Below are 72,089 nucleotides of genomic sequence, written 5' to 3'. Positions count from 1 at the left end.
TTATCATTAAATTTGGTATAAAAGCAGATAAATACCATAAAAGGTTGAAATAAGCGTAATGCTTATCATCTTTGACATCTAAAAATAATTAGTTACGTACATGCGCAAAAATCATTAACTACCACAATAAGCACCATTAGCACTGTGTGATCAAGCTTTTGTTCTTTTATGTGTTAGCCAATGCAGCTATCAGTGTAATATCTTTAAATATTGTCTTAAGTTACATTATTTCATCTAGGTAACTAAAATATAGTGATTTGATAATACTTAAGCTAGTTTTGTGAAACTTATTGAGATGCTTTCCTACCTTAATCTAACAATATTAACTGTGGACTGCTGTTTGATCAAAGACAAAGCAACTGCCCAATAAAATATTTCAATTTACAGCAATATCTGAGCACCAATGATGAGGGTCATTTGCTGGGAGATAGTGGGTATCCGTTAAGGACTAACCTGATGACCCCTTAACCTCATCCCTCCCATGCTGCGGAACAGGCCTACAATGACCATCTATGTAGAGGGTGGGTAGTAGAAAGGGCATTTGGAGTGTTGAAATCACGAGATTGGTAACATATTATATAGGTTGGGAAATATAAGTCTTATTAGTGCGAGATCAACTTACCACACAGTATTTAAATGAAGTATTAGTGCCAATCTCTTTCTTGTGCCTCACAGTGTCTTAAATCAAACCTAACTTCTAAAGCTTGATAACATACAACTTTAATTATCAAATTTTAGAATTTATATGTAAATAACTTTTATAATAACTGAGGGTTGTTTGGATGTGTGAATATGATGTTTCATAAAAAAATGTCCGTTTAAATAAACTGATGATTTATTCATTTTATTTTAAATCTTAAAAATTCATTTTGCTTATCCTCAGACTCTATGTATAAAATTTGTTTACTATTGCATTTAAATGATATTGTGCATTAATAGTGAATACAGGCACAAATAAAGTGTTTTGTAGGCTATATATTATATATAATTTATATTGAAATTAAATTAATGTCAATGGTATCAGGACAATTTAGTCACTTAGACAGATGTCTATGTTAAAGAAATACTTTTGATATTTGTTTAGATATCTGCATGCTACTGGTGGATGTTGGCCTTTCAAGTCCAATAAGTGTTGTGAAATATCAACTGTGTACATGCCCCTGCATAACCTGTGTCTGGATTCAAACGTTCCACTGATAGAGGAATTGGTTGGAAACGTGATGGAACCGGAAGTTATGAACAACACACCAGTACATCGAGCAGCATGTGATCAGAGGCAGCAGCTGATCAAACTGTTTCATAAAATATGTTAAAAAAATTATAGTTATAAATGTTATAAAGTGATAGATGGCTTGAGTCTTCTCTGAATAGGCAGAGCTACACTACTCAGCCAAATGGCGTAAAGTTGTGTCATAGCTGATTTGGAAGGATTGGTATACCTGGTCATCTAGACACAATAGTTACAACAGCTGATGTTTGCCTGTTTTATAATTGTGTATGCATAATTTGTCTAATATTTACTTCAAGGTTATATGTTTGTGAAAGAAAAAAATGCCAATGTTCTGAGGACCAATAAAAAAAGTTATGTGTTAGGTATTACCAAGTGCTTGATTAAATATTTATTTTAAAGGGAACTTTTCCTAAATTTTGGCAGATATTTAAGTTTTTCATTAAACGCTTTTATATTGATACATGTAAACACTGGATCTAAAATGCTCCAGTAAAAAAAGAATACAATTAAAGAAAGATAAAAAGTAACTCCTACAGGGCTCAAACCACTGACCCCTGAAGTAAAAGCCTCACACTAAGACCACTTGTCCGTCCATGTTGATACAATGAGTGATGTGTTTTACACTTTATATAAGCAATCCTCATCGTGTCACAAAATATAACGACAACAACAGAACTCTACAAATTATTCAATCGTCGAGTGTTGCAGCAGATAGTTGCAACGCTTTAAAATTTTCAAGTTTTTAAATCGTCAAAAGATGCATATAATGGATATTTTAGAGCATGGTAAATGTTCAGTATTACTGTTTCCTCACAAATATCATAACTACAACAAAAGTTTGCGAATCTTAAACTTTTTTTTTAATTTAGTCAATTTACCAAAACTGGAAAAGGTCCCTTGAATATTGAACAGTTATCTGAGCTCCAGAAAAGATCATAAACCCAAGGTACTTTTCCCCATTAACAATTATTCAAGTGATATTTTACCCACTGACTTTCGATCTAAAAGGTGTTCTCTGTAATGAACATTCTCAAAGCCACATTAAAACAAGGGCTGTTAGTAAAACATGCATGCCCCCCATTTGGGCTGTCAGTTGTAGTGGCAGTCATTGTGTGAATACGTTTTTTGTCACTGTGAACTTGACCTTTGACCTAGTGACCTGAAAATCAATAGGAGTCATCTGCCAGACATGATCAATGTACCTATGAAGTTTCATAATCCTAGCTGTTAGCATTCTTGAGTTACCATCCGGAAACCATATTACTATTTTGAGTCACCGTGACCTTGACATTTGACCTAGTGACCTGAAAATCAATAGGGGTCATCTGCAAGTCATGATCAATGTACCTATGAAGTTTCATGATCCTAGGCGTAAGCATTCTTAATTCATCATCTGGAAATCATTTTACTGTTTCGACTCACTGTGACCTTGACCTTTGAACCTAGTGACCTGACAATCAATAGGGGTCATCTGCCAGTCATGATTAATCTACCTATGAAGTTTCATGATCCTAGGCCTAAGCTTTCTTGAGTTATCTATCGTCCGGAAACCATCTGGTGGACAGACCGACCAAGCAAAACAATATACCCCCTCTTCTTTGAAGGGTGGCATAAAAAGTGGGCTTGTAAATGTATCGGTACTTTATTATAATAAGTGTGCTGTCTATAAATATAGATATTATTGTCATAAAAAAAAGAAGTTTTCCAGTATATTAGATTGTTTCCGAATGTATTTACTTAACTTTACCCCTTTATGATTCTCTGTTCAATTATTTAGTCATATTCCGTTAAAAAATGTTGTTTACCTGTGCATTTTTTTGTATTTTTATTGAAATGTTTATGATACTAATGTTTATGGTATTTGATAACAGTTGCTATGACACTAGTTTTCAATGAATATAACACAAAGAACATTCACAAATATTTATTATTAATCAGGAAGTACAATATATTAACTGGGCATGGTATTATAATTCATATGACAATTTATATCTTACATGATAGTATGTGTAATAATAAGTTTCATAGACTCACTGAACACCATCACATGTAAAATCAATTAAAAGTTCCAGAAACAATTGAGCAATTTAGAATTTCATTTTTTTTTAAAGAGAAACCAGTTCCTCATGATTATTGCTTATGTCCCTCTGAATGGCATATCTTTCCATTGACGCCATCAACATCTCCTCCCGAGTTTTATTACGCTGTTGCTTCATTCTTCACATGTTGCTGCAAGCAGATAAATTTACTAGTTTATACATTTAACAGAACTAAATATTAAATACACAACATATGACACTATGGTCATAATAAGTTAGCAAGCCTACATGACCTGGTTTTGTTTCTGAAAGTTGGTTTTTGTATTGCAAAATTAACCTAGCTTTCTGAACTTAAACTCAACATTTGTGTGTGACACTAATGCTCTACATTCCAATTTCTTTTTTAAGTACATTGATGTCGAAAGAATTAAATAAAAAATACCTTGACACACAAGTTCATACCCTGGTAAATAGGTTACCGTTAATAAAGTAAAATGAAAAAATGCAGCAATACGTTATCCCCATTAAACAGAGTACAATGAAAAAACAAGAGCACCGCATAACAGGTGTGAACGCTCGGCTACGGGTTCATTTTTAACAAATAAAAGCTTGTCAGAATTATTTTAAGGTCACAGTGACCTTCACCTTTGACCTAGTGACCCAAATATGGGTGAGGCGTGTAGAACTCGTCAAGGTGGAGCTGCATATGAAGTTTCAAAGTTATAGGTGGAAGCACTTTGATTTTATGGCCAAAGTTCAATACATTGACAAAATGTTAAGGTTTGAGCATGACGCGGACGACACTACACGCTGGCTATGACAATACATTGGGTTTTCTCGGAAAACAGCCCAGCTTTAAATTGAAAACATAAATTGTTACATTTTCATTGTAGGAAATAATTAGCAGTCAGCTTTACTATAATCTATAGAGAAAAAAAAATACTATGTGTTGCTTCTGCCTTCAGTTTTATGTTTTAATGAAGCTGAGTGACACAACTTCTGTTTGAGTTTTGACAACCGTGTTCTCTGTCCATTCAAGTTTGGTCCTTCAGCCAGTAATAACATTTTGTTTTCTGGAAAAACAAAGAAATGAAAACTGCATTTGTGATCTTTACATGTAACACAGTTTTGCAGAGAAAGCAATATAAATCAATGTTGATAATTTACATCTTGTGAATCAACACTATAATAAATTATTGTGGACAATGATATTTATTTAATGCTTTCCGGTGGTTTATAGAGAAATATCGGTGGATTAAAACGGATAATTTCACTGTTTCAAACAATGAAAATTATCAGTGAGAATTATCGATAATTTTCATTGTTTACTGTGAAATGACGTCATTTATTTGACAAAATGACAACATAATCCCAACGGCATTCTTAAGTTAAACTCTTTAACAATGTATATAAACTGCGAAAAAAGCATAAAATAAAAAGAAAATTTGTTGGATTCGGTGGAATATTGATTTTAATTCACTCGTGATCATAGAAAATATATATTTTCACTCGTGGCTGCGCCACTTGTGAAAATATCATTGTCTATGATCACTCGTGAATTAAAAACGATAATCCACCGAATCCAACAAATATCTTTTATATAATGGACAGACAAATAGCATTCTCAATGATATGACATTTGAAATTACTAAGCATGTTGTTTCGTGTGAATCTAATACCTTATTGAAATAAAATATTTGATAATTGAACACAAAAATGCTGACATGACAAACTTTCAATCCATGATGTCTTGTTATTGTCAGCCTGAATTCCGATTGGTCTCTATTAAATTATTATATTTAACTGTTGAAGGGGCCTTTTCACAGATTTTGGCATTTTTTAACTTATTCATTAAATGCTTTATATCGATAAATGTAAACATTGGATCGTAAAAGCTCCAGTAAAAAATCAAGAATAAAATGAAAAAAAGGAAAAGAACATTGCCCGGAGCAGGTTTCGAACCAGTGACCCCTGGAGTTCTGCCAGAGTCCTGAAGTAAAAACGCTTTAGCCTACTGAGCTATTCCGCCGAGTACACATGCTGAGCGTATTTTATACCTTATATAAGCAATCTTCGTAGTTTCACAAAATTTAACGACAAAAACAGAACTCTCCAAATTATTCAATCGTTTCGCGTTGCAACGCTTTATAATTTTTAGGTTTTAAAATCGTCAAAAGATGCATATAATGGCTCTATTAGACCATGGTTAATGTTCAGTATTACTGTTTCCTCACAAATATCATAACTAAAACGAAAATTTGCGAATCTGAAACAACTTTTTTCAATTTTGTCAATTTACCAAAGCGTGAAAAGATCCCTTTAATTGATCTACACCACAGTCACATTTCTGCATAGAAAGAACAAAACAATAAATCTTACCAATACATTTTTATTCATGGATAAAGAAAATAAGCAAAAAATAATCTTCATTCTTGTCAATATCAAATGCCGCCTTAGAGTGTTTTGATGATTTTTGCGTTGGCAGACACTTGGCTGAAATAATTCGCGTTCAGATTTATCCTGAACGCGAATTATTTCAGCTGTCTTCATTCATGACCAACAAGTTCTCACATTTCAACCGTCTCCATCCAAAATAACTTCTTTTTGCGTTTAGTAATGGAAGGAGAGTGTCGGCCAAACAGCAATCGGTAGCCTTCCACACCGGTCTACACGTCGTTTTCCAGTGTTTGTTTTTGTTTCGATTCACAACTAGCATTGTTTTTGTTAGTCCAAATAATTAGACGTAAATCGACCTCATATTTATAGGAGTATGTTTTTTGTGCGATGTTTGCCTTAGCTGACACACTGGGGGCTGACGAGGTCAAAGCGTAGTCCGTTTCGCTACGACGTCGGGTATATGTTTTACTACGAAAACATTGTTAAAATACACATGACATCGATAACGGAGTAGTAGAAAATTGTGTTTAAAACATGTAAGAATATGATTTTCTTCTAACAAAACTCTGAATTTAAGCACAATGACATTTCATAGGTCTGTTTCATCAAATTATTATCCAAGATGTGTCTGGCTTATGCGGTTAAACATGAAATATACCGCTGATTTATCAAACCGAAGTAAAGTTTCACTTTAAAAAATGCAATTTAGGTTTACAACTGTGTTTAATAACACAATTTTACAATTTCCAAATTTATCTATGTATCGTTAAGCCACTGGTGTGTTTAGAAATGTGTAGGGTGACCCAGTTATCAGAAGTAAAGGCTATTATTATTACTTTTATTAGGCATGATCATGTCTCTGACAGTATACGTATATGCCTCGCTACGACAACGCTTAAGCGTGTATGCGTTTCTCACAGAAGACGTATTGGTTATCTCTCGAAGGCAAAATTAAGAAAAGTTTTTTTAATACACAGTGGCTGGATGTTTTCTTTGAGGACGAGGTAGTAACAACGGCACAACATGATCCGAAGCGCACAGTCGACATGGTAATGCACATTTTTATGATATAATTAAATTCACGACAAGGCCAAAGGAAACGATTCAAATCGAAAATCCATATATAAGATGACAGTTGAGAGTCGAGAACCTAATGTCGTCGGTCTCAATAAAAATAACTCATCTTCTCCTCGTGACAATCCCTTATACGTTTTTTTTATAGAGAGCGACGATAGGTTTTCAGCATACGGTACTCTTTATCAAATAACATTCGATTCTCGTTATCCCCAACTCGCTTATCTCGAAACGCTGCTTATGTCAAAGTAAATCCCATGTCCCAACTTCGATCATTATTTATCTCATACAGATTTTGATTTTTACATTGTAAATATCAAAGCGATTTTCTTGAAAATCGGTTATCGTCAACTTATTTGAGATGAACTTTATGTTCGTATACATGATTTCACCTGTAAAATCCACACCTGTAACAGCCGTAAGGTGTGGAAAGTAGGACCCCAATAACACAAATCCGCAATTGCATAACCAATATATTGTTGTAAAGGTGTGGCAGTGGGTTTCTGTCACAGGTTATTGTTTACTGCGTACATGACGGCTGGTAAATTTACCTCGTGTTACAATGCGGTTAAGGCCCAGTCTCACTATGACGCCGGCGGAGCCCTAGTGCGTGATCAGGCATCTACCGGGATGAACCGGGGCCCTACCGGGATGATCCGGTGCTCCACCGGGATGAACCGTGGACGACCGGGGCTCCACCGGGAAAGTATTGAAATGTTTAATACCTATGGGATGAACAGGGAGTTACCAAGAAGGACCGGCAACGACCGGCGTGGCACCGGGAACAACCGGGAATGTACCAGGAACAACCGGTACGGCACCTTGGCTCCACCGGGGCCCAAACACACCCCAGCAGAGCCACGGCAACGCCCCGGTGGAGCCCCGGTGAATGTCGGCAGAGTCTCTTTATAGCTACGTTACATTAGTAAACTGGTGCTCTGACGGTGCCGTCCCGCTTGTTTCCGGTGAAGTTCCGGTTGTTTCCAGTGCAAAGCCGGTCATTGCCGGTTCTTTCCGGTAACTCCTGGTTCATCACGGATGTATTAAACATTTGTATACTTCCCCGGTAGAGCCCCGGTTGTCCACGGTTAAACCGGGGCGTTGCAGCAGCTCTGCCGTGGTTTGATGCCGTTATAGCCCCGGTGAGTGCCGGCGGAGAGACGGTATACCGGGGCTCTGCCGGGACTCTGTCGGCTTTCACCGGGTTCAACTTTTTCGTTTGGATGTTAATGCGCATTTTGAAGCACGGCATCTTTTGCACTGGAAAATAGCAGTCTGCAGTAACTGCAAACTGCATGTGATATGTCCTGCAATAGATACAGAATCTTCGTTGAGCAACCTATACATTATATTTGTACTTCGTTGCGCAACCAATACATACTCTGTGCGAAACCTATACATAACGCGACTTGTAATTTCCTTCGAAACAAAGCATTTGAATGATTAAAAAATATGTTTGCAACCTGTTTTGTACTTTAAAATGTGAAATGTACACTGAATCAAAGTAACATGAAGTTTAATTTAATTTAAGTTACCGTAATTGGCTAATTTAACAGAATAACCACCTTATACATTGCTTCATATCGAAATATTTCGATTTTAGCTCAAAATAAACTTAAAGGTTGCAACTACGCGCATGTGTTATTAGTTTTTTATTGATAATAAGTACCTACCATTACTGGATGTTCCGTTCTCTAATCCATAAACACCAGAAAAGATGAAACTCGCCTGATTAAGTAGTTTATTTACACAATGTTTTCGTAGTAAAACATATACCCAACGTCGTAGCGAAACGGACTACGCTTTGACCTCGTCAGCCCCCAGTGTGACAGAACGCGCGAAAATTACGTCATGCAATTTTTCAGACTGTGTCACTATTTTTTTCGGTTACAAAATACGTATATTTAAGTAGTCGTATTTTATGTATGTTGCATTTACGATTTCGTTGATGAAACGGAGTTTATGTAAAATCGTAAACGACAACATTAATCTCGATACATAATTTACGATCGTATAAAAATACGTAATTATTGATGAAACGGCCCCCAGACTCATGTATTCATGTAAAACACAAAGCCGCAAAACGGGTTAAACAACTTTTACTGTACCACGCAAGTATTAGTTACTTTTAATCTCATATTGATCAATATTCTGACATCTTCGACATCTAAAATGTATTCTTAGATATAACAATGTAAGCAAAACATGTAGCACGATGCAAAATGATGAATGTTAAATTTAATCAACACAATCACTCACAATGTTTTTAGAAATAAATCCAAAGCAGATGTCAGCATCACGGCTAAGGACCCATACGACAAAAGCTAACATGATAATTGTCAAGTTATCTATAAACATATAAAAAATCAAGTTTGGGTTATTCCGCATTAAATACCGGCGGAGATTAGTTTTTTGGAGAAATAAATGAGGGGTCATATTCAATAATGATGTTAAGTAATTTTTACTTGTTCAAATCTACAGTGTTGTATACTTAAATATCATTTTTTTACTTTTGCAATTTATTACCTCATATCGTCATGGCACTAAAATTGTCATGTAAGACAAATACATGCTCTTACTCGTTTCAGTGTGATACACATTTTGTCCAATTTAATATTAAGAATTAAATATTAATTGATATGCTTCAGGTTTACATCCGGGGTTGTTCATATTTTTTATCACTAAAATACGCCATCTGAAACGCGCAAATCGATATCGAACAAAGGTGCCCTTTGTATGCAATACGTAACGGTTAGTTGTCCTGTTATAAAATCACTTGAGCTTAGAAATCTTGTTTAAACCGTAGGCATCTTAGCAACTTATAAAAATATTTCACATTAAAAGTTATTATTTGACGTTTTACAGTACATTAACAAATACATACACATCTATTTTACAAGACAATGAGTTATAGATTTATTACGGTTATATTTAATGTTCACAATTCAGAAAAGAGTAAAAAATCATATTTTAAAATAATTTCTTTCTTGTTCGAATACTGCTACCATGAAATTATCTCTGTTGCATTACGTATTCTATGCTTAAATCATATTTATGATTCAAAAACAAACAAAAAAACAGTGTCAATATGAATCCCTTTAAAATGTCAGTCACTTAAAATCAGGTATTATCAAAAGGGCATTGTTTTAGTTTTATATCTAGAGTTTGTTTAAAACATTAGATGTAATGACAGGTTTTAAAGAGGTAGTATTTTTGCTTCATTAACTGTGTAGTGTTCCCGAATAGACTGAACGCCTTTCTGAATTCCGCCGAGGTTGCTGATCGTTTCTTTCTTTCTTTTTTTCGTAGTCCTTACGTCAAACTCATGGTTTCTGAAACATTAGTGTTTTTAGCATGAAGAGAGACATAAAAAGACTGCAATTAAATTTTAATTGTGTTTTATGATGCTCCCAAAGGGAGGTATATTGATTTTACACCGTCTATCTGTCTGTATGTCAGTCTATCGTTCCGTCCATCAGTTATGCAAAATGTGGGTTAATTTTCGAATTGATGCATGCATTTCGATTGCCTGTTGGAAGCATCCTGGTGTCCATGATATGTGAATCGTGGTAGTTCTTGATTCCACCTTTCCATGAAAACGGCTGAGAAAAATTTCTATATGGCCTAAAATGCACATACAATGAACTATGTTCATCGTAAACAACGAAGCACTTGCGTATTAAGTCTTCAATAACTTTTTTCAGATTGATAATGCATCAACATGTACAAACCTTTCAAAAAACCCGACAAAAACATTCACAAATCGTCCGTTTTCAACATCAGTTACTATTTTTCTCACATACGCCACGACAGTTACTTGCGTACGATCGAGGCCCTGAAATAATTAAGCTGGCAATACTAATAAATTCCTAAACATGGAAGGCTAACATTTAAATTAATGTTTTCGTGATGTTTTAGATTATATACTCAGTTGTTAAAATGTGTCAATTGATATATATAGTAACATAATATCACCAGTATAAACAGCTTCACAGTCCATGAAAAGGGAAGTGCAGCAATCATACCTGAATTGTATCAATATTATCTTACCAAGCGACACAATTTTAAACTGAAAAGTGTGGGGTTTTGTTGAAAACGACATTTGCTTATGAAACTGTACTAAGAAAAACTGCGACACATTTGAAGACAAAATCCACTTTTGGGTGAAACAGATTTCCTTTAAGGTGCCGTATGCGCTGTATTGTCCTTCAATTTAAATCTAATACAAAACCAGCTTTCCGTACTTGTATTTTCATTCAATTGATTACGCAATTTATGACGCATCTCGTGTGACGTTATTTCTTTGACGGAACACAACAGTTTAAATTCGACTCTCTAAAATGGTGGTTCACAGTCTCTCGCTGAATCTATGATGCTTGAATCTGTATACCTGTTTTTTTCTTGGTGCTGATCCTTCCTCTCTGACGAAATTGATGAAGGTTGACATTGTCTTGATTGATGGCGTTTCTTTCGTGCCACATCAAGTCTGGTTGCAATCTTGCTCAGGTTCTTGTCGTGCCGCTATCGATATCTCCCTCCTGTAAGTGATGTTCTGCAAGACGATAGGATGTGCTCTTGGTTTGCTGGCCTGCAACATAACACTCCAAGACACTCCTTGGTTGGACACCTTCCCATTTCTACCAACTGCCCTGTTTTTAATTGCAACGACTGCCGCTTGTCTTGACTCAATTGTCGACCAAATTTCACCCTGTACCATATTCTTCTACTCTGCAGTCCAACAGGCTTTAATGACAGGTCCCAATCCAAACCTGCCAGATGTAGTTTTCCACACAATGTCGCACAATGTCGCTGAGCCTGGATTCTGCGTCGTTGACTGCCTTATCTGCTCTCCAGTCCCGACCTGTGTTGACTTCCATCCAGGCTCCACTGACTTTCTCATCTGCACTGTATTTTATCATCATGACTTGCCTGACTTTGGTGACCTTGAATTCCTCTGTAAGAGAGGAAAGCGGAAGCGGTAGCCTGCTGCCAGAGCTGTACAGGTCGATACTTGAGAAGCTTCTTGCAACACCAAGATATCTTCTGATGTAGCCGCTTAGTTTCTTTTCCATAGCTACTGGGACGTCGTAAACCAAAAGGGGCCACAGAAGTCTTGGTAGAACTCCATTTTGATAGATCCAAGCCTTTACAATTATGGCATTTGACGAAGGAACAATAATATTTCCCCATTGTTTTCTTTAACACCGGAAGTAGGTATACCTACCCGAACGAAAACCAACTCTGTCAAGAGGGAATAACTTAAATCGGGACATATTGTTTAAGAGTTTAACTTAAGATTTTCGGTGGGATAATGACGTCATTTCGTCAAAGAAATGTCGTCATTTCACAGTAAAAAGTGAAAGTTATCGATATTTTTCACTGTTTATTTTCACTGTTTGAAACATTGAAATTATCAGTTTTCATTCACTTATATTTCTCAATAAACCACCGGAAAGCGTAAAATAAATAGTAACAATCAAATATAGGATATTTTTACCTTGCATAAAGTTATTATAGCACAACAAATATAGATCCTTTAGTGGATAAACCACATTCGTAGATTTTAACATATTCGCGCATTTGAAATCATCATTTATTTTCAAATGAAAAATGCCACTTGAAACAGTGACAATTCAGACAATATTTACTGCATTCATAACATTCAGTATATTTAAATAAACATTTTTATTTCAAATAAAAATATAACCAGGGAAAAATAACATCATTAATTACTTGTGGTCTGGCGATAAAAGGCCCAAAAATGTTTTAATATTTTCTAAAGCATATTGTATATCTAAATACTAAAGTTTTGAGACGACATCAAGAATAATAATACATTTAGTATATTATATAAACATTATGTAAACTTATACAACAAAACACATGTGGTGTCGGCATGGTTATATTGTTTGTGGTGTGTAGCCCTAAAACAATCTTCTGGCACTGCGTCATGTTCGCGGATATGAATTAAGAGTTGGAAAAATGATAATGTCTATTAAATTGTTATATTTTGAGACAATACTAACATATTTAACCCATATTGTGTTGTGTTTTTTTTATTAAACATTGCAGACAAAGTGTCGATATTGCCTGTATTCGTCCATATCCGCACTTTTCGGTCAATCCGCGGATGTGAGTCATATTCGCATGTTAGACGGACCGCGTTTTAAACGGGATACTCGTGATACCTACCCGAATTGGAGACAACTTCTTAATTACGAAAAGACCTAATCAGCCATAGTGCAGCGACAACTTTCTACGCTTGACTTGTGTGTCTGTTCAATGCTCTGCAATGTTCATCTCAGTTCACCTGTATACTTCATCACAAAGATTAGGTTCTGTTTACATGTGCATATCAATAAGGTTTCTGTAATCGGCAAACTGGATTACTAGTATGTCCCCTCTTGCATGTTTATGGTGTACTTTTCCGTCCCTCGACCAGACAGCTTCTGAGTCGGATATGGTCCTCTTTATTGCCATGAGTACTTTTCTGGTTGATTTGTGTCAAATCCTCATTTAAGAAGATGCCGGTCCCTTTTAAATTGCCGTCTGTTTGACATGATGGTATTCATTTTTAGCCTAACCACGAATTAAACTATAACAGGACGTGTATGACCGTCTTTGGGTCTTGTGGGCGATATCAATGTCTGATACTTGGGAGTTGGTCGTTCAATATACCTACAATCTTATTGGTGTTTTTTTTCATGCGATTCATTTGTGTTTTTCTCCAAATTTTCAGAGATACCAGAGATGCGTATGTTGTTTATACGGCCGTATTGTTCCAGATCGTTTATCTGACCAGCTTTTCCATGCAGGTGCTCCTTCAAGTTTATGATGTTGTGGGCTTCATCTTCTTTAGTTGTCAATAATTGTTTTTCTAGCTGGCTTATTTTACTTTTCAGGGTGTCATTCTCTTTCTCCTTTTCGAAGATTTTGCTTTCAAGAACATTAATTGTGTGCTCTACAGATTTTAAAATATCGTCCTTCATAAGGGTAATTGTATCCACAATGATTTGTTTAAGGGCTGAGTTTTTTTCTGCACAAAGGGATGTAAGCTTTTCGTTTATTGCTGCTAATTCCTTTTTATGCCCCCGGTAGGAAGGCATATAGCAGTTGAACTTTCCGTCAGTCCGTTTGTCTGTCTGTCAGTCTGTCCGTCCGAAAACTGTAACTTTAACATTGACCATAACTTTCGCAATATTGAAGATAGCCACTTATTATTTGGCATGCATGTGTATCTCATAGAGCTGCACATTGTGAGTGGTGAAAGGTCAATGTCAAAGTCATCCTTCAAGGTCAGAGTTCAAATATATGGCTTCAAAGCGGCGTTTAAGGGGCATTGCGTTTCTGACAAACACATCTCTTGTTTATGTCTGTTTCAGCCATGGTCACCTCAATTTCTTCTATTATGATTTCATGTGTTTTACCTTTCATTTTCTTTTGTTTGATTATTTGTTTGTCTTTTTGTATTTGTATACTGTTGTCTAATTCGCTGCCACTTGAATCACTATGCTTTCTTTTGGAGGTATCTGACATCTCTATACATGTGTTTACATTATAATTTTGCTAAGTATAGCTGAAAAATTCTCGAGCGTGGATTGAGTGTCATAGCGTACTAGAGCATGAATATCTCGTGCACTTCGAGTTTTCACTGAGCAATGTTGTTTACAATAAGTACATTTTACAACGTTTTAGGGTTTTTTATCACGTAGTTTATACGAGTTAATCATATATATGAACGACTCTGATACGTTTGCTATATATAGAGTAGTGTAAATACACACACACAGAAGATAGTGCGGCTAAACCTTTGTCGGTATAAATATCCAAGGTTAACATTCGGGTTTGTGCATATCGCTAGCCAGGCCTTTACAAAATTTAACAGGTGTTATAATATATACCTTCAGAAATGGATCTACGGTTTGTTTGTGAAAAGAACGCAGTTGAGATCAGTTGGATTAAAGGACAAATCAATGGTAAGTAGATTTTTATATATCGCTTTCACAAACACTAACAAATACAACTGTAACAATAGCCGTGGTGTAGCGTAAGTCATTAGTGTGTATTTAACCTTGGCAAATTATTCATTGATGCTATGTTAATGAATGTAATGGATGCTTATTATATATGCATTCCTGATAGTTAATGAGGTGTACCAAGAAAGACATTGAATAAACAAAAAAATAATATGAGCGCAAAAAAGTTGTTTTCGCCGTAGCTCGTAAGGAGTAAAAAGAAATCAAATATTTTCCCCCAAGTTAAAAAGCAGAATCTATGGGTATGAACCTAATGTAACCTAATGCAAGTTATGCACATAGAAGTTATATGTCAGAAAGCAGATAACTGAGTTCCGCTGTCGTCCACCATTCAACTATTGTTTCAGAGGATGACAATTTGTTCTCTGTTAAGCATTATTGCCAAAATACGTCAAAATAACCCACTAGACACGTAGTTTTCATGGCTTAGCAACTATTTACGTGATGTATGACCTTTAGTGGATCTTTGATTATTTACCGGAGTGAGATACTCTACAACGTAACAAATGTTGTATTTAGGTCAATTGATCTTGAAGTGCACTTACAATTAAGTTTCTATGTGTGTTCTGAACATGAGGCAGGCTAATGAGTTCTTTCTCGACTTTATGTTGCCACTTTAGTAATCGGTTGAACAAAAGTATGATAAGCAACTGTCTTTAAAGCCATACGATTTGAACTGAAATACATGTTAATCAATACATATAGATGCAATTTGAAAGTGTGCAACATTGTCATTAAATCTAAATCCCAGTTAGCAAGTAATTTATTTATTTATTTTAATTTTAAAATCGAAAGTAGGATTTCTATACGTATTCGTCAATTTTGACAAACGCGATTATTTTTCAGCTTTAAAGCGCAAACAAAAAACGGATTTCTACCTTGTAACCACCAGATATATTCTAATTGGCATAGATAAAATTAAATCTATAGCCTAGTTAGCAAGAATTTATTACTTTTTTAAATGTTAAAACCGAAAGTAGGATTTCTAGACGCATTCGTCCATTTCGACAAACGCGATTATTTTTATGTTTTAAAGCGCAAAAAGACGGATTTCTACCTTGTAATCACGAGATATATTCCAATTGACATAGATAAAATTAAATTTATAGCCTATTTAGCAAGTAATTTATTATTTTTCAAATGGTACCGCTTTTAAAACCGAGAGTAGCATTTCTAGACGTATATGTCCATTTTGACAAATGCGGTTACATTTAAGTTTTAAAGCGCAAACAAGACGGAATTCTACCTTGTTAGCACCAGATATATTCTAATTGGCATAGATAAAATATGTTTCTTATATATACTTAAATTTACTATGTCAAATAAGTTGTGTGGCGTTAATGTCGACGTACGGAAATCGTATCTTTCCCTTTCTTTAACGAAATAACATGCATTATAAACATGAACAACTGATTGAAACAACTCTTATACTCATGAAACAATAAAACCACGGCTAAAACCCTGGTTTAAGCTTATATTAGAAATAAACACTAATCATTTACCTTAGACTCCAGAGCTTAAAGAACTGAAATACTAACGTTTGATGTTCTGTTCTTTCTTCGCATATTTGCTACATCAATAGTATTCTGCATCAAAAGTTAAAGTTTAAAAAAACAATTACCGATTTATTAAGAATTTTCAGACTTTCCAAGTGGTCAAACTTTTTTTTTTCCATTTTCATACCTCATTTATTACAATAAAAATCACGCTAAATAACGTAAACATTGATAACTACTGGCTTAGTAGGTATATATGTATAGGTTAATGCATTACATATTCATTTATGATTGTAAATGAGGTGTAAACAGTGAATTTAAGAAAATATAAAAACACAAGTGGTGCTATTTCCCCATAGAAAGCCAGTCAATATGCAAAATCAAATATCTGGTCAAAAGTGATAAAAACTAACGGAAGAAGCAACATCCAAACAAGTTAAGCATATCAAATTACTACGACGTACATGTATCCTTGATCGGAAAAAACAAAAATTCAGATCGACATTACAATATTTAGTTTTAAATCTGAAATGGCGCATTAGTTACTAGGGGACGTATTTAAAATTATCGTCAATTAAGACAAACTAATCGCTCTAACATCAGCATAATCATATAGATATCGTATCTCTCCCGTGGGTGCATATAAAGTGCCATGTTATTTGTGTGAATTATCTTTTTGTTAAAAATTAATGTGGCCTAACGCGAATAAGATACCAGTAATTGAATGTTTGAACAATAAACTTTCGATTTCGGATAACATATTTACACATTAAATTGCTGTTTGAAAACAACATCAAAACGATTAGAACTCGGTCAACTCAGTATTAACATATGGATTTATTTCAATGGTTGGTATTTGCATATTTGGCACGATCGTGAATTGTATATGTGCATCTTTGCTGCCGTGTTGTCATTAATTCTAAAAAGCAAATAAGGTACTTTACCACCAAGCGAAACAAAACTTATTTGGTACTTAATTATTTCTGTGTTAATAGATTTTAGGTTTTAGTGAAAATTTGAAGTTTTTCAGGTATTTAATGACTAAACGACAACGTATATTAAACACTAAGAAAGTTTGTTTCGTAAGTTACAACTAGGACAACAATTGATCGTTTAACACTTTAAGACTATGGATTTTTAGCTCGACTATTATATATGAAATATATATAGTGGAGCTATCCAACTCAACCCGGCGTCTGCGTGAGCGTGAGCGTCTGCGTGAGCGTTCGAATGTTAAAGTTTGCGTACCACCTCGAATATTTTCTGTGTCCCTTGACATATTGCTTTCATATTTTGCATACTTCTTTACCAACATGACCCCAATCTACAAACAAAAGCAGACAACTGTATCAATCATTTTGTAAGAATAATGGCACTTTGTTCACTCAGAATATGCATATGATTGATAAATTTATGTCAAAGTTTGCGTACCACCTCAAATATTTTCTATGTACCTTGTCATATTGCTTTTATATTTTGCATATTCCTTTCCTCTATAAACAAGAGCAGACAACTGAATCAAGCATTTTGAAAGAATTATGTTCCCTTTTTATACTTAGAGTTTTGTGTTTAGGTTCACTTTATCCCATAAGTATCAACTCTATTGCTTTTATACTTGCAACACTTACTAACTATCATAAGGGTACTGCGCATGAACAGTTATGTTACTCTGACTGTCATTTGGACAGAATTATGGCCCCTTTTATACATAGATACTTGAACATTTGGTTAAGTTTTAGTTGTTTGGTCCATTTTACTCCTAAAGTATCATATTTATTGCTTTAAGACTTGGAAAACTCGCTAACTATCGTGAGGGGAATGTACAGGGCAAGTTGCATAGCTCTGGTTAGCATTTTAACGGAATTATGGCCATTTTTTGTCTTAATAACTTTGTATATTTTGTTAAATTTTGTGTTTAGATCCACAATACTTCTAAAGTATCAAGGCTATTGCTTTCAAACTTCAAATACTTTCTTACTATCATGAAGGTAATGTACCTGGCAAGTTGAATTTGACCTTGACCTTTGAATGACACTGACTCTCAAGGTCAAATTAAAAAATTTTGCTTAAATTGCCATAAATTTTTTATTTGTTATCAGATTTGATTCATACTTTGACAAAACAACTATAACCTGACATTCCTATTTTTTAAAGATCATCTAATTAATGACCGCACACCCGCATTATACCCCCCTCTCCATCCCCCAAGCCCCCCCCCCCCCCCAAACCCCACCATTCACCGTCCAACAATCCCGTCAAAGCTATTGCTAATAAACTTGAAATAAAACTTGATATGTCTTTACAAATGTTCAATAGATTGTGAAAATATATACCTGAACTAACACTCGTCTATAAAGTACAACTTCTTTAAAACATAAGCGATCAATATGTTATATGTAATGCTCAATTTTGTTTATTACATGGGTTTTATTACACTAGTTATATAACTGTGAAATGCCGTCATTTTTGGCGAAATGACGTCATTATTCCAGCGCATTTCTTCATTTAAGCTCTTTTACAATATGAATAAACGGTGAAAAGAGCATAACATAAAAAGAAACTTTGTTGGTCATGTTATTAATAGAATCTTAGATTCACGGTCATTTTGTATTGAATTTATTAAACTCGTCATCTAAATAAAGATAAAAACGAGGCTTTGTTGCCGATGACTTGTTTAATCAATTCAACACAAAACGACCACTCATGCAAGATCCTAAATATTATGGTCCTCTTTCACTTTGAATATGACTATATTACCTTTACCTTATTGAATACGAACAATTTCCCCCATGATGGCTTACGTTATACTGTCAAGCACTCGAATAGTCGAGCTCTCTGACTTCTGAAAGCTCCTCGATTATTCGACGTTTATACAAATGCTGCAGGCAGAGAAGACCTTTGGCGAGAAAATAAACTAAAAGCAAATAATTGAGAAGTGTTTTTGATCATGAGGATAATTGATATCATATAATTCACCTGTTTGCAATGTCATGTATACAATGTTTATCAAGTGTGTGTACTTGCTGTTTAAACTCAACTTGTTTTGTTATTAACATCGGTGTAGGTACCATTCCGCCGTATGTACATGGGGATCTTTACAGAAATGGAGGGGGAATGTATGAGGTAGGGAACTACACCTACAATCATCTGTTTGACGGACTGGCTATGATTCAGCACTTCAGAATCGGTAGGTAGTTTGAGCCTCGATCTGAGAAAACTTGTCTTCATGCATGTTTGTAAAATGGCGTCCTGTATAAGCATGTGTAGATTGCCAAGGCTTATCAGGGACGACATTTTTCGCCTGAACCGGATATTCGTTTCGAAGAGACTTCATTTAAACAAAATTTGCATAAAAGCGGAAAGTGTCGTCCCTGGTTTGCCTGTTCGGACTGGCCAGGTTTATAAAGGATGACACTTTACTCACATGCATGTAGTCTAGTTTTCCGATAACGAGGCTTATTCATCAGACTGGCTATAATTCAACTCTTCGGATTCGATTGGTAGGAAAACGTTGGTATTAATTACTTCAGGAGTGGTGTTATTAAATTGTTCCACCATATTTTTTAATGGCCACTATTTAAATTCTGATTTTTTATGGTAGGAAGAAAATGTAAATAAAAAAGATAATTTAGCTATAAAATATGTTAAATTAAAAAAAAAAACTAAAACAAAATAATATGTGTGTTATCCTACAATGAGACATGTTTTTTTATAAACATTGAATTACTTTATAACTTATACGAATTGTTTTTAACAAAAGCGGCTGTTTAAACAAACAACGTAGACTTCTCGTTAAATATGGTTAACCACATTGTGCGTTTCTTGATACGGATCACTTATAACTTTTTCAAGCATTCAATTTGTTTTATAAAATATAACACATTTAGCGGGTCAAGTTTTTAGATTAAATACATTAACTGCACGTATGTAGATCCATACGTAAATAAACTACCTGCCTATACATTTATCAAGCTCCAGATGAAGTAAAATATCAGCGAAAATATCTTCAAAGCGACACTCATCAAAAGGTAACAACTGCCAAGGCGCCAGTGGTTGGAGAATTCGGTACTGCAGCTATTCCAGACCCTTGCAAAAACATATTCAAGAGGTATGCACTTGGGAAACGGCGATTGATTCATGTGCGTGTATTGTCCGCGGAGGCTAATCAGGGACGACACATCCCGCTTGTATGGACTTTTTCGTTAAAAGGAAGTCTCTTCTTAGCGAAAACCCAGTTAAGGCGAAAAGTATCGTCTCAGATTGGCCTGTGTGGACTGCACAGTGTAAGCTGGGACGACACATTTCGTACATGTAAACCCTGTTTTCCCAAAACGCGGCGCATAGTATTCAAGAGGTATACATACGCAGTAACTTCACTTTTACTAATGTTTGATCACAATATTTCTTTAAAATACTCCTAAGCTTCTGGTATCCCTTGTTATCAACGTGTTATGACTGTTTGATATGCCATTTTTAGCTAGGCTGTTTTCGGAGAAAACTCCGAGGTATTGTCATAGCCTCTTCGTCGTCCGCCGTCCGCCGTCCGGGCGTCGTGCTAAAACCTTTACATTGGTTCTTAAATTGAAGTGCTTCAACCTACAACTTTGAAACGTCAAATGTACATGCACCTTGATAAGTTCTACACGCCACACCCATTTTTGGGTCACTAGGTCAAAGGTCAAGGTCACTGTGACCTCTAATATAAAACTTTTACTTTGTCCTAACATCATAGTGCTTCCACCTACAACCTTCAAACGTCATATGTACATGCACCTAGATGAGTTCTACATGACACGCCCATTTTTGTGTCACTAGTTCAAAGGTCAAGCTCAATGTGACATCTAATATAAAACTTTATCTTTGCCTGTAACATCACAGTGCTTCCACCTACAACTTTGAAACTTCATATATACATGCACCTTGATGAGTTCTACACGCCACTCCCATTTTTGGGTCGATAGATCAAAGGTCAAGGTCACTGTGACCTCTAATATAAAAAATTTACTTTGCCTCTAACATCACAGCGCTTCCACCTACAACTTTGAAACTTCATATGTACATGCGCCTTGATGAGTTCTACACACCACTCCCATTTTTGGGACACTAGGTCAAAGGTCAAGGTCACTGTGACTTCTAATATAAAACTTTAACTTTACCTCTAACATAATAGTGCTTCCATCTACAACTTTAAAACGTCATATGTACATGTACCTTGATGAGTTTTACACGCCACACCCATTTTTGGGTCACTAGGTCAGAGTTCAAGGTCACTGTGACCTCTAATATCAAACTTAACTTTGCCTCTAACATCACAGTGCTTCCACCTACAACTTTGAAACTTCATTTGTAGATGCACCTTAATTAGTTCTACACGCCACACCCATTTAAGGTCACTAGGTCAAAGGTCAAGGTCACTGTGACCGATAAACAAAATAATCTTACAAGCTTTCGGAGCCGAGCGTGGGCCCCGTTATTCGGTGCTCTTGTTGTGGAATGTTATATAATGACCGCACACGATTGTATTGCGCAGAGGCGTTCGCTTTATAATGGCTTTTTACCCGCTGTATTTGTGAAATTAAATTTGTTTTTGTTTTTTTGTTGTTTAAATTAACTTGTGGTTATTTCTGCATTATTTGTTTGTCACATACTCTGTCAACGAGTATTATGTTATGATATGATAAGCTTAAGATTGTTTAATAAATATATGTCCGCTGAAATGGCCTTTCTCGACAAGAATGTGGATTTACAATTTTGTGTAATAATTTTTTTTTCTTAATTAGTTTTTATCTAGACGTCGTCTTGTAAGCGCACTTTAAAAAATCAAAGCGATGAACGCGCTTAAGGCCTGGCGCTAGATTTAGTGTGCTTGGGAAGAAGTATTGTCCGAATTTCTCCCTTTGTCCGAATTTATACGGATTGACCCTAGCGATTGAGTGCAGAAGCTCAGAGACTGTATGAAAAGACAATATTTATGTATATACTACAGTGTTCATAGACGGTGGAGGACTTCACGATACTGGTGTTGGGAGCGATATGCTTTATGTTTAACTCCACAGATCTGGTAGAGGTTCATCTACATAGGCGGTGAAGATATACAACCACAACAACATGGCCGCAAAAACTGTTTTGTTGGCGTTAAATAAATCACTTTCAATAACCTAATATAGATTTTTATTACATAGTTAACAGATCAGGAAAACACTAATACTTCCTTTGTTATGTGTATACAAAACAAAATCCACTTACCCTGATGAAGAACGAGGTACAGATTGTGTACTTTATCTCACGTAGAACTTTTCGCGCTCGATTTGCGCGCTCGATATGCCCAGTGAAATATCATATCCGGTTACATCGTCTATTTCCGACAATGATCGTGAATATATATTTTTTTTTTCATTTTATTTTTTGTGAAATCTCTTGTTAACCCAAAATAAAATAACAATATTTTAAAATATGTTTATAAATACCAAATAAAAGGTCTTGAAAAAATGTTTCAGAAAAAATTTATTCTAACTATGTCCGTAAACACTCGTATTATTTCGGCTTTGACAGTCAAGTTAGGAACTTATTCTTGCATGAATATGTTAACAATAAAAACTGTCGTAGCAAATGCTTAGCAAATTTTTCTTCAATAATATATTTTTTTTTCACTTTGTATGACACTCTCATGTTATATAGTGATGTTCTGTATTTATAAGGCGGGTAATTGAGATTTGCGATGAACTACTTTTATTGCGCATGAATTAATTGGTAAATCGGAGTTTTGGGAATTTGGATTTTGGCAGTCAGCCAATTCGGATAGGCTCAGAAATTTTGTATAATTACTATGGCCTTGGGGCTACGCCCAGGCCAAAAACCGAGTAAACGTTCAATAAAATATCGAGATAAACACCTGCCCGTGTGGTGTTAAGATATTGAATGCCAGTTAAGATACGTTGTGTTATACACGCACAGTTCGAACAGTTGCGAGAGTATTTCTGGTGGATATGCGCATGGGATGCGTCAGTACCTAAAGCTCCAGTTTGTGAACAACACCATAATGAAATATGATAATTGTGTATAGGTAAATCTCTCCAATGACTTTTCTTCTACATATTATTTACTCTTAAAGTCTGTTTTCCGTCCTGTTTGACATATATTGAGTCTTCATGTGTCTTGTGTTGTCTACGTTTTTCTGTATAAATGTTCTTTTCGCATCAAATGACAGCTCTCTCTTTTTTCTAGTCTACATAATTTCCTTTCAATGCATTTGTATAATGTGACATTTTTCTACAATACATAGATACATCTCACGTTAACAGTTCTTACATAAAATTCATCTACAAACGTAATTATGTCTGGGAAAAATGGCTTAATGCATGTGCTTCAAGTGTCGTCGCATATTAGACTGTACAGTCCGCATATGCTAATCAGGGACGGCACTTTTTCGCCTAGGCTCGAATTTAATATAGAATTACTTTCCGTTAAACACAAAATTCCATTACTGCGCAGACTTTTCTGGGACGATGCTATACGCACATGAATAAGACACGTTTTCGCAGAGCGCGACTCAAATCTACTTTTGCATCTATAGGTTCCTCACGTATTTTTCGGCTAGAGATATGACAGACAACACGTCTGTGAACATAATACCTTTCAACAACAAGCTGTTCGCCGTAACCGAAACCAAATATTGGAACCAGATTGATCCTGAAACACTGGACCGAATTGAAAAGGTACGCAAGACGCACAGATGAATCACTACGTTCAATTGAGCCTTGTTTTGGAAAAAAATGGGCTTAATAATGCATTTGTGTTTAAGTGTCCAATATACATGTTCAGTCTGCAAAGGCTAAGCAGTGTTTTCTTGTTCCGTATAATCATGCTTTTCGCTGAGAAGAGACTTCCTTTTAACGAAAAAAATAATAAAAGCGGATCGTGTCGTCCGTGATGATGCAAAGGCGACTACACAAGCTAATCTAGGACGACCCTGTACGCACATGCATTAAATCCCGTTTTAACAGAGCGACACGCATATTTATTGTTGCAGCTTGACCTTAAAGAGCTGACAACTGTTGACCTGGCAACCGCTCATGCGCACATCGACACAGATGGCACTGTGTATAACGTCGGTCACGTGTTTACGAAAGGGTTACCAACTGTAGTGACACGCATGCCCAGAAAAGCAGGTTGGTTGCTTTCATATGTTTGTGCTCCATTCAAAGTATATACTTTTTCTCGCTAAAGGCGGATGGATATAGAATTGGCTTTGTATATAGATAAAAATTAGGGGAAGGACCATGGACATGAACCATAACCCTACACTTTATTAAATAAGCGTTATTGCCCTTTGTTGTTTTTGTATGATGTTACTTTTAAGGGCTATAGATAAGATACCATACGAGACTTCAACATAAAACTGCATGGGTGTATTGATATCAATGAGAAGAAGTACCATGCATACGAACAATAACCCTTCACTTTCTAAAGAAGAGTTATTGCTCTTTGTTGTTTTTGTGTTGTGTGACTTATATAGCAGGGCTATAAATCAGATACGCTACAGGATTTCAATATGAAACTGCATGGGTTTATAGATAGCAATCAGGAGAACTGCGATGCATAATCAAAGACTGAAGGCACTGAAATTGTTCGCTATTGCATAATCTAAGACGCAACTCAGTTTTCAAAATTATGTTATAGCTTTTTATATCGCAAGTTTGAAATGAACATAAACCATTCCAATTTATAAAGAGTGTGTCTTAAAGCACGGGTCGAGATGTGTGTGCACTGTTTATCCTCATATTTATGTTATAGAGATAACTTAGACAAAATAACAACAATATGTCTCTTCTTTTTCACAATTGGTTGCTGCACTGGCAACCATCTTTAGAATTTTGGTTGCCTTGCTTAAGAATAACAAGCCTATAATCATGTACATGTTGTGTTATGTGTATCTAATACTTTATCTATTTTCTTTTAATTATTGAGCAACAATTTTACCCACATGACAGACTTTTAATGTCATAAATACTGACCTGCTATCTCATTGCTTCTCCTTTCCGAGGGGAATTAACTCATTCGGAATTGTAACTGGGAATCCGCCACCTCAATACCATAATACAGGCCAGGTTAAACATAGTGCAATGCAACCTATGCAAAAATCGGTAACCAACCCTCAATATTCTTTCCGGATCGACCAAGTGTATACGCGTCTTTTACGGCTCTGAATTCAAAATTGTTTTTCGATTTATTTCACTTGGTTGATTGGGGTTTTGAATAGATAAATTGTGTTATTTATCTTTTTATGCCCCCGGTAGGGTGGCATAAAGCAGTTGGACTGTCCGTCAGTCAGTCCGTCCGTCCGTCCGTCCGAAAACTTTAATGGTCAAAACTTTTTCCATATTGAAGATAGCAACTTGATACTTGGCATGCATGTGCATCTCAGAGAGCTGCACATTTTGAGTGGTGAAAGGTGAAGGTCAAGGTCATTCTTCAAGGTCAAATGTCAAATATATGGCGTCTGTCCGTCCGTCCGAAAACTTTAACATTTGCCATAACTTTTTCAATGTTGAAGATAGCAACTTGATATTTGGCATGCATGTGCATCTAACGGAGCTGCACATTTTGAGTGGTGAAAGGTGAAGGTCAATGTCATCTTTCAAGGTCAAATGTCAAATATATGGCGTCTGTCCGTCCGTCCGAAAACTTGGCCATAACGTTTTCTCAGTTGAATTATCCTAAGGGATATTAAATTATAATAACTTTCTGATTATACTCCTTTAATTGACGTTTCGGCATAATGCCTTTATCAAATGTTTATTCCAATGTTTTGATAAAGGCATTATGCCGAAACGTCAATTACAGGAGTATAATCAGAGAGTTATCACAACTTTTTAATATTAAAGATTGCAACTTGATATTTGGCATGCATGTGTATCTAATGAAGCTGAACATTTTGAGTGGTGAAAGGTGAAGGTCAAGGTCATTCTTCAATGTCAAATGTCAAATATATGGCGTCTGTCCGTCCGAAAACTTTTACATTGGCCATAACTTGTTCAATATTGAATATAGCAACTTGATATTTGGCATGCATGTGCATCTCTTGAAGTGGTAAAAGGTGAAGGTCAAGGTCATCCTTCAAGGTCAAGGTCAAAGGTCAAATTTTGCAATATTGAAGATATTTGGCATACATGCGTATCTAATGGAGCTGCACATTTTGAAAGGTTAAATGTCAAGGTCAAGGTCATCCTTCAAGGTCAAAGGTCAAATATATGTTTTTAAAGCGGTGCAGTAAGGGCATTGTGTTTCACGAACACAGCTCTTGTTATTTCTTAATCGGATTAATTTATGTGGATTTAATGGATTTTTGTTTCATTTGTAAAGGTAAGTCAAGCTTGCTTTTATCGAACAATGGTTTATTTCTACCATGCTGGCTTGTTTTCAGGCGCGAACGACCACGTGCAAAACGTGCTCTTCTAATACATTGCAAGAAAGTGCAAAGCGTGTCTTTCTAGATAGTTTATCATTTGCCATTGTGTGCAATAATGATTTTAACGTTCCGTATGACAATCTAATGGATGGTCAATTTATTTGCCATCTGTCTTGAATTAAACTTTTGTTTAATGTATGATCTACGGCAGTACTATTATCATTTTAATTATGGTTAAATAATGATTTTATGTGCCGTATGATAACCTGGTCTGTGACCAGTTTATGGTTGAATATGTTTTGTTCTTGTTTTTCATGTAATCGACTGCATGATGGTCGCAGAAACAAGAGTGGATAAATACCCGGTGACTAAGCAGACCATGGATGGCAAGTTGCAGCATCAGTCACCGGGTATCGGGCATGATGGCGACCGTACTATGCTAAGTCTCTTAGACAGTCGGTTAACATCAGACCATGGCGACACCCGTCAGCCGGTCTTTGCACGATGGCATTTGTCAAGGACATCGAACAATGCCGGACCGTTTGGCAACCGCCATACGGTCATTATCCGGTGACAACACTGGTCATGATATGACCGGTACGTCACCGGGGACGTTGATCACGGACCTTTGGCTCTGCATTGATCGACGTCTTACCGGCCGGTCCGGTCGGGTCACCGGCCACCGGTCCGGTCCGGTCACCGGCTGCCGGTCCGGTCATTGATCACCGGTCCGGTCCGGTCCGTTCACCGGTCCTGTCATCCGTCCAGTCCGGTCACCGATTCGGTCCGGTCACCGGTCAACAGTCATCAGTTAGGCCTGCCACCGATAACACCAGTCACCAGAACTCGGTCTTCATCATCGGATTATTCTTCTTCCTCCTATTCGTCGTCGAATTCATCGTCTTCATCAAGGAGTAGACATCGGACACGCTCTTCTTCGTCGAGCAGTTTTCATCGTCGCGGCGCTCGTAAGCGATCACGTCGTCACTCACGGAGACGGTATTCTAAAAGATCTCGGTCTCATCGCAGCCGATCCACATCTCGACAGCGCAGGAAACGAGAACGTCGTCAACCTTCACGTACACAGCATCGGACTTCATTGAGCACAACAGGATAGACATCGGACACGACTCTCCTTCATTGAGCACAACAGGATAGTTTTCGAACCTAGTTGTATACCCTGGCTATGATTGTATTGAATACAATATTTTATGGTTTCAACAACCTACATGACATTTTGTGTTTTTCAATACTGATGTTCTACTGGCGACCGTTGGTTACCAAATCATCTCCGCTGATTTGGTCTATGGTTGATTTTCCTGACCAGCTGTCCATTCTGGTTGTGAACTATTAATACTAGAAGATTATGAAATATCTATATCTTTTATTTCTACTTCTATCTCAACCGGTTACATGCAGACTACTGGTCTTGCAGATAGATCGGCTGAAGCGGGCTCGGAGTCTAGCATTGAGGTCGAACATTACTATTTAATTTCTATTAATTTATGTTCGAGACCCAAAGGATGAATTGTTTAACCGCCTTTACCTGTCGGCTACAGACTTTGCAGTCAGTGTCACGGAACAGTTAGGGCACATACGTGACGCTAGCAGGATTAGCAAGACGACTTTTCGTGTCGACTTCTGCTTTTCTATTGCTCCTACAACAGTGCATATTTTCAAGCTACTGGAATCAACAAGAGTTCTGATACATAGGATTGCCTCAGATTGACCGCATGGCAGCTAAAGTCTTGTAGATGGCTTGGAAGTTATTTAACTCAGATCTTTGATGCTAAGGATCTGGAGGGACCTCATCTTAAAGTTCTTCTTCTATTACACTTTTGGCCATAACAGGCCGTCTTCCTATAACTGGTCGTATTCCTTTCGGAATTCGTCCCGGTTAGGGGTCTTGAAGTAAATGGATTAATGAAGTCAGATTTGAAGACGTCCAAGCATTCCACCGGCAAGGGTGGACCCCCTGAAGGTTACTCCTAGGGGTTTCACCTTTTTCTGCCACCACACCTCCGATTCCGGAGGTACCACTGTAATATTTCCGTACTTCTTACATCGATGACTACACGACCTTTGTTCTCCAAGATTTTAAAGGCGCCTTTAATTGGTTCAAGAAAGAGGCTATATACTGTAGATAGGTCATAAACGTATAAGTGTTAAACACTTTCCTATTCTACCAATTTTCAAGTGTGTTGGGAGTAGGAAAATTCGGCTTGCCGTGATTTCTTTCCCCACTCATCCTTGACTAATGGTTCCGGCCACCGGTCGGTATTTACCGGTCCGGTCACCGATCTTTCTGCTGAGACGTCTTTCCTTATGTCCGTTTCAGCTTTATTTTTTAGGTTATTGTTTTAATCTCGGGATTATTCAATGACACAGATTTCCATCTTTTTGTCATTATTTACCACTATCCAGTGGTGTCTAGACTAGATGATTATCTTGGCAAGAATATAGTTCATAACCACAACCTTCCTTACATCTTATACAGATGTGAGCAGGGAAGGTTAGGGACGATCACATAGAACAACGTATCTTGATTTTCTCAATTATGTGGTATCCTAATGAATATCACCTGCATATCTACATCTTGAAAAGTGAAAATTCATTTACATAACATTTTCACGACTCCTTTGTGATGGTTTCAACTAACACACATCGGTCGTGGTTTACTTACAGACACGGAGGTGATCATATTATTACTCCTTGTATCTGGAAATCAGGAACTTATTAGTTCTTTGCAAGAATCTTGGTTATTTTTCAAAGACAAATTTTTGACAGTTTTGAATAGTGTAGCTCCAACCAAAGAAGTTCGTTTAAAGCAGAGAACAGAGCCATGGATGGATTCCGATATTTTAGAACTAATTAAAATTAGGGACTATTTTATGTACAAATTTAAAAAAACTAATAATAAGGAATTTTTCAAAAGTTTTGTTCATATAGAAATAAGGTCCAAAGGTCTGTGAAGAAAGCAAAGGCAGAATATATTTGTGATCAATTAGAAGAAAACAAACACAATCCTAAAAGTCTGTGGTCTCATTTAAAATCGTTAGGTCATAGCAATAATAGTAAATCCTCACCCAATGTTGTTTTAAATGTAGAGGGCAACCTATGTTTTGAAGCTAAAACAATAGCCAATCATTTTAACTATTTTTTCACAACTGTTGCTTCGGTACTAGTTGATAAGCTTCCTACTGCTCCAAATCTATTTAATACAGCATCTAACATTTTTAAATCGTTTTACAAAGACAGAAATCCTGCTCACAATTCTTTTAAACTTCATACAGTTTCTGAAGATTTTGTATACAAAGAGTTAAGCAAATTGAATTGTTCTAAGAGTACTGGGTTAGACGAAATCCCGGCCAGATTTTTTAAAGATTCTGCTCCTTATATCAAAACTCATGTTACATTTTTGATAAATAGCTCTATTGTTAACAATGTAGTTCCCACTGATTTAAAAAGTGCTAAGGTAAAACAACTGTTTAAGAAAGACAATAAGTCCGAGGTTTCTAATTATAGACCGGTTAGTATTTTGTCCATTGTTTCAAAAATATTAGAGAGAGCTGTATACAACCAGTTGGAATCCTTTTTAGTGAAGAACGGTCTGTTGTATGAGTATCAGAGTGGATTCAGGGGGAATCACTCCACTGACTCCTGTTTTATTCACCTGTCTGATCATATACGTGGACAAACCTCTAATGGCTTGTTTACTGGTATGATTATGTTAGATCTACAGAAGGCATTCGACACTGTAGATCATGACATTCTGTGTCGGAAGCTTCGTGCGATGGGAGTGGAGTCTGTGGAGTGGTTTCGCTCGTACCTAGCTGATAGGACGCAGTCAGTACATGTTAATGCCGCTAAATCGGATTTCAAATCGGTTGTGTGTGGAGTTCCCCAAGGGAGTATACTGGGTCCTCTTTTGTTCTTGACCTACGTTAATGATATGAAAACAAGTATATCATCCAACTGTAAATAAATACTCTATGCTGATGACAGTGCAATTTTGTATTCACATAAAGATCCAAGTACCATCAGTCAAGTTTTGGGCAAAGAGCTCGAGTCCTGTAGTAAGTGGTTAATTGACAATAAGCTATCCCTCCATCTAGGCAAAACAGAATGTATTCTTTTTGGTTCTAAACGTAAACTCACCAAGGTGGACAATTTTCATATACAATGTAATGATCATGTTATAAAATTTCAGACGCATGTAAAATATCTTGGTTCTATTCTAGATGCTGATTTGTCCGGTACTTCTATTGTAAATAATATCGTCAAGAAGGTTAACTCTAGACTTAAATTTTTATATAGACAAAGTGATTTTTTAAATAAAAGTCTTAGAAAAAGCTTATGTAATTCTTTAATACAATGTCATTTAGATTATGTATCCTCTTCGTGGTATTGTGGACTCACGAAACAGCTTAAGCACAAGTTACAAATAGTCCAAAATAAAATGGTTCGTTTTTTTAACAATTCCCATTGTAGGACATCACTTGTTGTATCGCATTTTGAAGATCTTGGTTTATTGAACGTTGAGCAAAGATGCAAGCAACTTCGGCTTAACCACATCCATAAGATTTTCTACAATAAATGTCCAAGCTATATGAAAGACAATTTTGTCAAATGTACAGATGTCCATCAGTATGGGAATAGATCCCGATTTAATTTTTATGTACCTCAAGTTGATGGCTTTACTAGTTCTTCATTTTACTACAATGGTATTACGGATTGGAATGCATTACCCGATAATATAAAGTCCATCGAATCGAAATTTACTTTTAAGAAACTTGTTAAGACACATCTATTAAATGATATGAAGGTAGACGAGAATTCCATGTATTTTTACTTTTAGATTTGTTTTATTTTATGTAATTCATTATTTTTTATGTTATTTATTTGTGTCAGTGTATTATCATGTCAACTTTTGAAAGATTCACCTCATTTGTAGAAGAAATAATGGGTAGGATCATGTCGATTCTATATTAAGAACTAAAAAAAACAATATATTTATAGTCACTTATAAGATCTGTTCGACTAAATCCAGGGGCCCCGTTGGAAATAAGCTTTTTCATGTTTACATGTCTAAGCTTTACGGGTTATCCTGTGTATACATCATGTCGTAATCTTATTTGGATCTGTGATAAATGGTACCATTCATGTAATGCATGTTTCTGAATATGATAATAATGCAATCAATACGTTATTTATTGCCTTGATTGCTTTGAATTGTAAATTGCTTGACAGGTATGCACAAATAAAACAAGCAAACAAACAAACAAACATCAAATTTTCTCTATCGTCTTACTCATACCAGGTCGTCTCAACGCCCTGCAGGACGTTTTGTCGTGCAGTTCTTTCTGTCGAATTATTTTTCCGTTGGTTTCAAATAAATGGCGTACAAATATTGATGCAAAGTATATCGAAGAACGTTGTTTATCATCTAACGCTAGTAATGAGGGTTATGCGATCGTAGATAGCAGTATATACCGGTATGCTGAACAACGTCAATAATGCAGTTCACAGAAATCGATCCAGCAGGGTGTGCGATTTTTATACATTCGTCCACTTGACATAAACTGGAAATATCTTGCCTTCTTGGTGCGTTTTTGGAATAACCGAGTTTTTGCAATAATTTCATGGAATCTACTTAATGAACCATGGGATTATGGTTCTACGACCTTTTTAAGTCTCCTGTACAATTATTTTCAGGAAACTTCTTCACAGGTCAAATATCATATCTCAGAGAGACATATTTTTACTGATCCAAACATGTGCCACTACATGTCTGGCCATTATTCAGTTATCTCTACAGAAAAACGTTTTTCTGTTAGAGTTTCAATCCTTGTTACTTGTGCAAGGATAATGCCATAAGAACTGTATAAAGGTTCTATGGAAATTCTTTTTTGACTGGGTATTCGAGAACATAGTTATTACCTTAATCACACTACTAGATACATAGAGGTTTTTCTCATCTCATCTTTTTCTTTTCTTGATGATAAGAAATTTGTTATTTTCTTTATCAAAGGATATAGATTATGCTTTCGTATACCTTGTTTTGTGTAAGTCATCACAACTCTGTGCTGTCTTACCTATTTTGGAACTGATCCAAGCTATGGAACGTCAACACTATGTTTTTCGTTCATTTACCTTCTTAAGCGGTTTTGGCTTGTGTTACATGTATTGGGATGCTTAATGAGCTTCCTATGAACCTTTTTCATCAGGCTTATTAACAGTTCCAATATAATTTTAAGACGGTTTTCCATCTTATTATGGCTTTTACCATACGGAGAAGTGAAATCCATGTTTTTTTCTGTTGAATACGACCAATTCCAGTTGGATCTAATGTCGTCTTCACTTTGTTGTGTCAGCAAGGGTTCCTTGCTCAATATCAAGTCCTCTATATGGCTTCTAAAAACCTTCAAGTTTCCAAGTTTTTCTTAAACTGGTAGTCATGAAGATGAGGATAAACTTCTATGGCCAATCAGGGCTTTGAAGTTCTATCTCAGCAGTGTTAGCCCATTCGAGGTTCTCAAAAGACACTCTTCATTTCTCAAAAAACGGGGAGAGATATGTCTGCGGCTTCTTTTTCTCGGGGTTTGACCTCGACTTAGGAAAGTTACTCTTATCTCTATCTTAGGATTCATTCCTTTTTAGGATCTAACCGCATGAATTAAGAGCTCTGACTGTTTTGTGGGCATATATTAATCACATCCCACTTTTTGACCTGCTCTATGCTGTTTTCTGGAGGAATACGACCACCTTTGTCATCTTTTTATGCCGCCTTTCGAAGAAAAGGGGGAATATAGTGATCGGACTGTCCGTCTGTCCGTCTGTCTTTCCGTCTGTCTGTCCGTCTGTCTGTCCGTCTGTCTGTCTGTCCGTCTTTCCGTCACACTTTGCGTTCAGGTTTCGAATAATGCTCATAACTACTATGTCCCTTGAGATATAACCTTCATATTTGGTATGCATGTGTATATGGACAAGGCCTTTCCATATGCACACAAAAATTTACCCCTGTGACCTTGACCTTGAACTTGGGTCTGCGTTTAGGTTTCGAAATCTGCGTTTAGGTTTCGAAAAATGCTCATAACTTATATGTCCCTTGAGATATAACCTTCATATTTGGAATGCATGTGTATATGGACAAGGCCTTTCCATTCGCACAAAAATTTAGACCCTTGTGACCTTGACCTTGAAGTTAGGGTCCGCGTTTAGGTTTCGAAATCTGCGTTTAGGTTTCGAAAAATGCTCATAACTTCTAAATCCCTTGAGATATAACCTTCATATTTGGTATGCATGTGTATATGGACAAGTCCTTTCCATACGCACAAAAAGTTTGACCCCTGTGACCTTTACCTTGAAGTTAGGGTCCGCGTTTAGGTTTCTAAATCTGCGTTTAGGTTTCGAAAAAAGCTCACAACTTCTATTAAGCGTTTATAGGGGGGCATAAGTCATCCTATGGTGACAGCTCGTGTTATCTTCGTTTTCTGAAGTTCCAACAATACATTTTGTATATGTTCGGTCGTGTTGTGGTTTCACTAACGGTAGTGTCTTCTTTACGACATAGACATATTACTTTGTCCGAGAAGTCATAATTAATACCGTGTTAACGAAGATTATTTGATAACTCTTGTTTAGGGTTTTGCTACCATTAGCTGATAACCCTGTTTATGGGTTCCACTGTGATGGGAAAATATATACGAACCTTCACACCGCAGCTGCAAAATCAGAAATGAGATAGCAGGTCAGTATTTATGACATTAAAACAATTTTTTAAAATAAAATTCATTTGAATTATTAAATACTTACCTGCTATCGGTAAGTCCCAACTCCCACCCCGCTATTCGATTAATATTTTTGTAAATATATTGAAAGAATATTGAGGGTTGGTTACCGAATTTTGCCTAGGTTGCACTGCACTATGTTTAACCTGACCTGTATTACGGTATTGAGGTGGCGGATTCCCAGTTAAAATTCCGGATGAGTTAATTCCCCTTGGAAATGAGAAGCAATGAGATAGCAGGTAAGTATTTAATAATTAAAATTACTTTTATTTAAAAAATGTGTTTAAATGCAGCATTAAGCCACGTTTTCCCTGAAAGCAGCCAACAAGTACAGATTTCAATGATTAACTGACCAATGTCGTCGCACAAGCCGTTATAAGCAATAGACTGGCCAATATCGTCGCACAAGCTCTTGAACCTATTGTTTGCATACAGGCTGTCTGCTGCAGTGTACCAGTGAAGTATAAACAGGCAGTGGTTATCGTCCCTAGCGCAGTTAACAGCAGACTAACTTGCAGTTATTGTTCCTAGCGTAGCTAAAACAAACTGACTTGCAAAACTGCGTCTCTACATTAGTTGTGAGCTAACGCTCACCACGAAAAACGATTACTCTAATCGAACAGCTAAGGTTCATACCACGCGTTTTAAGCCAGTTTTCTAAGCTACGAAAAACCTGATTACTGCCGCAACTGCCGCATCCGCGCCGAGAATTAGTTGTATAATTTATCTTTGAGAATTGAGTTCTTTAACAACATTCATTAACAAATGGTAACATAATGTGAATATCGTGTTAAATGGAATATTTTTAACGGAGTGTTTATAGAGAAGAATCTACAAACAATGTTTGAATTACACGTGTCACGGAAGAGAATGTTTATGAATTATTGAAATAGTCCACTATTTGCTGTGTCTCAGTCACGTGGTATTACTGCGCAGCACTGGAGATTCATAGCCTGAGGCTATTAATACATACGGGAAAATTATATTACTGATTTTCAACAAGTATAGTGGGATATCGAGAGTCCAATACACTAACACGCGTCTGTTGCGTAACCTCGTTGATAGTGCTTGCTAGTACAGCGAGGTTAAATGTGATATGTGTGGGAAACGTTCTTTTGGTCTCAACAGGTAGCGGCGATCTCTCCTGTATTCTTATCCTGTAACAAATTGAACATGAGTTCACCAATAACTACATGTATAATAACGACAACGACAAAAATGCTTTGTAATCGCTAACACCGAATATAAAAACAACTAATTAATACAAGAAATATATACTTTTTCAATATATCGTGCTAAAATGCTGACTTTGAAATAAAGTTTGAAATTTACGTTTCTAAACAATTAAATTAATAACAATCTTTTAACTATTGTGTATTTTGTCACTTGTTCGTCGCATTTTCCACCGCATGAAATGTGTGCTATTATAGTCGAACTACACATTAGTGTTAGTAGATTAAAATTATACTACGGGAGTTTACATCATATGCGTCCTCACATGGCGTATTATGATTTTATTTCTTCACCATCGAAATATATCGTATGTTTATACTTGATTAACACGCTGTTTTCTTTCCATACATTCAACTTTCACTTTTATAGCCGTGTCATGCGGAAATGGGTATTATGGCGTTTCGGCAAGTGTAGCTCAAGCCCATCCTGTGCATTTGCGCAGTATGGTCAGGGGCGATGCTGTCCGCTTTAAAACCACTCGAGGTTTTATGGTCTCATTATGTATCTCCTGTTCAGACTGAGAGATGCGCAGACTGGGTGGGCTATAGATATGATGGGCGCATATGGCATAAGACCCATGATCGCATGACGCGGGTATAAAAAAAATCATTTCGAATTGTAAATGGCTCGTTTTAGCACAATGCATTTAGATATCAAAATGGATTCAAAATATAGCAAACTGGCAAATAAGGGTAGCCTATTCAGGCGTTTAGGAACGATTTCCAGAGTTGCTGACCGAGTATTGGTTAGATAATTAAACGAGTTTCCTCTTATCGTGACACTATATTATTTTGGTGGCGTTTACTTTCTCATTTTGAAAGCAAAGCTGTGTGTTTCGATATTTAATTAGATCGTCACCTTACGATTTAGTGACCGAGTACAGACCATGACATTATGTTAGATGGATTTTTGCGCGTAATTGTAACTGGGTCACAATTTGTGTCTATGCGTCGCTTGAACATGCAGTGAGTAGTCCGGATTTCCTTACACTGAACAGTGTTACATCCTCGACGGTCTGCACAGACACAGTGATGAAGTTAAAGTTCAGGGGATTTCTCTCGAATAAGCCTATGAAATATTCGAATGTATTCAATCGTGTCTGCTGGCGTTATGCATAGACCATTTAAGATGGATGAAAAGTTGGGTAAAACAGCTATGCCGAAAAAGCGCATTAGGGTTCTATACCAATGTTAAGGTCAGAGACTGGTTGACATCGTGTAAATTGCTAGGGTAAAAAGTAATGCATCAACAACAAAACAGGGTCTGTTTTTATGACTACTTAATTCTTGAGTAAAAATATTGCTCGGAGATTTATTTTTTTATTTATTTTCATCAATGATCTGATTGTAAAATTTATTGAATATTACTGGTTCTCATTATACCACTTTCATAACATTGGCTATGCTTTCAGAACGTCAAAAAGGGACATGTTGTTGTTATTTTGTCTAAGTTATCTCTATAACATAAATAGGATAATAAACAGTGCACATACATCTCGACATGTTCGTTAAGAAACACTCTTTATAAATATGAATGGGTTGTGTTCATTTCAAACTTGAGATTTAAAATGCGTCTAAGATTATGCAATAGCGAACAACTTCATTGCCTTCAGCGCTTTGAATAGGATTATACCAAATACAAAGGGATTTGCACCCATCCACACACGAACTTTCTTTGGCGGGGGATATCAATTCAACGAATTTGCTGCCTGTCTCCTACTGTTTTTATCGCTATTGACATTATTTATTTATATTCATTCATTTATGTTTATAGTGTTTATAATTCAAGCCGTGATGTGTAGTTTTCAAAATGCTAAATCACTTATAAATTGACCATACACATAAACTATATAATTTCATACAGATCTACAAGCTGTTGGATCGAAGCTCGATGCGACACAAAACGTCGTTGCGCTCGTACCTTCCTCATATTGGACCCACGTTCATTACTTCCACAGCTTCGGCATGACGGAAAACTACATCATCATCATTCAACAACCACTCCTAATGGACATAAAAACGGCTGCGCTAGGATATTCGGCGGCAGATGCCTTGAAATTTCACCCAGATATGAAGGTAAGGGCAGGAAGGCTCTATCGGACGTTGTTTGCTCAGGCGTAACAAAAAATGTAACCTTTGAGCGTATAACGGACCGTTTAAATTATTTGCTTAAAGGCATCAAATCATACTCCGGGGTTCTTTTTATTATATGGTCCGTACCGCGGATCCTTTTTAGTATACATAAGGGTATTTTTTTTCTTGTCCTCTGACCAACCCATACAGAAGCTTTGAAGTTATAAAGGTGATGACAGGCTTTGTATTTGTTCATTAAAATATTCGAAACAGCACAGACAGAGTCTTTGACGTGGTATTTAGAGATAAAGGTGATCACCGGCTACTTGCATGTATATTTTTAATTCGCATAACCATTCATTCATTCATTCATTAAATTATTGCGGTAACAAAGACGGGATATTAAACGTATTTGCTTATCTCTTTTAGACGCGATTTTGCATGATACACAAACAGACTGGAGAGCAACTAAACAAGCATATGGTCTACGAGGCTGATGGGTTCCTTACGTTCCATACTGCAAACGCGTATGAGGAAAACGGTACTTATGACAGCCTTCACATTGATGCCGTCATTTACTATTGGTGCCATCATGTACTTGACGTCATAAAGATAGCCATGTTTAGATTTAAACGCTTTAAAATAAGAGACAATGTCACATACATCAAGTGTAAAATATTAATAATACATTTTTACAAGGAAAATAAGGTAAGAATTATGTAAGTATTGCTAACATTGTAAAACTATGCGCATTTCCTTATGTGAACACTATGTATTAACCTCATCCATGTGACATTCTCACGAAATATGTTCCCGAAATATGTTTATTTCCTGTTTATTTAGATTAACTGTTCTTTAAAATGATGTGTGTTTTGTGTGTACTTCAATGCATGCTGTTATTTTATTTGCATTTTTATAACGACGATGAGCTTCACATGCTTAAGTCAAAAATATTCTGTTCTGTTCTGTCATAGCTAAGTAGCCTCAGATGAAAATTCACCGAGTTAAGTTATATAGTTCATAACGATGAGGATAAGTAGGTGTGTTTGTCCTTTTTTTCTATCTGACAATGACTGAATACCAATTCAATGCGGTTTTGACAACTTTTCTTTAAAAGCATTGAATGTTACAAAGGGTGTAGCTGTGTCTTGGGTTTCGTTTTTTTAATGTTTTGGTGCGGGTTATCAAAGCTCTAATGGTGTATAAAATTATATATGCGTTAGTTTGCTTTGTTTCCTGAGAATTAAAACCTTGTGCAGTTACCTCTGTTGATAAAATGAAATAATTATTCAATTTAAAGCTTGACAATATTTTCAACCATTCGGTATGTTTTTTTATTAAAAATTATAAAGAATCTATATATGCTTCTATTGGCTGATACTATTGTCCAATCTTATTTACCTTTTTTCAGAGCTTAAGTGATGAATTGTGCTGTGAAAACAATACTTTAATTATTATTGTGTGTAATGACATGTGCATGTAAAAATTAAAAAAAATCATTAATGTCATTATCACAATATTGTAACGTATCCATCTCTTTTAAGAACGAATTAAAGTTGTCATTGAAAGCACTCATAAGGCACCGTCACTCGTGAAAATATCGATGAAAAAAAGGTGAAACAAAACATTGTCTTCCACCGAACTCATCTTCTAACTACGTATTTTCTTTGCATACTTCTCATCTAGAACCTTTGAGTTCCTGGTAGTTAAGAAATACATAAGTATATCCAATCTACCCTGGAAACGCACTCGAGAGCGTTTCAATAATCAACAGCTTTCGATTTAATCGAGCTAAAATGAATACGTATAATTTGAATTCAAATTTTATCTATATTAACGCCAACCATGTGATTGTTTTAACGCTGTTTTACCCTGTAGGTAACATTGTGATGGATTTGGTGTGGCACAAAGACGCCGGGATTATCGATGCGTTTTATCTAAAGGTGCCTTTGCCTGGTATTTTAGTATTATATGAGAGACTAAAACAATCTTTTTATGCCACCGGATCGAAAGCTTGGGGGCATATTGTTTTTTGCCTGTCTGTCTGTCATTCATTCATTTTGTGTGTCCCAAAACATTAACCTTGGTTAAAGTTTGATAACTTTTGCATTATTGAAGATAGCAACTTCATATTTGGCATGCATGTGTATCTCACGGAGCTGCACATTTTGAGTGGTGAAAAGTCAAGGTCAAGGTCATCCTTCAAGGCCAAAGATCAGATATCATTGTATTTTTAATTTCTAAAACTTTAAATCTTTGTTAAATATTGAAGATAGCAACTTGATATTTGGCATGCATGTGTATCTCATGGAGCTGCACGTTTTGAGTGGTGAAAGGTCAAGGTCATCCTTCAAGGTCAAATGTCAAATTTATGGCTTCAAAGCGGCGCAATAGGGGGCATTGTGTTTCTGACAAACACATTTCTTGATTAAATTTTGAAGCTGATTTAAAGAAATATAACAGCATGCAAATATTTCCGTTGTGTTTTTTATATGACTTTGGTCTGGCGCAGATTACCTCTTGTTGTAAACTTGGAATACTTGATTTCGAATCGGTTCAAAACAATACTTATAAGGTATTTGTACAGTACACATGTTATGTCTATTCCGTTTTATTAAACAATCTGAGCCGATATATATATATATGATACAATTGTATTTTAATGCAAATCTCTATGATGATTATTGCATTAGGGTTAAGGTGGCTACTGATTCATTTTATTCTTAACTTTAAATAAGTAGTTCTAACTTTTGTTTTAATTCACAATTTCCGGAAACATAATTATACGTGCTTTGTAAATAGTAATAATTATATGATCACGAGGAAACATACAAAACTCAAATGTTGGTATTGTTCAGTTACTGGTATTTTTGTTACAGAATCTTAGTTCGGAGAAAGTGGAAGAAACGTTTAAGAAGATCGATAACTCCGTACTTAAAAGATTAGTTTTTCCGATCAATTTGAGCGGACAGGTATAACGGATACGTAGAGTGTACATTATGGTTATCTACCTACCCTTTGAACAATAATTTTGAGTTCAGGTTTGTAACGATAATAAATACCACCATACTGTAAACTTTGAAATATCGGTAATGAGTATAATATCACATTGTGCGCATGCGTTATTTCATTGTAGAGCACCTAAATCACTTCTCAGCGCTCTGTGTTGTTTTTTTTTCACAGCCAAAAAACGACGAATCCTCTTCTTCTGTACCGTTTCACGTATCTCTCAAAGACGGTAAAGTGTACTGTAAAGCGGAGACCATCTGTGATGTTGGTAAAGAAGTATTTTGTTTTTATCTTACACGTATATTATTACTTTTCCTGATGTTTATTGCTAATGTGTTTTTGCTTACATTGTCGTACGGTTTTTGTTTCGTAGGGTATCGATTTTAATTCACGAGTTTTAAGATATATTATAGAGCGAGTGAATACATTTATTTTTTAAGCTAAAGATTTAATAGGAAATCAATATTGAACCTAAACCAACAAATTGTTGTTTTTGCTTTCACACTGTTGTCTTAAGTTTGGAGCCAGATAATTTCGAGAAAAAACGTTATTTTTCACTGTAAGAAACAGTAAATTACCAAATTTAAATAACTGATAGTACTCTATGAAACTGTAAAGTCTATGTTGCCGCGCCAGCAGGCAGTACATTTGAAGACACATTTCGAGGACCACGACAAGGCCGATACCGTCAGAAGACTGTCAGTAATCAACATATGTTTTACAAGACCGAATAGTGGGTTTTTTTAAACATGGATCTACAGAGTTGCATTTATAGAGCAGAGAACACTAAGCTAGTGTTAAATGCAGAGAAATATATTTAGCGAAGCTTAAATAAAATAAATAACGAACCGAGTGTTTCAGGCGTTCGTGCTTAGGAAATACACTTATCTGTTTTCGGCATTTACCTCGTAAGCAATTTATCCCATCCATTCCGCATTTTCTGTTGTTTATCCCATTCTTTTTGCATTTTTCTGTTGTTTATCCCATCCTTTGAGCATTTTTATGTTGTTTATCCCATCCATTCCGCATTTTTCTGTTGTTTAACCGATCCATTTAGCATTGCTCTGTTATTTCTCAATCCATTCCGCATTTTTCTGTTGTTTATCCCATCCATTCCGCATATTTCTGTTGTTTATACAATCCATTCCGCATTTTCTGTTGTTTATCCCATCCTTTTTGCATGTTTCTGTTATTTATCCCATCCATTCCGAAATTTGTTGTTGTTTATCCCATCCTTTCCGCATGTTTGCATTGTTCTGTTGTTTATCCCATCCTTTCCGCATTTGTTGTATTGTTTATACCAGCCATTCCTCATTTTCCTGTTGTTTATCCTATCGATTCCACATTGGTATGTTTTCTAAGGTAATAAACAAAATAAAAGGACTTAATAAGAAAACACTTAACATTTAATGACGAAATAATTATAAATAAAATATCATCACTATACTCTGAGTGGTTGGTGTATTGAACAAAATCGATCATATGCGTTGTTAAAGCGGGCGTGAAAGCAATGAAATCAAGGCGAAAGTGGAAATTAGTATAATTTGTTATGTTAAGAATCGCACATTTAGATACACATACTAGCAAGTGCATTAAGTTATTTACAAATAGTGATACAATAGTATTTAAACGCAGAAAAAGACTAAATAAAACACATGTTGCCCACACTAGAAAATATAAGAATGGGCGACTCAACGTATGTGTCTTACGTCTTGTCGGCTGGATTTTTGTTTTGAAGAAACTTCCTTTAAAACTCAAACCTTCATACAAGCGGAACGTTTCGTCCTTGATTAGCCTCTACGATCTTCAAAGACTAATCCGGGACGACATTTTACGCTCATGCATTAAGCCATGTTTACCAACAGCGCGGCTCATTTTTATATTCCTTTGTGTTCCTTTTGTGTCTCAAGTGTATGTTTTATGTACACAATTCTCTAAGCAGCGATATTGTTTTCATTTCGCGGAGCGCACCGGCTAATGTTGGACAACACTAACGCATCTGTTTAAGCCCTATTTTCCCACAGGGCAGCTTACATGTTCTGTCTTATCCAGCCACAATTTCTTAAAAGAGCTCAAAGTTGTTTAACCAAACTTTGCTGTAGCTTAGTTTTTCATTTGAAATACAGTTTGTTTGCATTCGTTGGAATATATAGACTTTTTGTAAATAATGATATATGATTTGTTACCGTTCACACATCGTTACAGGATTGGAATTCCCACAGTGGAACTACGCCGGATATAACGGCCGGAAGTACCGATATGTGTACGGGGTAGGAATCCACAAAGGCGACAGGATGAACACCAGTGTGAGTACAAGGTCACTTGTTCTACAATCAATTGCAAACAACAGGACCATGTCTTATTTCATATTAGCGTCGTTATGTGAAAATAAGGTTTAATGCATGTGCGTAAAGAATCGTCCCGGCTTGACCTGTTCAGTCCGCACAGACTAATCAAGGACGACCATTTCCACATAAAGTGGATTTTCTTCAAGAATAAGTCTTTCTATAGACTAGAAAATACAACAAATGCAGAAAGTTTGTCCATGCACAGGCTTATCTGGGACGACACCTAACGCGTATGTATTTAACCCCGTTTTTACAAAGCGAGGTTTGATTACCTTATGAAAAACTTATGATAAGATTGAATGACCACCAGAATAAGTACATGGGCCCGTATTTACCAAAAAATTCTTAAACTTAAGAATACAGGAGAGACTTACAACCAATAAAAATACTTTCAGCGTTTGAATATATAACGGCTACCGCTAGTAATTGTATAGATATGTAAATGTTCTGCATGAAGAATGATAGGATAGAGGTTGTTAATGCAAAGATTGACTCAAAACTAAAGAATTTCTTGAATATACAAATATAAAGACTATTTTTTATTCTAAGAATTAGGTCTAATAATTATTTGGTTAATACGGGTAACTTATGCTACAATCAGTTGCAAACAGGGCCCCGTCTTATCAAGATCTTGTTGCAAATTTATCTTGCGATTAACTGTTTATCTCTCATCAAAGACGCTTTTATTGTAAATATTAACTTAAAATATAGGGCATGTGAACAATTGAAAGAATAGAATTTCTTAAATAAAAAAATTTGATTGGTACTATTCAGTTGCATTTCTTTTAAATTGTCATTGTGAATGATAGAACTTAAGTTTGTCTTACGATGATTGCTAGGCCGGGGCCCAAGCCATTTTACATTACCAAATCATTTGAAAAATTAAAAGATCAACATTACTTTAGACCATTATACAAAAAATGGACCATACATTAAGACCACTCCAGTTTCTCCGCAAAACAATTGAATAGCATAAGCACTGAACACCCACATTTACTCCATTATATATTGTGCACCAAAGACTTGAAGTGTTCATATACGATTTTGGTGTCAGTATTACCGGTATTTTGTTTAATCTTAAATCAAACCTTCAAATGTAAACGAGATTAGTTAGAAAACGTTAATTATTTTAACGATTGATCAAATCATGTTAACTTCATTGAAATTCATTTAACCCAGTTAACGAAAGTCATAACGACCCAGTTTTGGAATTTATTAACGACTCAGTTTTTGTAATTTATTACAACCGAGTTAATATAATTCATTACGATCCAGTTTTTTGGAAATTCATAACGACTCGGTGTTTGTAATTCATTACGACCTAGTTATTGAAATTCATAACGACTCAGTTTTTGTAATTCATAACGACACAATTATTGAAATTTATAACGACCCAGGTTTAAAATTAATAACGACCCAGTTTGTGTTTAAGCTATTTGTAGCTCTTTCAATTTTGATGTCACCATTAATTTTCTCATATGCAAGAGTATAGTTTAATACAAGTATCTGTTGTATTGTCGATCAATTTTTGTTCACTTCATGGACATCATAAACACCAAAATTGTGAATTTAAAAACGACTCAGTTTTTAAAATTCATAACTATCCAGTTTATGAAATTCATAACAACCGTTTTTGACTGTCTCAACAACCCGTTTTTGAAATTCATCAGGCCAATTTTCGAAATTCATAACTAACCAGTTTTTGAAATTAATAACGGCCAAACTTTTGAAATGCATAACGACCGAGTTTTTGAAATTCACAACAAGCCGTTTTTGAAATTCTTAAAACAACCTTTTTTGGAATTAATAACGGCCCTTTTTAGCTCACCTGAGCACAACGTGCTCATGGTGAGCTTTTGTGATCGCCTTTTGTCCGTCGTCAGTCGCCCGTCGTGCGGCGTCAACATTTTGGCTTGTGAACACTCTAGAGGCCACATTTATTGTCGTCCGATCTTCATGAAACTTGGTCAGAACATTTGTCCAATTCATACCCCGACTGAGTTCGAAACTAGGTCGTGCTGGGTCAAAAACTATGTCACTAGGTCAAAACAAGAAAATCCTTGTGAACACTGTAGAAAGCACATTTGATGCCCAATCTTCATGTCACTTTGGCAAATGTTTGTCTAAATGATATGTTGGTTAAGTTCAAAAATGGTTCCGGTCCGTTGAAAAACATGGCCGCCTGGGCGCGGGGCAGTATTCCTTATATGGCTATAGAGAAACCTTGTGAACACTCTAGAGGTCGCAATGTTTGCCCAATTATCATGAAACTTGGTCAAAACATTGGTTTCATTGATATCTCGGATCAGTTCGAAAATGGTCCAGATCGGTGAAAAAAACATGGCCGTCAGGGGGCGGGGCAGTTTTCTCTATATGTATATAGAACATTCTAGAAGTCACATTTGTGGTCCAATCTTCATGAAATTTGATCAGAACATGTGTTTTCTGGATATGACGGTTGAGTTTGAAAATGGTTCGGATCGGTAAAAAAGCATAGCCGTCAGGGGCAGGGTGTCATTTTCCTTTTATTTGTATAGTAAAAAAGCTTGTGAACACTCTAGAAGTAACATTTTTTGCCTAATCATCATACAAAAAAAATCTAAAAAGCGATTTTATAGATATCTCGGACGAGTTCGAAACTGGTTATGATGGGTGGAAAAACATGGCCCCCATGGGGTGGGGCAGTTTTCTATATATGTATATAGTGAAAACATATTAACAGTCTGTTAAAGAAAGATCACCTGTACATGCATACTTTCTAATAGTTAACTCCCTTGTTAAAACCTTGTTAACACTCTATAGGTCACAATTATTGTCAAATTTTCGTGAAATTTGGTCAGAAGATTGGTCTCAATGATATCTTGGATGAGTTTGAGAATGGTTACGTTTGCTTGAAAAACATGGCTGTCAAGGGGCCGGGCATGTTTCCTTATATGGCTATATATGGCTATAGTTAAATCTTGTTAACACTCAAGAGGCCACACTATTGCCCTATCTTCATGAAACTTGGTCAGAAGATTCATCCCAATAATATCTTGGAAGAGTCCAAAAATGATGCTGGTTGGTTGAAAAACATGGCCGCCAGGGGGCGGGGCATTTTTCCTTATATGGCTATAGTAAAACCTTGTTAACACTCTAGAGGCCACATTTATTTTCCGATCTTCATAAAACTTGGTCAGAAAATTTATCCCGATGATATCTTGGATGATTTCGAAAATAGTTTCGGTTGCTTAAAAAACATGGCCACCAGAGGGCGGGGCATTTTTCCTAATATGGCTTTATATGGCTTTATTAAAACCTTGTTAACACTCTAGAGGTCACATTTATTGTCCAATCTTCATGAAATTTGGTCAGAAGATTGGTCTCAATGATATCTTGGATGAGTTTGACAATGGTAACGTTTGCTTGAAAAGCATGGCTGCCAAAGGGCGGGGCATTTGCCTTATATGGCTATATATGGCTATAGTAAAATCTTTTTTACACTCTAGAAGCCACATTTATTGTCCGATCTTCATGAAACTTGGTCAGAAGATTCATCCCAATAATATCTTGGACGAGTTTAAAAATGATTTCAGTTGGTTAAAAAACATGGCCGACAGGGGACGGGGCATTTTTCCTTATATGGCTATAGTAAAACCTTATTAACACTCTAGAGGCCACATTTTGTTTCCTATCTTCATGAAACTTGGTCAGAAGATTTGTCCCAATGTTATCTTGGATGAGTTCGAAAATGGTTTCGGTTGCTTTAAAAACATGGCCACCAGGGGGCGGGGCATTTTTAACCAGGTTTTCCGAAGGAAAAAACTGGTTATTAGATTGGCGAATGCGGGCGGGCTGGCTGGCGGGCTGGCTGGCTGGCTGGCTGGCGGGCTGGCGGGCTGGCGGAATGAGCTTGTCCGGGCCATAACTATGTCGTTCATTGTCAGATTTTAAAATCATTTGGCACATTTGTTCACCATCATTGGACGGTGTGTCGCGCGAAATAATTACGTCGATATCTCCAAGGTCAAGGTCACACTTTGAGTTCAAAGGTCAAAAATGGCCATAAATGAGCTTGTCCGAGCCATAACTATGTCGTTCATCGTCAGATTTTAAAATCATTTGGCACATTTGTTCACCATCATTGGACGGTGTGTCGCGCGAAATAATTACGTCGATATCTCCAAGGTCAAGGTCACACTTTGAGTTCAAAGGTCAAAAATGGCCATAAATGAGCTTGTCCTGGCCATAACTATGTCATTCATTGTGAGATTTAAAAATCATTTGGCACATTTGTTCACCATCATGGGACGGTGTGTCCCACGAAAGAATCACGTCAATATCTCCAATGTCAAGGTCGCCACGACTAAAAATAGATTTAAAAAAAAAAAAAACTTACAAAGGGGGTTAATTTTTTTTGGTCATTTCAAAAGTTCAGTTTGAGTTTTCTCCCTTTATCAGATTTTTTTTTCACAATGAAAACCTGGTTTTGTGACAATTTTGTCCCTTTTTTATAATATGGCTATATATTGCTTTAGTAAAACCTTATTAACACTCTAGAGGCCACATTTATTGACCGATTATCATGAAACCTGGTCAGACGATTTGTCCCAATCATATCGTGGATGAGTTCGAAAATGGTTCCGGTCGGTGGAAAAACATGGCTGCCAAGGGGGTGTGGCATTTTTCCTTATACGGCTATAGTAAAACCCTGTTAAAACTCTAGAAGCCATATTTACTGTACGATCATCATGAAACTTTGTCAGAAGATTTGTCCCAATGTTATCTTGGACCAGTTCGAAAATGGTTCCATTTGCTTGAAAAACATGGCCACCAGTGGGCGGGGCATTTTTCCTTATATGGACTTATGAATCTTCATGAAACTTTGTCAGTATATTTGTTTAAATGATATATTGGATGTGTATGAAAATTGTTCAGGTGTGTTGAAAAACGTGGCTGCCAGGGTGTTCACTAAGCATGAAAGTTGGTTAGAACATTTTATTCAAATGACATCTAGGGCTGCACAGAACAGATCAGTTCCTTTGAATCTCAGGTGAGCGACTTTGGGCCTTTCAGGCCCTGTTGTTAAAATTGATAACCACCCAGATTATGAAATCCATATCGACCCAGTTTTAGAAATTCATAACGAAACAGTTTGTGCAAGTCATAACGACCCAGTTGTTTTTTTAATTCATACCGACCCAGTTTTTAAAATTCATAGCGATCCAGTTTTTAACATTCTAAGCGACCCAGTTTTGAAATTTAGTACTATCCAGTTATTGAATTTAAGACAACCTGTTTTTTGAATTCATAACGACCCAGTGTTTATTATGTCCCCACCACTATAGTGGGGGCATATTGTTTTTACCCTGTCTGTTGGTTTGTTTATGTGTTTGTTTGTGTGCTTGCGTCAAACTTTAACATTTGCCATAACTTTTGCAATATTGAAGATAGCAACTTCATATTTGGCATGCATGTGTATCTCATATAGCTGCATATTTTGAGTGGTATAAGATCAAGTTCAAGGTCATCCTTCAAGGTCAAAGGTCAAATATATGGATCAAAATCGCTTATTTAATGTACACTTTTGCAACATTTAAGATATCAACTTGATATTTGGCATGCATGTGTATCTCATGGAGCCACACATTTTGAGTGGTGAAAGGTGAAGGTCAAGGTCATCCTTCAAGGTCAAAGGTCAAATATATGAGGACAAAGTGTTTCACAAACACATCGCTTGTTTTGAAGGTTATGAAGATCAACGTGGACAACAAGACCTACGAGGAGTGGCGCGAGGCAGGATGCTATGTGTCCGAGCCGGTGTTCATAGCCGACCCGAGGGGCACGGCAGAGGACCATGGTATGTTATCTGTCTGAGCCGATGTTCATAGCCGACCCGAGGGGCACGGCAGAGGACCATGGTATGGTATCTGTCTGAGCCGGTGTTCATAGGGGCACGGCAGAGGATCATGGTATGTTATGTGTCTGAGCGGGTGTTCATAGCCGAACCCAGGGGCACGGCAGAGGACCATGGTATGTTATGTGTCTGAGCGAGTGTTCATAGCCAAACCCAGGGGCACGGCAGAGGACGATGGTATGTTATTTGTCCGAGGCCACAGAGGCTTATCAAGGACGACACTTTATGATTCCAGTGAAGTTTTTCTTTTAGAAGAAGTCTCCTCTACACAAAAATCCAGCTTAGGCGGAAAGTGTATTCCCTGAATAGCCGATGTGGACTGCACAGGCGATTCTTGGATGGCACCTTACGCACATACATTGAGTCCCGTTTACCAAGATTGATACTTATATTTTATAAGACGTATCCAAAACAGTGCTGGGGTTTTCAAAAGCCTATTTATCTGGCAGTACTAAAAAATCTTGCCTATTACAATATCGATAAACATACCATATCGACCGTTATTACTTGAAACACACTGCGTTTCGTATGGAGATTGAGTTGGTTCTTTTTTCCGTGTTTCTTATAAGAATAAGGAATAAGACAAAGTTCCGTATTCCTTATTTAAGCTTTGCATTTTGATATACTATTTATGAAAAATAATACAGGCATTTCTTAAATAAATCAAAACAAAATAACCATAAGATAATACAGTTGTATTACAATACAAGTTCATGTCACTCACTTGCGTATGAAAAGGATTTATTGTTGAAACAGAACTGATATTTGCTACTTTAAATACTAACTTCACATCAACAAAACCTGAAACATGTTACATTTATGTGATCTACATATTTAACATTCTTTTACTCCGCTGAATACGTAAAAAGGAACGAGTTTTATATTGCTTATTCAAATCGACAAAGGGACTGGCAATTTCGTACTTAAAAAGTAAATTGAAATTAATCAATGAGTACTACATATAAATGCAAATCATTTTATATGTAGGTTTGAAATTATAAATATTAATTGCAATAAATTTGAATTTTACTTAGTTGTACTTAATAATAACACAGTTTTTTATTCGGTATGAATGGGGAACTGGTTCCTTGTTATTTATTATAACCGAATAAGGAACTGGCGTTTTCTTACTTGACCAGTATATTGAAAGTATATTGAAATAAAACCAAAGAGTACTTTATATAGATTAAAATCAACGTATATATGGTTCGGATACGAAACATATTATTGCAAAATATAACGATTATGTATTATAAAAATGATAACTCAGTTCCTTGTTTGCGGTTGAATAAGGAATATGAACCAGTTGAGCTTATTCGTAGTGCTGAGCACAATCGAAACAAGTTACCTTTTGTAGGTCATTTTGGCCCCTTAAAAGATACCAAGTGCCAATATTGCGACACTTTTAAGTAGTATATTTAAATATTGTACTTGTTTGTAAAAGAAATTCTTCTTATATAAAAGACGGATTATGACGAGAATTTCTCTCTTCATAGTGTTCCTGATGTTTTGATTGTTTTATATAATGTACATGTATATTTGAGTTTGTATAAAGACCTGGTAAAACGGGGCGTTATACATGTGCGTTAAGTGTCGCCCCAGATACGGAACGACGGAATCTGCCTAGGCTAGATTTTCCTTAAAACGATGCTACGTTTTAACGAATACCATAAAAGCGGAACGTGTCGTCCGTGATTAACGTAACGTGCGCGGATTGCAAGGGCTTGTCTAGGAAGACACTTCACGCACAGGCATACAGAACGTTTTCCAGAACGCCTAAATTATATTACACACGTACTTTCCAGGTGTTCTATTGGTCGCAGTCAACAAGGTCCACATGGATGACTCGAGGAGTTGCTTCTTGTTAGTGCTGGACGCCACAAACATGACGTCACTGGCCAAGGTCAAGTTTGAAGGATTAGACGATTTCCCAAGAGATTTCCATGGACTTTTTAAATCTGAAATAGGCAAACCAAATGAATTATATGATGAAGTAATGCGTGTGTAAATGACTTAATTTGTTTTTTTATCGAATCGATTAGGGTTATAATGCATACAAGTAATTTGTATGCGTTTGCCCAATACCAATTTATACTATTTTCCGTGTTATTCATTTGAGTTTGTGCTTGCCATATGATTTTGTCCTTTGTCTGATTGTTTTGCAATTAATCATTTGTATGCCCCAGGTAGGGTGGTATATAGCAGTTGAACTGTCCGTCAGTCCGTATGTCTGTCAGTCTGTGCGTCCTTCCGAAAACATTAATATTGGCCATAACTTTTACAATATTGAAGATAACTTGATATTTGGCATGCACGCATATCTCATGGAGCTGCACATTTTGATTGGTGAAAGGTCAAGGTCTTCCTTCAAGGTCAAAGGTCAAATATATGGCTTCAAAGCGGCGCAGTTTAAGGCATTGTGTTTGTAACAAACACATCACCTGTGTTTAAATAGAAATCGTTGAATTGATTATCGGAAGGATTTCCAGCTAACTCAAATGACATTGCACTTTGAGTTTGTATGTGCTTCCGAATTTTAATTTCAAACTAATGAATTTGTTTCACCTTAAAGATAACATCAGTGCTATAATTGTAGAAACGTTGAAGTAACGTATACCTATTGCTGTAAGGGGATTAATATTTAATATGTTCACCAATGCCAATGATGTGTTAGATTTCATTAAACAATTTTTTTCAATATGCCACGTATTATTAGTTTGGCTTGCGTAATTCAGCTTTGGTAGTTGTGTTGTTAAGTATTGATTGTATGTAACAATAAACATTTATACCGTGAACGTGACGACCTATGGAGAAAACTATGTAAGCGTCATTGTGTACTTTTATTGACCTATATGATATAAACGACTATACATTTTAGGCCATATACTCCGTTATAAAATATTTATTTACAAGAATTAACCTATGCACGACTTACATTGCTCAATCAATAGAACTCTATGATTTCTTTATTATTTCACTTATCACGCTTAACTTCAGCATCACATTTATAAGATGGTTGTTTTTGCCCTTGCAAAGGTCTTTCAGTCATATTACTATATTGGTCGACTGCAATAAATTGACGGTAAACATCTATTGACAGAGTATACCATGTTTCCCCACCATGCACACACTAAACATATTATATATAATGTTAACTGAAGTTGTTCCCAATCACATTGTTTGATTTTTCATGCAATCTGCTTCTTCGTTTTCTTCGACAAATAACGTTCGATAACTTTGAAACAAAACAGGAAGCGTATGCATGTATATAGTTTATATAAACATATTAATGCAGTTTTTATGCTCCAATTAAAATGTTACATTCAGTTCTATAAATAGTCAAAACGTGTTTTTAACTCATTCGCATAAGATCGTCTAGAATCCGTTACTTATCAATTTATTGTCATATGAGGTCGCTTCGATCGCCTTATAAGTCAATAATATTGCGTGCCATCGCGACATATAATTGCTAAATTATGTATTAAAGACGGCAATGTCAGCTGGAAGAGTTTCTGGACACATATGTTTATTCAAAACATGTAACAATTCATTCAGCACACTTAAAACTTAAGTCAGTTCCACAGTTTTTTTTGTTTTAAATGAAGTTTTTTAGCTCACATGATTGCTCAGGTGAGCTTTGTGACCGGTCTTTGTCCGTCGTCTGTCCGTCCGTACACATTTGTTCGTAAACACTCTAGAGGCCATATTAATTGTCCGATCTTCATGAAACTTGGTCAGAGGCTTCGTCCCAATGAAATATCGATCGAATTCGAAACTGGGTCGTGCCGGGTAAAACACTAGGTCACTTGGTCAAAAAAGAAATAAAAATATTGTAAACACTGTAGAAGTCACATTTCATGCCCAATCTTCATGTAACTTTGTCAAAATGTTTGTCTTTATGATATGTTGGTTGAGTTCATAAGTGGTTCCGGTCCGTTGAGAAACATGGCCGCCAGTGGGCTGGGCAGTTTTCCTTATTTGGCTATAGAGAAACCTTGTAAACACTCTAGAAGTCACCATTTTTGCTCAATCATCATGAAAGTTGGTCAAAACATTGGTTTTATTGATTTCTCGGACGAATTCGAAAATGGTCCAGATCGGTAAAAAAAACATGGCCGCCAGTGGGCGGGGCATTTTTCTCTATATGTATATAGTGATAACATGTGAACACTCTAGAAGTCATATTTTTGGCCCAATTTTCATGAAATTTGGTCAGAACATTTGTTTCCTTGATATGAGAGTTGAGTTCAAAAATGGTTTCGGTCAGTTGAATAACATAGCAGCCGGGGGTGGGGGCAGTTTTCTTATATTTAAACGTATTAAAAAAAGTTGTGAACACTCTAGAAGTCACATTTTTTGCCCAATCATCATGAAACTTGGTGAAAAGATTTGTTTTATTTATATATATATCACATAAGTAATGCCATAATTATTGCCCTTTGATTGTCCAAATTTTCATTATATTATACAAAATCCTTGTAAACACTCTAGAGGTCACAATTTTGTTTCAGATTTTATGAATTTTGGTCATAATATTTATTTTTGTAAGCAAAGTTTAATGTTTGGTAAGGGGGTAAACTCAAAATATAGGTCACCAGGTCAAATCTTAAAAAAACAAAAACACTTCATATGCGAGAGTTTTGGTTCAATAATGATGAAACTTGACCAGGATGTTTGTCTGGACAATATCTAGGTCAAGTTTGACGTTTGGTAAAGATTGAATAAACCGACTCCTCTCAGGTGAGCGAACTAGGGCCATCTTGGCCCTCTTGTTTCTAATTTCTCTCACTAACAAGCATCATTATGTGTATTCTTCTTTCTACATCCCTAAGCCTTCAAGTGATTTCAATTTTGTGTTGTTTTTACAACAACAACTCTTATTTCATAAAAGCCTGACATGTAAAGCCATGATTTACAGCATTTCAGTCATATAGTTTCAGTAAGTTAACACACTGTCTTTTGGAAAGCTTGGTCGATCTAATAAAAGTGCCAATACAATCGACAAAAGCTAATTAGTTAATCAGAAGTAGATGCTATGCCGCTTCATTATCCATATTAATCATAGCATACGCGTTACTATTATATCGACTGCGATGTGTTAATCAAATCATCAATGGATGAGATCTACAAAGTAACATTAATTCAAAATTGTATTGAGAATTATGTTTTTTTATGAGAACCAGACTGGGCATGGACGAATGTCATGACAGTTATAACTTCGTATCACATTCGTTATCATATGCATATTACAGACTTCGACTGAAAAAGATAACATACGGATTAATTGATGACAGCTTCAGCTGCGGACTAATAACTGAAATCACCAGTTATTTAAAAGCATTTGAATCTAGCCGTATTCACCAAACAATTTTTAGATTTAAGTCTGAGAACAAACAAAAACTTATTTTATTTGGAAGATTCAAGATTTGCTCTTTAATTTTGAGTCAAAAGTTGTATTTACCAACCGCATTTATAACATTGTTTTTGTAGAACACTCATTAACTACATAATCACTAGTACTATCTTTTATATGTTCAAACGGTGGAGGCAATTGTTTGGTTGCACGTCAATTCTTTATCCTTAAGTCTAAGAATTGGTTGGTTAGGGAGGGCCCATGAGGAGGAGCTGAACAATGCAAAAAACAGCAATACATTATTCATACTAATGTTGTCTTTTATCTTATTGAAGCATCCTATTAATAGCTATTCAATAAACCACCATTCATCCTAACAGTCTTAGTTCAGCATCATATTAATAGCTATTAAATAACCCATCATTCATAATGATACTATTAGTTTCGCATCCTATTAATAGCTTTTCAATAACCCATCGTTCATACTCATTATCATAGTTTAGTATTCTATTAATAGCTATTCAATAACCCATCATTCATACTAATTATTATAGCATCATATTAATATATATGGATAATTATGTTCCGGTTCCGGTTGATATAAACATGAAATTACAAATGTAGAAATTTATACTTTAAACAGCACATAAGGTCAGGATTAAAGGATTGAGGGTGTGGATAGTGATTATAAATGGACTAATAGAAGTGCTGCCAAAATGCGTCGAACAGGTGCACAATTGGAACCAAAAACATTCGCAGCAAAAGCGTTACTAAGTTGTAAGCATACAATGTGTGCGAACGATACAGTACCTAATCCATAGGCGATTACGCCGATTTAAATTGAACTCTTTGACCGTTTTTTTTTTACACATTGTTCGTGTTTCTCTAATTTCAATAAACGTGTACATTATATATAAAATAAATTGCGATCAATAGAGGCAAGGTAACTCTGCTAACTACAAGTCAACTCTTTCTATCTCCCTTGGCAAACCGTATTGGTGTGTTTTTTTCTGTCGCATAAAAAAAGCTGCACCCCTTATTTATAAATTTACCATGATTATAATCAAAATAACAACAACTATGTTTAATGATGTTTTTCTTCATTAAAAGACTCAAATAATACTCCAAATCATGGCAGTGTATTTTTATGAATAACGGTATAGATGGAATATTATCGACGTTTCTTTTTGTCATGTGGTATGTAATAGGCTCTGACTAATCTATTTTCAAAGATGTATTAATGCTATACCCATAAAGGCTGTACTATAAATGTTTTTGGTCATAGTCTTTGTTAAAAAAACGCAAGTTTTTCTCTCTTTTACAGTTTTTTGGCTTGTTGTTTTTCAAATGATGCCTTTTTTCCAATAGATTTTATTAAAATATAGATAATGCACAAGTATCAGTTGTTGTTTTTACTCGAAAAGACAATATAAATTAGAGATCATACATAAATATCAATGAAACAATATATCCTAAAAACATTTTTTACAACAAAAGCACAAAAACGTAACAGGTTTATATAAACATGTACATTATACTTTTAACTATAATGCGCATACTGTACTACTGTCGCCAATCACATACTAGATCTGTACTGTTCAGTAATTTTTAAGTAACTGAAACCACAATTCAATTTTATTTACATAGTGACATGTTGTTGTGTTTTTGTTTTGTTTTTTTGTAATAAAAAACCTAAATACAATATAATATATTTGTTCATATGTACATGAAAACACTAAAACGTTGAATTAACAACTCAATTTTAGCTGTTAATCTGTTGAGTGACTCTTATCGCTGTTACATATTGTCTCAAAGAACATCAGTTCCACATAACACAATTAATCAAATTTTAATATAACAATTCGTATGTAAACAATGCCTCATTTTCGCTTTCGACTGAAGCAAAAGGTGTTAATGTGTAAGATAAGCTGATTTTAGCTGTTAATCTGTTGAGTGACTCTTATCGCTATTACATATTGTCTCAAATAAAATCAGTTCCACATAACACAATTAATCAAATTTTAATATAACAATTGGTATGTAAATAATGCCCCGTTTTCGCTTTTCGACTGAAGCTAAATGTGTTAATGTGTAAGAAAAGCTGATTTTATCTGTTAATCTGTTGAGTGACTCTTATCGCTGTTACATATTGTCTCAAATAAAACCAGTTCCACATAACACAATAAATCAAATTTTAATATAACAATTTGTATGTAAATAATGCCTCATTTTCGCTTTCGACTGAAGCTAAATGTGTTAATGTGTAAGATAAGCATTTAAGTAATTAATATTCAAACTGTCAACCTTCTGAAAATTTCTGTTAATTTGTTTGAGTGACTCTTATCGCTGGTGCATCTGTGTCTCAAATAAAATCAAATCCACATAACACAATTAATCTTAATATAACAATTCGTGTGTAAATAAGGCTTCTATTTCGCTTTCAACTGAAGCTAAATGTGTTCATGTGCACGATAAGAATTTAATTAATTAATATTCAAATGAAAAACCTTCTGAAATTCCAATAATCGCACCAGAAATTGTACCATATATATTATTAGTGTTTATTTTCTTGCTTTCTTTTAAATACTATTACACGTAAATTAAAGTACCAACCGTTTGTTTTATAAGTGTGCACTACTATTTTCTTTTGAATACTATTACACGTAAATTAAAGTACCAACCGTTTGTTTTATAAGTGTGCACTACTATTATGCCTATTCTTGTCTCCCTAGTTGAATTTTCATACCAATATTAGTTTTGTTACTAATACATGTTTGTGTATCAGAACTAAAAACTGTTATGATCTAGTTATGATCTAGTGATGTGTATTTTTCCAATATGTTCAAAACTGCCATTTGTTAAATGTAAATTGATTAATGGAAATTATACTTAGTAGCAACACCTAGTGAACGAATATATGTCATAGAAACACATATTGAAAATAGTTAAATTAATATCGGCATATCTAGTTTGTTTTCTTAATGATTAACTGTGTGTACTTGCACAAAAGGCACACGGGATCCAGTGGTATTCAATTATGTTGAAAGTATCTTTTGTGAAAATGTGAACTCTTAAAAATTGTTTTTAGTAACAACTTTTAGTACGCAAATATCTTTCCATGCGATCTTATAAACACTTATTGAAAATAGTTTTTATATATACTGTATATTGTATACTGTTAATCAAACACTGTTTGTATCTTACTTGTTTTATGTTTATGCAGACGTTCATTATAACATTTATATATACACAGTTTATACTGTTAAACAAATTGTTTTTAAGAAGGGAAAAAACTATTTCAATGCTAACATAAAAAAATCATAGTAAATAAAGATAAAAAAAAACACAAAATCTGTTCAGTGCATAGATAATATGTAGCTGAGCGAAATATATATACCATCTTTATTTAAAAAATCCTGATGTTTACATAACCACACATCTTAAATTTTTTGTACAAAACATCTTAAAATAACCACGTTTCTTGTCCGGTAGAAACTTATACTGGTTACACTAATAACATAGCAATACACTGTATTCAACAAAAAGTGACGTTTAGATAAAATGACCTACATATTTTAAAGACTTTTTTCAACTACCTTAACAAATCAATTTTCAGCTTCATATACTTGAGCTTGTTTCTGAAAACTTTTGTAAATCAGTAAGCTGATACCCGTACTACAATACTATTGCTAAAGTTAAAAAATTGGCCTGTGTGCTGTTTACTTGTTTGTTGTTGTTGTTTGTTTTGTTAGCATTTCTCTTAAGACATTTTACATCATAATAGCGTTATTTTTTGTATCGTGTTGTTCATATACAATATGATTGCAGATATATGTATTATGTCTAGATACCTATATTTTGGTCTTTGTTTCTTTTGCAATATTGCTGTAACCTTTGTAACTAGAATGTCTGTTGGATGCTGTTCAAGTCACCGTTTAGACTGTAGATCATTAACTTTAAATTTTTGCCTTTGTTTACAAACGGTACTAACAGCCAACTGGACTGGCGCACAAAACATTACCATTTACTTAACTATCATTTGGTTTGAGTATTAAAATATGTACTCTAAATGTAAAAGGGCTAAATAACATAGACAAACGCACTAAAAATTTTAAATGGTTAGATGAAAAAAAAATAATATATGTCTTTTACAGGAAAGTCATCTAACACCTACCTTAGCACAAACCTTAAAAAATGAATGGGACGGAGATATTTATCTAAGTGGACAACATACAAATAAACAAGGCATCGCTTTTCTGATAAAAAGTAATACAGGAATAATAGTGGATAACTTCAATGAAATAATAATTGGCAGACAAGCAAGCATAGATATAAAAATACACGAAACACAATTAACATTAATAAACGTTTACGGCCCTAACATAGATGAATCCAAATTTTACGAGACATTGCAATCCTATATAATAAGTAACCAAGATAAAAACATTATAGTCGGAGGTGATTTCAATATTGTTCTAAACCCATTATTAGATAAAAGAAATGGAAACCGATATTCTCACTCAAAAAATAGACAAATTTTGAATAACATAATTGAAAACTACAATTTAATCGATTTCTGGCGTACAGTTAATCCGAATGAGAGAAAATTCACTTGGCATTCAAACACAAAACCAACAATATTTTGCAGATTGGACTATTTCCTAATATCTGAGTCACTCTGCAATATTATTAATACATGCAACATAAAACCAGGATTTATGACCGACCATTCTCTAGTTGAACTTAAACTGCACAATATACAACCTGAAAGGGGCCCAGGATACTTTAAAATTAATAACAGCATCTTATTAGATACACAATACCAAACGCAAATAAAACAGGAAATAACCAATACAGCTCAAAATAACAAAGATGCTAACCCCAACACATTATGGGAAATAATTAAAGGTAATATACGTAACACAACAATACGATACACATCATTTAAACAAAAAGAAACAAAAAAACTTGAAACTGAGACCATGAAAATAATTGAAACACTTGAAAAACAATTGCATGAAACAATTACAAATGATACCAAAGCCATTGAAGATGAAATAACATCAAACAAACAAGTATTAGAAGGAATCTATCATACACAACTCAATGGAATATTACTACGAGCGCGTGCACAGCATGTTGAACACAATGAAAAAAACACAAAATACTTCGCAAACATCGAAAAACGTAGAAGTGAACAAAAAAACTGTACACAAATTAGTAGTTAATGGCAAAGATATAACAAACAGAACACAAATACTAGAGGAACAACGTTTATTTTTCGAAACCCTCTATAAACGAAAACATATTGAAACTAACACCCTTTTTAAAAATACACATCATGCTTTAAATCAAGAGGAAAAAATATTGTGTGACGGATTACTTAATGAATATGAATGTGGACTAGCACTTAAAGAAATGCAAAATAACAAAAGTCCAGGATCTGACGGCATCACAATCGAATTTTATAAAATATTCTGGAACGATATTAAAACACATTTAATTAATTCACTTAACTATTCATTTAACAACGAAAACTTAACTACGCTACAAAAACAAGGTATAATATCACTCATTCCAAAACCTGGAAAAAAAATAGAATCCTTATCAAACTGGCGCCCGATTAGTTTACTGAACAATGATTATAAAATTGCAACAAAAAGTATATCCAACAGAATTAAAAAAATATTACCATCAATCATTTCAAGATCTCAATCTGGCTTCATAAAAGGACGTTACATTGGTGAAAATGTACGTCTGATACAAGAATGCATACATTATTTCAACCAACCAAACAATTCAGGCCTTATTTTCTTTGCAGACTTCGAAAAGGCTTTCGATTCACTAGATCATTCGTTTATGTTCTCTTGTTTAGAAAATATGAATTTTGGTGAAAGTCTAATTAAATGGGTAAAACTATTTTACACCGACATAAACAGCATTATTATTAACAATGGATTTTTTTCAAACAGTTTTAACATCGAACGAGGGGTAAGACAAGGATGCCCACTTTCATCCTCGCTATTTATTAAATGCATCGAGTATCTATCACATTATATCCAATCAAATAAACATATAAAAGGAATATCGCTAGAACCTGACGACGAAATTAAACAGTCCTTATTTGCTGACGATGCAACTTATTTTTTAAATGACAATAGTGACTCATTCAATAACCTTATAGAATCGCTAACCCTTTATGGAACGGCATCAGGTCTAAAACTAAACACAAGTAAATGCACTGTGCTACGAGTAGGTAAATTTAAACAAAGTAATATTCAACTTCAAAAAGAAATGAAATTCCACTGGACATCAGATGAAGCAACAACGTTAGGAATAACCTTTACAAACAATGAAAATGAAACAATTCTAAAAAACATATTGCCTAAATTACAAAAATTTAAAAATTGTTTAAAATCATGGCAGCATCGTAAACTTACACTAATTGGAAAAAAACACGGTGTTGAAAACGTTTGCACTCCCTAAATTAATGTATACACTAACAGTCCTCCCAAACCCACCAAATGATATTATTAAAGATATACAATCAGCAATATTTAATTTCATATGGGACGGTAAACCTGATAAAATTAAGCGAACCCAGTTAATTCAATCTGTAGAAAATGGAGGTATCCAATTAACGGACATCGACTCATTCTTGAATGCAATCAAATGCAGCTGGATTAAAAGATATCTAGATAAAACCAATACAAGTAAATGGAAATTATTCTACCAGAAAATCCTAAAAAAATATGGTGACTCCTTACTTTTTGAATGTAACATCAACAATACCATTTTGCATGAAATTGCAAACGAAAACATATTTCTATCGAGTGTTTTATCAGCATGGACTAATGTTACTCATAATCTAGAAACCCAAATCACCAGTAAAACTATTTTATGGAACAATAAAGACATAACTTCAAACAATAAGACTTTTTTCTATAAACATTGGTTTGAACAAAACATTAAATATGTCGACCAATTGTACGATTACAGAATAAATGACTTTTATTCTTTTGAGAACATATGTTATATATACGGAATACCTTCAAGCAATTTCCTAATGTATTACACATTAATTAAAAGCATACCCATACATATTAAATCTACAATTAATACAAATAACACACCATGTACCCAAACATCATTCACGGAAAACATGCTTGCAAAACAAAACAAAACAAACAAAATATTTTACAAACTACAAATTAAACACCCTGCAGAAAACTCCAAGATTCAAAATAAATGGCAAAACCTGCTTCGAGAACATGAATTTAATTGGAAACAAATATTTATCATGCCATATAAAACAACTATAGATAGCACACTGAGAAATTTTCAATATAAATATGTGCATAGAATCATAGCAACAAATAAATACCTTTTTAAGTGCAACCTATCCAACACAAATTTATGTGATATATGCAGCGAACACATTGAAACAATAGAACACCTGTTCTGGGAGTGCAAACATATTCAAATTCTATGGAACCAGTTAACAACATTTCTAGAGAAACAACAATTAAAATTTAAACTGTCTCTCTTAAATATCAGTTTCGGTGTGAATACTTTTAAAATACCAGAAATTAATAACACTGTGAACCACATTATCATACTCATGAAATATTTTATATTTAGCTTCAAATACAAAAAACAAATACCTACCTTCAACTGTTTTATAAACTATTTAAAATTAAAGATCAAAATTGAAAAAGAAATAGCCCTCAACAACGATAAACTTCATATTTTTGAACAAAAATGGAAACGCATAAACTTTCATAACCCAGTCCAGTTGTCTTCTACCTAACTCTCCGCAAATCATCTCTATGATTGATTATTACATTTAAAAATAACAGCATACACCACAGGCAACCAAACAAAAAAAAAACAGTATATCCTAGCATATCATTTATAATATGTGTTTGACATTATAACTGTTGTATTATACCACTTTTGTTCTTGCTTATGCACATATTTACATTGTATGTTTTATATTGAATAAAAAAAAAAAAAAAAAAAAAAAAAAAAAAAAATCATATTAATATATATTCGATTAACCATCATTCATGCTTTTTATCTCAGTTTAGCAACCTTTAAATAGCTTTTCTAGTATTTTTTACATATTTATTATAGCTTTACATATTTATTATAGCTCGAATGCATCGAAAGCCTCATTTGCATTGAAACGCGCTCGAGTCCGTTTCCTGGGACTGCTAGGCGGATATCATATCTATTACACTAAGGCGACCTTTAAACTACTAGCTACTAGTTAGTAGACATACTCGCTATTTTTGTAGGATGACGACATAATAACGTTACGTAAATACTGTAATAGTGTTTAAGCGTTAACTTGTGTCAATAAATACAAGCTGATCATTGTTTCATTTATAGCATGATCACCTTGATTATAATGTTAATATCAAACATACTACATAAGAAAAATGAAAGTGGTTAAGTGAATTCTAATTCTTATAAGTGATTTGGGACAAGGGCATTAAACGATGAAAAGGCAGCAGCAGTTGACTGTGTTTTGATTTAGTTTTTTGTTGTCTTACGTTAAAAAAGTTGAACGTCATGCCCCGTGACTGTAAAAGTAAGCGCATTCAAAGAGCGAACTGCAGTGCCTTCAGCGCTTTGATTCAGTGTGCACTTACTGGCACAGTAAGCATAGGTTTCACTTGCAGCTTAGGGGCGTATGACGTATTTGGGGCGCCATATAGCTGAGCTTCAAAATATTGCAACAAACGCTGTTTGTTATGAATGGAATAGTGTTCAGATTGTTTTTGGTGTTTAGTTCACACTTATATTGGCTGTCGCGTAATAATATGGTTTTTCATTTCGATGATATATGTTATATTTTCTCAGTAATAACCCGTCAAACCGGGCTTGCTTTCCAATTGAGTTCTTACGGCGACTAAGCGCACGTTAGCAAAATAAATTGGGTCCTATGCGAATATAAAGCTCCATTTTAATTTGGTGTGAATATTTCAGGCTTCGTGTACACTGTCTGAATAATAAGTTAACCAAGTGAAAGGATCGCAAAGTACGCCATGCATTCTTTTTTAGAACGCCGCTAAAACATACAGAACGCTTCATTCGGCGACCCTACGGCTACTACCTAGGGCATGTTCAAAGTAGCAGCCGAGGCTTTGCGTTCCACCGGCTTATTGAAAAAACTCCTTTCGAAACTATAGACACAGAGGCAACTCAGTGCGAACGCCAAGGTCACGGTAGAAGACACACCGAGAACGTAGTGTGGACGCCGTTATTTTGACGATATCGATTTTTCCCAACCTTCTAAATATTGCGTTAATCGACCAATACCAAACTGGTAGTATAACGTTCTTTTTAGAACTAAGGCTGCTCGGCCTAGATGCCTTCTGTTATTCCATAACTTTGTAAGCAATTCGTTTTTTGTTTGCTTAGTCATTTCACTAAGCTTGTTTGTATCCTAATAGTTCTTGTTATTCCTTTCTTGCTTTCCTTTTTTGACATGGCTGGGATTTCAAATCGTCTTTTATAGCAAGCAGACAGCGTGTACAAATAACAAAATAATATTGTTGTTACGTGTGGTAATTGGATATATGTATTATTATGTATTATAGCAATGGTAAAAATGACAAAGCAAAAGCGACTATGCTTAAATTCTTGAAAGGTACTTGTGCTGATGATTACTGACCAGTCCAAAAGCTTAATGTTTAAGACGGTCAATAAAGATCAATAAATCATGCGTCTCTTCCCATTAGCCACACCAATATTACGCTAAAACTTATTAACTTTCCATTACTACAACATATACAACTAAAGTATGATGGACGATGTTAATGTCTAACAAATCATAAATGATCGATAATATGCATCTAAGAGAGACTGACCAATCGGACACCGTCTGTTATGTGCTATATAACGGACAGAGCATGATTAAACAGATACACTTTATTTCCTAACGTATACATGTTAACATCTTCTGGAAGGAGATTGAAGTTTCAATTCGTAAAGGATTGGTAAATCAACCTGAATCAAATCTACGAGGGTAAGTAAAACCTTATAATTAAAGCTTCAAGGTTTTCAGATTTTTATATTTGGTTTGTCATTTTTTATGATATTCTTATTGTGTCAACATTGATATTATGAAACAACTACACTTTACTCTAATGACATGTCAAATTATAATATCTCAGTTAGAAAAAGCTAGTTTTTAAGCTTTATATTATTATTGTAGCGCGAGCCGCCGACTTCCTGAGGCCGCCACCGAGCACTATGTGCGCGACCTCACAATGACGATGTGCCTTCCGAAACCCTCGGAAGGCCGATTACAAATAACAATGAATTAAAACTAATTTTTCTCAGGCTACCTGCCTTATGATTGGATAATGAAGAGTAATTGAGTCGCCTTAAATATTTACACTGCGACGTACAGGGAACTCTTGTTCTAACTGAGCTTCTGTCTTCCACAATTTCCGGCTTCAATGAAGGTATAACTCCACGACCTGCAAACCCTCGGTTATCTTCCGCCACCGCGCTTTTGTCGTCGCTAATCCTCTGTACTTCTACAATAGGCACTCTGCAGCCCGGGCAGCACCGTTTGAAGCTTGCAGCTAACGTAATTTCCCAAATGCTACAGACCTATTATATTGTACTATACCTTCTACTTGAGATCTTGTTCTGCTCGCATCCACAAGAGAATTGACTAACTAGCCTATCTGCAAGCCTTTATATACTAGCGAACAGAGCGCCACCTAGCCAACGGAAAAACACGATCCGGAAACTACCGACGTTTCCGAAAGCCTTTCGTAATTAACGGAATTTACCGATCACATATTTCTTTAGTGTTAACATAAATTCATATGATTTTGCATCTAAGATATTACATACTACATCGGTAAAGTATCTAGCAACATTAATTATGTTTTACGAGAGTTTATTCATGGTAATTAAGCAAAAATATAGCTTACGTCGTGAGTGGAAGTCAGTTTATCCAAGTTATATAAATTGACAAATTTACGACTAAGGGAAGTAACCAATGAAGCCTAAGACAATTGAAGGGAAGTAATAAACCGTTTCTATTAAGGCCGATTCGTATCGAAACCGTTCGTTACACTACCCACGCCTCCGATTAGACATGAGTCCCCTCATGATTCTTTAAACCAAAAATATATGCTTCAATTGGTTTATTAACTTCAAATAACTAACAGGTAGGATATTCCTTATCCAAGTACAAAACAAGTACAACAACTTTGTAAAAAAAATAACAACATTTTAAAACATGATAAGACAGTCATGGTTTCTACATGATCATTCCCAGATCAACAGTTTAAAGTAAAGATACCCACAATGAAAGCATCAAGAAACAATGGCGTGATGAACACACATAATTATATGAATATCTCTCCCTGAGATTCAAAAAGAAGGTTCACTTAGTATGTCTCTCTCTGAGATCCAAAAAGATTCACTGAGAACATCTCTCCCTGAGATTCAAACAACAACAAAAAAAATCCTTCTCACTATTCCGGTGTATACAGCGCTGAGACAAGCAGGCCATCCTGACTAAAGTCAAGATTCACGTCACGGAGGTCTACGGAACCTTGGCAGATATCGCCGAGACGTATGGAGGTTTCGCCCAACTCCCTTTTTGTGATTGTCTCACTTGAGAATACCATTTGTCCACCATCAGTCGCGAGAATTCTCTTCTTTAGAAATCCCCGTTCGGAAGATGTTTGCACGTTAATTTTCAGTTCTCTTTTTCTTTCTGGTACCGCGGTTGGCCTTGGAGCAGACCCAGGAAGCATCGGCTGTGTTGGCTTTCTGAGGCAGGCCAGTGCCTCATTAAGCTTCGCTGACTGCACAGGGTCTTTTCCTGACTTTACTGGATCCTCAACTGCTGCTGGCGCTTTGATTTGGCTCTGTGGCTCCATTTGTACCTTTATGGCAGCCGATTCCTCGGCCACTACTGGCTTCACGGACTCAGTACAAAATCTATGTCTTCGATCAGATCTCCCGGGTCTTCTTGCAGCCAATCTTCCTCCAGTGTCTGATGTGCTCTCCGTACGTGTTGTAGATACGTCTTCCTCGTTTTGAACGCCATACGACACTTGTCGCAACCTGTTTGGCCTTCCATGCATATACGTATATGATATGCGTACATGCTGGAGTCCTCACATGACTCTTTGCACTTTGGGCAGACCAGCGCCACTGTCTGTGTTCTTGGCGTTATTTTCAGGTTAGGCATCTCCCTGAAAGCATATAACAAATAGTCGTCAGCCCAAACCGGTCTCCGCCGACTACGTTTGTTTTTGGGGACCTCCAAGTCCTCCTCGCATACGACCGGAAGATCATGGGGGCCCCCATCATTATCCTCGATTTCACCATCAAGGATTTGGGGCCTTACCTTACGAAGTCGGTCGCAATGCACTACTTGCTCACCTTTATTTTGGCCACAGTTCACCCGGTACAGCAAAGGTGACAATTTAGCCCTTACCTCAAACGGTCCGCGCCAAAACGAAGTTAGTTTTGAACTGCAACCCGACTTCTTAACCGGAAAGAAAACATACACTTTTTCCCCACACTCGAAAGACTCGTATGAGACCCTTGCGTCATGACACACCTTTTGTCGCTTCATGGCCAGTCCTGTGTTTTTACGAACCAGAGTGTGAGCTTTTTCCATCCTCTCCTGAACTTCCCACACCCACTGGTTCACAGGTGTCTTTTTGAAGCTTACAGGCATCTCATACATCAGGTCCAATGGGGTGGATACCTCACGACCCAACATGAGGCTGTTTGGTGAAAACCCCGTGGTTTCATTCTCGGTAGAACGATATGCCATAAGAACATATTGTAGATGTTCATCCCAGTCACCATGATTTTCTTGCACGAACGCACTAAGCATGGCCACTAGTGTTCGATTGAAGCGTTCGACCATACCATCAGACTGTGGATGGTAAGGTGTCGTTCTAGTCTTGTCGATCTGTAGCAGCTGGCACATTTCTGTAAACAGCAAGCTCTCGAACTGTCGACCCTGGTCTGAGTGAATGATTCGTGGTACTCCAAATCTGGTTACAACCTGTTCAAGCAATATGCTTGCTACCGTTTTTGCCTCCATGTTTGGCATTGCATGGCATTCCATCCACTTGGTGAAATAATCACCAATCACTAAAATATATTTGTTGCCTCTCTCTGTGATAGGCAACTCGCCGAGAATGTCGATCGCGATGCGTTCCATTGGAAACCCACTTCGAGTGATCTCCATGGGTGCCTTTTTGGTTTTGCATGGATTCTTTCTTCGTGTACAAACCTCACAACCATTGACGTATATCGCCACATCCCTGGTTATGCCTGGCCAGTAATAGGCTTGTTGAACCCTTGCGAGGGTCTTTTTGATTCCCAAGTGACCAGATGCACGAATGTCATGGGAGTAATTTAACACCTCCCTTCGCATCCTTAGCGGGACAACACCTTGATAGGTTACTTTTTTTCGACCGTTTGGTTCATATTTCCGAAACAAGACGCCATCACGAACCTCTAGTTGGTCCCACTGGGCTACAAGTGCCTTCATGTACGCACTTTCTTCTTCCAAATTCTTTGGATTTGGTTTCTCTGCGGTCCCAACCCAATTTTTCAAGCGGGAGAGAGTATCATCCGCATCTTGTGCTTTACTGAGGTTTAATCCAGACGAGCACGCCTCGTTGATGCGTTTTACTGAAATTCCATCTTCTACTCGACCGCATTGCCTACATGGTTTTCTGCTTAGCCCATCCGCATTACTGTGAAGGCGTCCAGGGCGATGCTCTATCTTCATGTCGTATTCTGCCAATACTTCCAGCCAACGCGCTAGCTGGCCTTCTGGGTTCTTGAAGTTTGTAAGCCACCGCAGTGATCCGTGATCTGTCCGAATCGTGAACTTTCTTCCATATAGGAAATGCCGGAAATATTTCACGAAATAGACAACGGAAAACAGTTCTTTCCGGGTTACGCAGTAACGTCGTTCCGACTTTGACAAAGTTTAACTTGCAAACGCCACTGGTCGTTCGATACCATCCACCTTTTGGGATAGCACTGCACCAATCCCCACATCACTGGCATCTGTGTCTAAAATGAACTGTTCTTTGAAATCCGGATGGGCCAAGATAGGTGCAGCGCACAAGCATTCCTTCAAATGCGAGAAAGCTTTCTTGCAGTCTTCATTGAAGTCATATTTCTGACCCTTTTCAGTGAGCTTATGCAAAGGTTTAGCTTTACTCGCGAAGTCCCTTATGAACCTACGGTAATAGCTGCAAAGCCCCACGAATGCCCTTACCTCTGTAACGCAAGTAGGCTCCAGCCACTCTCGTATGGCCTCCGTCTTTTTGGGGTCTGTCTTCACTCCGTCTTTGGACACGATATGACCTAGATACGATACCTCATGACGAAACAGCTGACATTTTCGTGCCTTCAGCTTGAGGCCAGCTTCACCGAGTTTGCCGAGGACCAGGTCCAGATTTCGGATCATATCTTCAAATGTCCTTCCATGAACAATCACATCATCGAGATAGATTAAACACACCTTCCAATTCAAACCAGCCAACACTGCTTCCATCAATCGTTCAAATGTTGCCGGGGCTTTGCAGAGGCCGAACGGCATCACTCGGAATTCAAATAGCCCCATCCTTGAAGCAAATGCCGTTTTCGGTCTATCATGTTCTTCAACTTCGACTTGCCAGTAGCCGGAATTTAAATCCAGGCAACAGAACCATACAGCGCCTGCCAGTTGCTGTAAGGAATCATCAATCCGAGGCAAAGGGTAGGAATCCTTTATGGTAACATCGTTAAGCTTCCGATAATCTACACAGAAACGTTTCGTACCATCCTTCTTGGAGACCATCACAATGCCACTAGCCCAAGGACTGGTCGATTTTTTAATAACCTCTTTTTGAAGCATGTCCTCAATCTGCGAATCAATCTCTTCGTTCATATGAAACGGTGGTCTTCGTAACGGCTGCTTAATGGGTTGAGCATCACCGGTGTTTATCTTATGCCTCACTATGCCGGTCCTCCCTATGTCATAATCTGTCTCTGAAAAGGTTGATGCGTGCTTCACCAACAGCTTGGCTACCTGTCGACGTTGATTTTCATCCATACCTTGGACTGTTTTCTGGTACAGGTCTTTTAGATGCTCAGGTACAGGTCCCTCGGAAGACACAGCTTGCATATACCCGTGTTGCACACTCACTGAAGTCATTTGAGCGATACTTGTACCCTTGTGTAGCAGATGATTTTGCTGAGTGATATTCATTATTTGCACTGGCACCTTTGAAGCTCCTTCCACCAATGACCTTGCTACCAAGCTTTCCCCTCTACACGCTAACTTCTGCGAGGGTTCCACCAGGAAAGGGCCTGTATACATCTTCTTGTAGTCTGGAACGCTCGCCATAACAATCACTTCCGACCTTGCGGGAATTGCAATGTCCTCGCATATACTTATTCTAAAACATCCCCGAGCAGGAAAATACTCTAGTGGGCAGCGCCTATTTCGGATTGTAATGCTTCGGTCAAGAATATCTATTCTACAACCGTATGCTTCCAAAAAGTCAAGACCAAGAATAAAGTCATTTTCTATTTCGGCCACTAAAGCATTCATCACGAAACATTCTTTGTCAATCGAAAATTCCAGCCTAGTCTTCCCCTTCACACATAGGGCTTCACCGGATGCCACTACCAACACATGTCCATACTCTTCTAGAGGTATCTGTTCCTTGCGTTCCATCTTTTCCCACACGCGAGACGACAGCACTGTCAATATGGCACCAGTATCAACGAGTGCTGGCAAAGTCCATTGTCCGCATTGGACTGTGAGATACAAACCTGCGCCGATTGCATTAGCTTGAGTCTTGAAGTCTTCTGGCTTCACTGAAGTCGTCTTTCCTGTATCACAGGGCCTATCTGGCTTCCTTGAAGCCGCTTTATCTCCATTCTGATGCCCACGTCTATTCTCTGGACACTGTCTCCTCAGGTGGAACTTTGAGCCGCAGGTATAACAACGTCGCTCCCTGACGCTTGACCCTGAACCAAATCTGGGTTTTGAAGTTTCTGCGGTGCCCATGAACTGATTTAGTTGTTTGTTGAGCATGTCAACCATCTTTTGAAGCTCTTCGAGTTGCTTCATTGGCTTATTGCCATCTGTAGCTACCGCAGACACATGGCCGTCGGACTTTGCTCTTTCTGCCCGATTAAAGGCTTCGAGCTCCACAGCGTGCCTGATGGCATCATTGAGGCTTACTGGTCGGGCCTGTTTGATGCGTAGTCTCATGTCCGCACTATGAAGAGCATCAAGGAACTGTTCTTTGGCCAATGTTTCTTTCAAGTCTGCCGGTGCAGAGGGGTATGCCAGGTTGGTTAACCGTCGAATGTCTTGCCCCAACTCTCCCAAGGTCTCCGATGCTTTTTGCCTGCGATCGCGTAACTGCACTCTGTACAGTTCCGTCTGGTTAGGAGGCGCAAAACGTTCTTCTAGGGCTTGCAACAGTGAATCATAATCTCTGGAATTGTGTGCAAGGTTTCCCAATACCCCTTGCGCTTGGCCACGCAACGACACTGCCAAATACAATCCCCTGTCGTTGTAGTCCCATTGGTTAATCGCAGCGCACGTCTCAAAGTGCGCTCTATAATCTCGCCACGATGATTGTCCATCATACGTAGCTGCCTTCACGGAAGCTGAAGGCTTCAATGAAGTCTTCTTTCTTGTTGTTACATTTTCTCCCGGAAAACATAACTTTGATTGAGGCTTAGGTGTCTCTGTTTCTTGACCAGGAGTAGAGAAGCGAGTCCGGATTTTGTCACGCTCTAATATATCAAGTTCCTTCTCCAAAGTCAACGTTTCACACTTTGCAACGAGGGCTTCATTTTCCCGCTTCAACCGCTCCATTGCTTCAAGAAGACTTGCGTCACCACCTTGAGCCATTTTGAGGCCTGGGCTTGACAGGTTAGAACTGTCGATAGGTTTCTGTACCCTATCCCACCGCTGCCACCAATTATGTAGCGCGAGCCGCCGACTTCCTGAGGCCGCCACCGAGCACTATGTGCGCGACCTCACAATGACGATGTGCCTTCCGAAACCCTCGGAAGGCCGATTACAAATAACAATGAATTAAAACTAATTTTTCTCAGGCTACCTGCCTTATGATTGGATAATAAAGAGTAATTGAGTCGCCTTAAATATTTACACTGCGACGTACAGGGAACTCTTGTTCTAACTGAGCTTCTGTCTTCCACAATTTCCGGCTTCAATGAAGGTATAACTCCACGACCTGCAAACCCTCGGTTATCTTCCGCCACCGCGCTTTTGTCGTCGCTAATCCTCTGTACTTCTACAATAGGCACTCTGCAGCCCGGGCAGCACCGTTTGAAGCTTGCAGCTAACGTAATTTCCCAAATGCTACAGACCTATTATATTGTACTATACCTTCTACTTGAGATCTTGTTCTGCTCGCATCCACAAGAGAATTGACTAACTTGCCTATCTGCAAGCCTTTATATACTGGCGAACAGAGCGCCACCTAGCCAACGGAAAAACACGATCCAAAAACTACCGACGTTTCCGAAAGCCTTTCGTAATTAACGGAATTTACCGATCACATATTTCTTTAGTGTTAACATAAATTCATATGATTTTGCATCTAAGATATTACAAACTACATCGGTAAAGTATCTAGCAACATTAATTATGTTTTAC

The 72,089-nt window shown here is 36.3% G+C and overlaps 1 protein-coding gene and 1 long non-coding RNA gene across 2 annotated transcripts in view; both read left to right on the top strand.

Annotated features, from left to right (window-relative positions):
* LOC127841509 (uncharacterized) overlaps positions 1-1,344 on the top strand; it is a 2,773-nt gene extending 1,429 nt beyond the window's left edge. The window contains exons 3-4 of the long non-coding RNA XR_008031043.1: positions 388-521; positions 1,085-1,344. This is a non-coding gene — a long non-coding RNA (uncharacterized LOC127841509). The remainder of the gene's footprint in view (positions 1-387; positions 522-1,084) is intronic.
* Positions 1,345-14,590: 13,246 nt separating this feature from the next.
* On the top strand, positions 14,591-51,952 carry LOC127842167 (carotenoid-cleaving dioxygenase, mitochondrial-like). The gene is made up of 13 exons (XM_052371519.1): positions 14,591-14,717; positions 19,338-19,460; positions 20,246-20,381; positions 23,847-23,988; positions 24,303-24,441; positions 37,568-37,779; positions 38,206-38,317; positions 39,655-39,719; positions 40,656-40,748; positions 40,885-41,053; positions 42,991-43,091; positions 48,861-48,972; positions 50,835-51,952. The coding sequence occupies exons 1-13, from the start codon at positions 14,651-14,653 to the stop codon at positions 51,035-51,037; spliced, it is 1,674 nt and encodes a 557-aa protein (XP_052227479.1). The 5' UTR covers positions 14,591-14,650; the 3' UTR covers positions 51,038-51,952.
* The last annotated feature ends 20,137 nt before the right edge of the window (positions 51,953-72,089 follow it).

This window comes from Dreissena polymorpha, chromosome 8, assembly GCF_020536995.1.
Source record: "Dreissena polymorpha isolate Duluth1 chromosome 8, UMN_Dpol_1.0, whole genome shotgun sequence".
NCBI classification, from domain to species: Eukaryota; Metazoa; Mollusca; class Bivalvia; order Myida; family Dreissenidae; genus Dreissena; species Dreissena polymorpha.
This window is presented reverse-complemented; position numbering and strand designations above follow the sequence as displayed.

Bases quoted from the DNA above. Each gene is read 5' to 3' on its own strand.
- LOC127842167 (XM_052371519.1), top strand. From the start codon at position 14,651: ATGGATCTACGGTTTGTTTGTGAAAAGAACGCAGTTGAGATCAGTTGG. The intron at 14,718-19,337 runs GTAAGTAGATTT...ACATCGGTGTAG, and splicing joins GATTAAAGGACAAATCAATG to GTACCATTCCGCCGTATGTA. The intron at 41,054-42,990 runs GTAAAGAAGTAT...ACATCGTTACAG, and splicing joins GGAGACCATCTGTGATGTTG to GATTGGAATTCCCACAGTGG.